General features: G+C 37.6%; 2 protein-coding genes and 1 long non-coding RNA gene across 3 annotated transcripts; 1 reads left to right on the top strand and 2 right to left on the bottom strand.

Annotated features, from left to right (window-relative positions):
- Positions 1–3,450: 3,450 nt before the first annotated feature.
- Positions 3,451–16,058, bottom strand: LOC139968987 (cytochrome P450 2J1-like). Its single transcript, XM_071973644.1, has 4 exons — positions 15,877–16,058; positions 11,944–12,316; positions 10,087–11,040; positions 3,451–8,990 (listed from the first exon to the last, which is right to left on the bottom strand). Exons 2-4 carry the CDS (start codon positions 12,293–12,295, stop codon positions 8,806–8,808), a joined length of 1,491 nt encoding a protein of 496 aa, XP_071829745.1. The 5' UTR covers positions 12,296–12,316; positions 15,877–16,058; the 3' UTR covers positions 3,451–8,805.
- Positions 16,059–20,956: 4,898 nt separating this feature from the next.
- LOC139968985 (uncharacterized) lies at positions 20,957–24,710 on the top strand. Its single transcript, XM_071973643.1, has 3 exons — positions 20,957–21,108; positions 22,457–22,528; positions 23,395–24,710. The coding sequence occupies exons 1-3, from the start codon at positions 21,024–21,026 to the stop codon at positions 23,493–23,495; spliced, it is 258 nt and encodes an 85-aa protein (XP_071829744.1). The 5' UTR covers positions 20,957–21,023; the 3' UTR covers positions 23,496–24,710.
- Positions 24,308–26,178, bottom strand: LOC139968986 (uncharacterized). The gene is made up of 2 exons (XR_011793611.1): positions 25,515–26,178; positions 24,308–25,094 (listed from the first exon to the last, which is right to left on the bottom strand). It is a non-coding gene; the product is annotated as an uncharacterized lncRNA (long non-coding RNA).
- Between the last annotated feature and the right edge of the window lie 32,244 nt (positions 26,179–58,422).

The following is a 58,422-nucleotide window of genomic DNA, read 5'->3' as shown; positions in this document are numbered from 1 at the left end:
CCAGGCGGGGGAGGGGGGGCAGGGCTTGCCCCCCCCCCGCCCGGGCGGTTGTTCACCCACTATCCGACTATAGTGCTCTTAAGAAAAAAATTATAGAAATTCCTCTTTCCCATGTATTCCTGTTCTTTAAATTCGCTATACCAACATGAACTATTTAAGATTGCTGCATCGCCCAGGGGTTCCCCCTCCCCCTTACCGCCTATATATGGTCTGTTAGGAAATGGGATTTTTTTCTGTCATTTGAAAGGAAAGTACTATGGTAGTTTGTCATGTAAAACAATAAAAAACGTTGTATACTAATCATGCTAACAAAACTTGAAGCTTGTCGTGTTAAGAAAAAGTGATAGATTATTCGAATATCTGTTTATCGCTTAATGACAATCAAAGGTATCGAACCGTTAAATGTCCCTAAACATGGACTAATGTAAGAAGATGAATGGTCTAGTCAAGCTTGGTTGAAAAAGTTTTAAAAAAAAAAGTAAGGAGAAGGGTAAAGAGTCGCGTGTTGATAAAACGACACCATGAGTCTGAGGAGAAAAGTACATCCAGTTAGCTAACAAAAAAAGTACAATTAATTATTTTCTTCGTTACAGATGACAAGGATTATTGAGTTTGGTTGCACAGTTGATATAACATGGATGGACCGTCGCCAGGAAAAAAGGCATACAGCTTGAAATAAGAGAAAAGAAGTACAACAGAAGACAGAAAAAATGAGAAAAGGAAACAAATTCTTGAACAGTAAAACATCGTGAAAAGTGCATTTACGTTTTTCGTCGAACTTTGGCTTTGGTTCAAGCTGCTAATTACAAAAGTTTTGGTTGACAACGTGTATAAAGATATAAAAAGTGCAGAAAAATACAGTAGAAAACGAAACATAAAATACAAAGTTGATAAACGTGACTTTATGTTAAAAGAAAACTTTTGTAACGGTAAGGTTCTACACAAACTAAAGACAGTGTGATATTAAACTGATGCTTAACATCTCCCTAATCTCCCTAATACAATAAATTCAAAACATTTGTTTGTTCTACCCTCTATAGACAAGTTAAACGTTATTAAATAAATGATAGATAATGTCTCTCAAAACGTGAAAGTAATTTTTTTCCAAAAAATGTTTTGATGGAGTCATCACATAGACAAAGAAAGAGAGAGAGAAAAAGAGAGAGGTGGAGAGTGAAGAAGAGAAGCTCCATTCATTCATTCATTCATTCATTCATTCATTCATTCATTCATTCATTCATTCATTCATTCATTCATTCATTCATTCATTCATTCATTCATTCATTCATTCATTCATTCATCCATCCATCCATTCATTCATTCTTTCATGTATTCATTCATGTACTCATGTACTCATTCATTCATTCATTCGTTCATTCATTCATTCATTCATTCATTCATTCATCCATCCATTCATTCATTCATTCATCCATCCATTCATTCATTCATTTATTCTTTCATGTATTCATTCATGTATTCATGTATTCATGTACTCATTCATTCATTCATTCGTTCATTCGTTCATTCGTTCATTCGTTCGTTCATTCGTTCGTTCGTTCGTTTCCCAATCATTAATTTCAAATGTCCCCACTATAGCTTGCGTTCGTTTTCAGTAGAAGACTCAAATCAACAAACACCACTGAAATATGTATTTTAGTTGGCCCTAAGGGGCCACCGTAGGAACTTGTAGCTGCTTATGCTGCAGGTTAACAAATTGTCAGTATTCCGGGAATCTGTTCATAATGAGGGGGGGGGGGTGCATGTGTATAAAGGCCTTCCCCAAACCCCCAACCCCACACCAGTGAAGAGTCCTTAAACTACCCTAATTTACAAATATAGATCAAATCGATACTGACGAGAGGGGCAGGGTTGGGTGAAGGGGGGGGGGGGAGTCAGGGTGTTACATTGACCAGGAATCAATGAGAAGGGCAGGGGGAATATGAGATAAAGAAAAGTGTATTCTTATTTTTATAACGTATTGAAGGAAAAGGAGGACCTGATAGGGGTTCGGTGACATCGTCCCCAAACCTGGCTCTAAATGTCCCTGGATGAGACTTTCATAGCAGAGGTGTCTAGCTAAGCCTAATCTATAAAAGACTCTGGCCTGAGGTCCGAGTGGGGAGGGGGGGGGGCAAAGATAAAGGTCACACATTTAGTATATACCTATACTTAAGATATGACTAGACAACGGTTGCAGGGCTAGTTTGTTTAGAGTATACGGTAGCCAATAACGCGAGACACCATTTGTTTGGTAGCCACATGCGATTTTCGGTCTCTTAGCAATAACTCCTGTTAGCACAGGGCAAACGTGTGTTATATATTCCCATTAGGATATTTGATTGTTTTAAGATCAATGGAACTAGTTCGTGAATAAAATGCAAAATTAGAGAAAACACGCATATAATCTTCATTTCCAGGGAACAATGTATATTTAATGCGAACACATTATATAATGATACTTAAAGCGAAAGAAAATAAATATATTTTTTTTGATCTGATAACTTTTAGATACACAGACGAATCCCTTCAATGAGATATAATATAGACAAGTAATCCATTCTTTATATCATGCATGCAGGCATGTTAAGGTAGCTTTACAGAATACCCAACAAAAGGCTTAAATGCACGAAATTATAAATCAACTTTTGTAATATTAATAATATGTAATAAAAATATTAATGTAATAATAATGAAATTTACAATAATATAGTTCTTCTTATAACAGCCTGTTGTATATGTCATTTAATTAATCGTATTTCAATATTAACCATGCAGTTACCTCAATAACCAATGTAATTTTGTGCGAATGTTACGGACGATTTCCTCCGGCGCGAAAAGCGTGTCCAGTATATGTAGTTGGTTATTATTGCTTTTGTAATTTATGACGACAACGATATTAGCCTGGAATTCTTGTAGACAGGTCAGTCAGTTGACAAAATGTTTCGATTCAATTATACCACTCTATACTGTCCTCCCATAGCATGCTTCAAAGCACTAGTACTGACAGTACGAACAGTTCCTAATCTTTCTCTCGTAGAAACATGTTATTCATACTGCACATACTGTCAGGTCGAGTGCTTGATAGCGGAACATGATTATACAGTAAAGAAAAAAAAACTGTCCCAACTGGATAATTTTGCTGTGAAATTGTTTTTAATCTATGGGCTATAAGCTTTCACAGTGGTTTGGAAAGTAAAGTACCTTGATGACGTACGAATCACGTGTTGTGACATCAATGCATCACACTAACACGTGATCAAAGTCCATGTGTAACAGAGGCTCACATTCTCTACCGAAACCAGCTGGTTTAAAGATGCAACCTGTTCCATTTTGGACATAAAATGAAGGGAATTTTTGTAAACAATCTATATCATGATCAATGAAAACTATACGCCTTGCTTAAAATCTATAAATCTTGAGCGACTGATTGTCTACGAGGGTTTCTTGTTGTTGTTTTGATATAGCAGCAAAATTGTTATTTGTTTTGCTTTCATACACATGGAAATCAACTGAAATCGATACTAGTTTTTACATTTAAGAAATCATTTAAATACATATCGATTAAAAACAACTATAAATAGGCTAACTATTAAGTGACATAATATATCTCCATCCACGTGACCATGAAACATTGATTTTTATTATCTTGTATGATATGTTGTATTGATTTATTATAATTCCATATCAGACATTGGAAATTTCATGCATGGTTAAAGATTGACTGTATGAACGAATAACTTATAATAAAACTATAATATTAAAAATGTTAATCATGAAATAAACTTTTTTCTTCATATTACTTCATACATTCAGATGTTTTTATTTTAAACTGAAGAATGGTATTGACTAGTACATAACATATAAGCGACTGACTCTTATTTAATTTTAATATTTATGAAGAAAGAGGATCTCGAAATATTCTTCCATTTTTGCTTAGTTGAAAGTTTCATTTTTTTGGTGTGTTTCTTACTGTTTTGGTCGAGATGAAAATATTAATCGGACGCATGCTTTTATCTAAAACAGTTACAAAGAACGGGACACTTCTGTTTTTGTTTTAATTTTTCATTCGGGCGATCTTTGCGAATGGGCCAATTTTCTTGTGGAAAAGTACATCCTCATAATTATGTGATCATTTAATATACAATAGTAACGAAAACGTTTGTAGAACGAGGGATCGGTTAGTTTATGTCTATAATGGAATGCATAATGACGGTTTTAACACAGCAATTAGTCTATAACTCATTTGTCCCTTCAAAGCCACCGTAGAATGGTTCAAAGTTACAACCGAACATGGAATGTCGCTATGTATGGACTGATACTATGCTTGTCCAAAGATGAATCTTTCGGTGATTTAGTTCTGGTTCAAGGATTAATCTGTTGGTGATTTATTAGAAGTTATAAGTTTAAACTAAAGCAGTCAATCAGCTACTGCGTTTAAACCAAAAACTAAACACCGTACTGATATTAGTACTGGACACTTATCCGATTTAATGATCTCAGAACTCATGAATATGCATCATCATCACCATCTTTAGCTCATCACCAAACCACCCACGGTTCTTAAGTGTAAAGAATATATCCTATAGAAAAAGAAAAGAACAATACACTTCCTACGCATTTATGTCCTTCCCTATCAAGAACATTTCCCATGGATATTACCCATGTAGCGAGGGTGTGGATAACTCGGTGATCCTATTCGGATTAGCCAGTTGAGACAACTTTGTAACGTCCAGTACAATGCTGTAAGTTCCTTCCATGACGTGCTTCAAAGCACTGAGAGTGACAGTATAAACAGGTTCGAACCTGTAACTAATAAACATATGATATAATGCATATAGCCTACACATAACGCTGAAACATGACATGAAATGAAAAAAGTACAGTATATTAAATCGTCTCAACTGTGTTCCGCTTCTTAAGACCAGTGGTTAATCCCTACCCCTCCACACCCTCTCTCTAACATGGTACCTTTCCGTTTGATACGACACCGCAGACCTATATTACCGTACAGATCATTTCTGCAATTCATCAAATTGCTAGCTTAAACTTATTCGTTCAGTTAGAAAAAAAAACAAAAAAACAAAAAAACATTTACGGTTTGATGCGACAATCTTGTAGAAAGATTGAGCGTGGGAGATTTCAGCACAACATAGTAACCCAAAAAAAGGCATGTCATGCTTAGGTAAACAGAATATTAACTTCTTCGCGTACAACATTACAAGAATTTCCATTCAGTGAAGATTAAATTCTTTGCCATTTTCTTCGTTGGCATGGTAACCAAACACAATAACTGAATTCGTCCAAACACGACAAATTTACAAATTAAAATACAAAAAGTGCAGAAACATCTTAAAAGGTGACTTAACACAATTGTCATTTTCGTAGAAAGCAACAAAAAAAAATGAAAAAAAGAATATATATATATATATATGTTTTTGTTTTGTTCGTACGCTGAATTTATATGACATGCCTATATCTGTATAGTCCCACGCAGATTGTGATCAGTTCGTTCTACATTATTGTTAAAGTACAATCGACCTTTAGAATTATTACAATATCTGCATATAGTACAATGACAGAGTGCTTATATAACACCGATTAGCTTCTTGCAGTAACTTATGTACCACGTAGAACGATTTGCGCTAATAAAGAAAAAAGTTTGGTGCAAAAAGCTGTCATATTTTGGACAAAATGTTGCAACTTTCTTGTTTCTTGTTCTGGTAGCTCTCAACTTGTCGGTCTTGTGGGGAAGCAGTATTCTGTATACTTTCAGACTGGGCGGCGTAAAAACAGTTAAATGTGAGTGTATGTATGTATGTAGGGGGGGGGGCAGGTAACTTTCATATGAATGGGGGAGGGGAGGAACCACAAAGTAACGTTTCAGACAAAGTGGAACCTCTAAGCATTCCGTACCACATTTTCTGTTCTCAATGTTTGGAGACTCATCTCAGATTTTCGAATATAATCAAATTTGTGAAACATTACATTAATTTTGTTTAGCCTAAAACATTTTGCTTGCCAACTATGTTTTACGTTAAATATTCCAGCTTAGTGGTAAATAGCCTTTTCTTTTCCATCTTCGTGTTAGTATTGGTTTTGTTTTGGTCTCAAAATATTGATTTCTTTCATTTGCTCCATGTCTTTATCATATGTTTGCATTGATTTCTGATTTCTGCGGTATATATGCATCAGTTATATCTCACCACACATGGAAATAACTTCACCATGACAACATCTACGAAAACAGTTGTATAGCTTTAAGGGTTATGCTGATGTAGTTCATTGCTAAATCGTTCGTGAATGTCAAACTTGTCCTCTGTCACTAGTATATAAGGAGAACGTAGTCGCACTATAATTTGATGTGCATACACAATTCGATTATATAGCCTTTTGATTATTTACATCCTAAATATCAAATCCTTTGAACAGTTAACAACAGTCAAGAAAAGGAGAGAAAGACAATTTCTTGTAATTAGCGAAAAGAATCAAATATGGTACATACATAAACGGCATCCCATAGTATAGGCCTCAATAAGACGTTAACGTCGAGTTTGACAAGCATACATAAAACAGTTTTGTGTCTATTAGATCAGGTAAGATAGAATAAGAAATCAAAACGTGCATAAGATGAGAAATACTGACTATAGTAGTACGGTAGGTCTACATGTGTAAAACAACGAATGTGATGTTTTAAAGGATAGTCCATTCAGAAGAAAATTTGATTGTTGGCTGATGAAGTAGGAACATATTCTAAGCACCTGTCTGCTTCAAGTTCACTTATGATACAAACTGTGACACTTTCCAATTACTAATATTACGCAAAAGCAATGTATAGGAATAAAATGTAACTTTCTCCAGCTTGTTTAGTATAAAAAGACGTATGTTCTTCATTCATACGTCAAACATATATCTTCATCTGGATGTACTATATCCTTGTTTTTCAGTTTAGCAAAAAGTTGCCACTTAAATGTCTTTGTCTATAAAGTTCGATATTCAAATATAAACGTTGGTTTGTGGTAGATAAATTGGGTACACGTATAAAAGATGATCTCGCTAAACCACCTCGCAAGACCTATTTATCCCTTTTTTTAAAGGGCCAGGAATATACTAATAGTTGAATAGATCAGTTGGGAGAAAAAGCATTTTCGAAATTCTTTACTTTACATTTAAATTTTCACTTCTTTTGGAAATTTGTCCTTCCTTTGTATAATACAGAACAGTTGATTGTTGAGCAGGGAGATGCTATTTGCTTGATAGGACTGCCATCCTTCTGCATGCTTCCCTCTTGATTCTGAAACATATAACATGTTTCCTGGCTATCTTTATATAAATTTTCATTCAATATTCATGAAATGGATTTGTACTTCAGACAGACAACGTTTGTGATTGCAATTTAATTAAAAAGTAGGAAAATTAAATAATAATAAATGAAATGTAATAATTCCACCAGGGTGGAGAAAATTTAGCTTAACCTGCTAAAACAAATTAACTACTCATACAATTGGTAACGGTGAAGGAGAAGGGTGTAAACTATTGTGCCAGTTGGTAAAATTATTGTAATTAAATTGAGATTCAACGCAAAGGTCCTCTCTGGGTCCGTAGCCAGGAATTCTGAGCTGAGGGCACCAATAGTTTAAGGAGAAGTACAATGCTCGTGTCCTGTAACTTGTGAAGTTTTGATTCACATCTTAGGAGCACATATGAGTGGAAAGTGGAAAGTAGTCTGGAGGGAGTTCCAATTTCTTTGTTTCAAATGAAAAGATCGACAAGAGATATATTATATAGTTTGCAATGTTTGCAATAAATATTGTGTTTTACGGAAATGTTTTGTAACATCTGCGTCTTGAACACTTTGATGCCGTGTGAGAGAGAGGAAAGGGTGTGGTTTGTGTGTGTTTGTGCGTGTGTAGAGGATGATAACTAATTGGGCAGTAGTTGGGGGGGGGGTGGTGGGGGTACTCTATGACAGTTAAAACTGCTGTAACACGTCATAAACTCGAGTCATCCATTCTTCATGAATGAATGAAAAGAATCAAATAAATTTGCAAACTCATGAAAGAGATAAAATATTGAATAGAATCATTTAGTTGTCCCGAAAATAATATACCTAAGGGAAGTCCCTAGGCACAAAATTATAATTTTAATATGTTGTTGACCATTAGAAAAACACTGCTAACAGTTCCGGTTGTGTTTCTATACCAATTTATACATCTGAGGCACATCAATAAAAGTAGCTGGAGTACTGAGTCTAACACACAGAGCATACGAGTTGTTTGGCCACAAATAACATGAGTGCAGTACATTACATATCGGTCAAAGGCAATGAGTATTTTACTGTCATCCAACGGTGCTCTGTAGTACACATGAAGTTTAAAAGAAAATTTATTGGTTGAATTATTAGCACTTATAATCTACTATGCATGATTAAAATTGTACTTAAAGTCATCCTTATGGACTCAAGTCGACTCAATAATAGAGTGACTTTTAACAACTATATATCTACATCACAGCTTAGAACGCCAATGGATCTGATCTGATTCACCTGACCTTACCAGGTGAACAAAACAAAAGATGAATAATCTGCTCAATAAACGATTAGTTAATGATCAGAACTTAGGCAACTGTTCGCAATCATTACGTGACCGAGATTCATGCAGTCCGTAAACTCGCCAATACACGATTTTTTGAACATCACCTGCTCAATCAGCTATATTTTATGATATACCCGTTTTATATATTTATTTATTTCATCTTGAAAATATATATTACCCGTAAGACATCTTTACCATTTTACGCCTGTTCAAGTTACGTCACTCTTTTCTTGACGCACACTTTAAAAGGTTTGGGTGTACGTGTGATACCAGTTATGCCATCCAATGTGGGCGTGGGGCTGTCACGTGGTACTGAAAATGTAAAAGTGGTCATGAGGTGCGTGATGAAGATGAATAGCTCCATTCTAGCCAGTTGCTCTCCAAGACAAACTCTGTGACCTGTGGTGGGATGAAAGAAAGGACATTTGGATTAGGCGTTCACGTCCCCTACAATCTGAAGACGCGTGTTTACTGTATAACAGAAGACGCGTTTTATCGAGACACGTGACAATATTCTCGTAACTTATCAATTCGATAACACGACATGTACAATTTCAATTACACCTCGTCAATTCTCATAAGCGTGGTCACAGTCCAACAACCAGGTGCGTCACGAGCCAATTAGGGACAATTATGTCAATGGGTCCCCTGTATGAAGCTTTCACATTTCCCTAAAGTGTAATATGAAATATTATATATAAATATGGGTATAAATTACCGGGCTACTTTATACCATATTTCACGGGTCACCTAATTGAACCCCGAGCTTCGAGCTGAATTCCCCTCCGCCCCACTCCCCCTTCGTCAGATCTGTCTACGTGTTGACGAAAGTAGTGGCCTATACATGGCAGATGAGTGGAAACATCATTAATTCTTCTTTTCGACAAGGCGTAATACAGGGGAAATGGAAGTATTACCAGGTACGTCATAGCCCGGATGGCTTGTCCGGATACAATTAATTGTAGAATCAGGATTGTCACCAGGGGTCAACATAGTCACCTACATATTTCTGCCAAAGCAAGTGAAGCTTCAACAAGAAGCAGTCACATATTGCATGGAAGTTGAATCTTAAATGTTCTATATATATATATATATATCTTTGAGTTGCAACTTTGCATGATTCTGAGAAAATTGTTTAACCTTCAATGCCTCGGCTGCTCATAACACAAACTGTGACTGGGACTGGGAAAGGTTCACGTAGTGGGAGACGGAGAGGTACGGGGGGGGGGGGGGATACATCTATTGTTAATGATGCAGGAAAAAAGAGGGAATCAAACCTCTAGCCATGAAAAATCTGATTGGGGTTGGGGGGGGGGGCGCACAATGTAGTTGTGTCCTATAACTTGTGAAGTTTTTGTACACTTTGTGATGCCAACAATTGGGGAAGGGCAAAGTGGTTTGCAGGGAGCGGGGTGGGGGGGGGGGTTGGACTTCCCCGTTGTCCCATCCTAGCTACAGGTCTACATGGAATATAACTTGTACGATCTACGCTTACCTGTGCAAAATGGTATGAACTCTCTCGGTTTAAAGAACATGCCATCTTCATTGATGAACCTGTCTGGATTAAATACATCTGGATCCTTCCATAGCTGAGGGTCACGAAAGACTGCCGTGAGGTTGGACTGTACCATTGTTCCTTTGGGTATTTTATAGCCTCCAATTTGAGTGTCTCTTGAGGTCTCATGGACAACCCCAAGAGGAGCCACATCTCCCATCCTTTGGGTTTCAGCAATGAAGGCATTCACATAATGCAAATTAGGCTGGTCCGACATTCGGGGTTTAACCCCCTTCCCTACCACTCGATTCATCTCCTCGTGAACTTTGACCTGAGTCTCAGGGTGCGTTATAGCAAATAGTATCGCCCAACATAAACTCGCAGCTGTAGTCTCCGTACCAGCCGTAAAGAGATCCCCAGAAACCCAAACTAAATTAAAAAGGTTGAATACTTTCGGGTCGACATCTCTGTTATTTTTTATTCGAAGTAGATAAGCATCAACTAAATCTCTCACGTTGCTTTCGTCCAAAGTTTTCTCGTGTTCTTCGAAAATCTTCCAAGCGAAGTCTCGATAACAATTTGTATTTTCAATAATTCGTTTAGGGATACCAAACGGAATATATGCAAACGCTGGAATGATTAACAACAGACCACCTTCTCCGACCAGTTTAAAATTGTCATAAATTACCGATAAAAACTTGTGAAAGTCGGCGTCGTCATATTCGTACCTCTTACCAAACGTGACAGAGCAGATGATATTAGCAATCGCGTTAGATAAAGGCATATTGGGATTAAAAGAGTCGGATTCGTAACTTTTCAGTAGTTTGATTAAATGGTTGACTTCGGACGAAATCCTATCCTCGTAGGTTGCTTTACCAATTCCAAAGCTACGAAAAAGTGACAACACAAATCGACGCTGATCTTTCCAAATGACACCAGAACCGTTTGTGACTCCTGGAGATTTAATAAGAATATCTCTTTTATTTTTTGGGGGTTATGAGTGAGTCTAAATGGCGAAATAGTTCAAATCACGCAAATCCAAGTTTAGTAGTGCAGGAAAACGAGAATCAATACTTGTTATTTATGCAAAGGGGAAAATAAAATATCCCACCGTAAGTCTTGGTAGTAGTTTTTCTAACAACCAGGTAAGAAAGAAGTCATTTTCGAGAGTCCAACAGTTTGCCCCTTTCCTATACCCCCTCCCTCCTCGCTACCCCTCACCAGCCACGCATAGATGATTGTTCCCTTTCGACTATATGGCCATCCATATATATTATTGTATATAATATATATAGTATATATATAGTATTATATATTGTATGCATAGTTTATATATTATATATGATAAATCATATGATATTATATATATCATATATGGTATTTATAGTATATACATTATATTTGGTAAATATAGTATATATGTATATAGTTTTGTGTATTATCGAGGAACTGCCTTGTGTTATTTAAGCATTATAACTATAGAGTTGAAGTACAACAGCGTGAGTAGTCCCACAAGTACAGATATAATTCCCCCTTACTATTGGTACAAGTATGAGTACAAGGCTCTAATTGCGAGTACGAATACATAAACTTGTACACTATTATCTAGGTTCTAACATACTCTCAATACGAGTACACATCCATGAGGGCCAGTTTGAGTACAAACGACTCGTATTTGTACTCACTTTTCCATGTTTTTCCATGCGTTTTACACACTTAAATTGCAAAATATAACTTAAAAACTGTGACCAGCACCCATTATCATGTTTTTTTTAGGGGGTGGGGGGGGGGTCTTTGGGGCTATAGTATCGCATAATTTATTTACATATCAAGTACATATTTTTTTAATTCCTTCACCTTTTCCTTTGTTTGACCTCATTAATATCGTCATTTCCGGTCTACTCTGAATATCTGCGCTGTAGAATCCTTCATGAATGGATTGGTAATCGTTGAGGACTACTACAGACTTCATACAGATATTAAAACTAAATATCTTCCCGTATTTCTTCGACCAATCCAAGAACAGGTATTGCATTTCCTTCTTTGACGTCACGAGCCAAGGTAAACAGCCAATCAGAGGCAAACCCCATGGTCCAGGTAGTGAATTAAGAGGATTCGTAACAAACCGCCATAGATATATAGCACCGAGACCAAGAAAGATAGTTTTTAGGTAGAATAAACTGCAAAGCGCCTCGACCAGCGCCATCATGTCTACAGTTAGACAAAAGATCTGTTGACAAAATCAATGTAAAGGGTTCAAGAGAGGTAAACAATTGTGATTAATTTGTTTCAGATCGATGAATTCAAAACAGATGATAATTCACTCATGGAATTTGTGTCACGGAATGCATAGTAGGAAATAATGTGACCTCAATTTGTGGTTCATTGCTACCATAATTTTGGTATTTATTTGATTTAAATTATAATGACGAATTAAATATCAGAACTTTTTCAATGTCTAATAATAAAATAGGTGTGGGGGGGGGGGGCAGCTGCTTAACAACTTATGAAAATGAAAACCAGTGTATAGGTATATGATGCATAAAATTGTTATGTTTTGTAGTTTCGATTCCAGTAAGATCGTTGTCAGAGGCAAAATAAGATCTTGTTATCCCAGTAACTTGGGGTCCTCTATGTTTTGTTTATTTATAAAGATAAAATAAAATAGGCCTAACGTAAGACCCAAACCAGCACAGCCTAGCCTAACCAAACCAAACCAGAACAACCAAAGGAAGCCAGAACAACCAAACCAACCGGACCCCAACACAACCCAAACAACCGAACCAACCGGACCACAACACAACCCAACCAAAACAACCCAACCAAAACAACCGGACCAAACAACCAAACCAACCGGACCCCAACATAACCCTACCAAACAACCAAACTAACCGGACCCCAACACACAACACAACCAAAACAACCAAACCAACCGGACCCCAACACAACCCAACCAAACCAACCGGACCCGACAAAACACAACCAAAACAATCAAACCAACCGGACCCAACACAACACAACCAAAACAACCAAACCAACCGGACCCCAACACAACCCAACCAAACCAACCTAACCCAATCGGACCTCAACATAACATAACCAAAACAACCAAACCAACCGGACCCCAACACAACACAACCCAACCAAAACAACCACGACCAACTGGACCCCAACACAACCAAAACACCTAAACCAACCGGACCCCAACACAAACCGACCAAACCAACCAAACAAACCGGACCCCAACATAACCCAACCAAACCAACCGGACCCCAACACAACTCAACCAAAACAACCAAACCAACCGGACCCCAACACAACTCAACCAAAACAACCAAACCAACCGGACCCCAACACAACACAACCGAACCAACCTAAACCAACCGGACCCCAACACAACCCAACCAAAACAACCGGACCCCAACCGGACCCCAACATAACCCAACCAAACCAACCGGATCCCAACACAACCCAACCAGTACAACCTAAACCAACCGGACCTAAACACAACCCAACCAAACAACCACAACCAACCGGACCCCGACACAACACAACCAAAACAACCAAACCAACCGGACCCCGACACAACACAACCAAACAACCCAACCAACCGGACCCCAACATAACCCAACCAAACCAACCGGACCCCAACACAACACAACCAAACCAACCGGATCCCAACACAATACAACCAAAACAACCGGACCCCAACACAACCCAACCAAAACAACCAAACAAACCGGACCCCAACACAACCCAACCAAATCAACCAAACCAATCGGACCCCGACACAACCCAACCAAAACAACCAAACCAACTGGACCCCAACATATGCCAACCAAACCAACCGGACCCCAACACAACTCAACCAAAACAACCAAACCAACCGGACCCCAACACAACACAACCGAACCAACCTCAACCAACCGGACCCCAACACAACCCAACCAAAACAACCGGACCCCAACATAACCCAACCAAACCAACCGGATCCCAACACAACCCAACCAGTACAACCTAAACCAACCGGACCTAAACACAACCCAACCAAAACAACCACAACCAACCGGACCCCGACACAACACAACCAAAACAACCAAACCAACCGGACCCCGACACAACACAACCAAACAACCCAACCAACCGGACCCCAACATAACCCAACCAAACCAACCGGACCCCAACACAACACAACCAAACCAACCGGATCCCAACACAATACAACCAAAACAACCGGACCCCAACACAACCCAACCAAAACAACCAAACAAACCGGACCCCAACACAACCCAACCAAATCAACCAAACCAATCGGACCCCGACACAACCCAACCAAAACAACCAAACCAACTGGACCCCAACATAACATAACCAAAACAACCGGACCCCAACACAACACAACCAAAACAACCAAAACCAACCTAAACTCAACCCAAGACAACGCAACCCAACCAACCCATCCCATCCCGACCCGACCCGATTCGACGCGACCCTACCCGGCCCTGGCGCAGTCCAGCCCAACGCGACATAAGCTTACCCAACAAAATCAACCAAAAGTTTTCATTTTTCTCACATAAAACCCTCTTATATATAGTGAAATACTGTTTACAACGTTAGATCTTAAACGAATATATGCCGTAGGAAAAGTGCAAAGTCATTTTGGAAGTCGGAAGTCAAACCCTGAATTATCTCGAAGTTTGTCCTATACCACATAAAATGATATAGCCGGACAAAATTGTAGCCTCACACTAAATTTCCAGAAGAAATTGCACTTGTTGCAAACACGAAATCAGAAAAGAAAAAAGGAAACATAAAAAATTAAACAATGAACAAAATGACAACTAAAGGACAAATTTATATTTATGGTTTACCACTTTCCGACGGGAAACCCGCGTATCAATTAACTTAGCTATGGGTCACATTAGAGCACACATACTTTACACATTGCAATTCATTACACGCACTACAAAACCACATCAATTCACCACAGTACACTACAATGCTCTACAAGGCACAAGCATGCGTTATGGTACTCTAGAATACACTGGAGTACATTAGAATGCACTGCAATACACTGTACTTTATACTGCAATTCATTGCAATGCACTAGAATACACTGTAATACCTTACACTTCACTAAGATGCACTACAATGAACTACGCAACATCGCAGTACACTACGATGCCATTCGATACACTATATACATCAATTAAAACTGCAACGCACCGAATGGCGTAACAAAATGCAATACAATGTTATATAAATGCATTGCAGCCCAGAACCCCCCCCCCCCCAAAAAAAAACGTAACCGTTAAGGTAAGTTAACGACGTTTGTTACTAAAATACGTTCCACTTTATGGTGCGTAAGAACTATATACTGCAATATCTGATGAGGGCTATTATGTTATTGAACCTGAACAAGACTGACGTACTAACATACGCCGAGGAAAAAGCACGAATACCGTTCAATGTAGATTATATTGTTGATCGTAAATCAAATTAAAATACGATATAGCAATATAATGCTATGTGATGCAATACAAAATAGTAAAACAAAGCAGACGTTTAACCCGTAGCAGCTTTATGCTTTATTTATATACTAAAACGTTAATTAAAATCACATTTAATTGTATGCTAAAACTTTATTTACAATCACATTTAGTCACAATTTTGAATTGATTTAGAAAGTTCAGTCTCATAATGATAACATATTATTAATTCCATTCAATGCATTTGTTTTCATTTATTCATATCAATAATAAAACTCATAATATAGACACATGTACTCACCGGCAAAACGTGCTTAATCCAGCCCTTTCGATAGTATTATATGTTTACAAATAATACATCCTTCCGTCTCCTGCCAGTATGCAAATCGTGGGAACACAATGCGTCACGTTCCTAGGTCACACACCGAATTCCACTGAACAGCTGTTGATGTCACCTGCCCCTTTTATCGTATCTTTCCCCTCATTAGCACGCTGCCAACATATTTTTGTCCGCCGGTCATTAACGTTTCGTTCCATATCGTAGTATATTTATAGTATATATATATATATATATATATATATATATAACGATTTCAGATTGTGGCGTAATTTGCTCGTCGATTTTCTCGAGTCATGTGACCATATCGCCGCCAAAACTAAATTCTAGCATCTTTTGACCGTGTGGAATTAAATATAATGATAAAGTTTACAAATAAATGAAGGTCGAACCTTAAATGAGACAAAAGTACATCCGCCGCATCTTGGCCTCTATAAATTACAAAACTGTTGGCGCTATACAAAATAAATTCATATTCATAAAAGTACCGGATGTCAAATTGAGACACAAATAAATAAATATGATATATACATATATATATATATATATATATATATATATATATATATATATATTTATATGTATATATGCATCTTTGTTGTCTTTTCTTTTTGGAGTTCTCAACCCGTTTATCATGCGTTTGTTCATTTTATACAACAATATTTACATATCTCATAATGTGACATAATGGACATAATATTTCTCTTTTTTGCTTCTGTCAATGTCGCATAATAATACAAACATTTCTTACAAACATAGTAGTCTTTTCTTCTTACTTCAACACAATACATATAATCTGAATCTTAATGTAATGAACATTAATTTAATGGAATAGGAGGAGCAAATTAATTAAACAGAAAGGGACTTAAAAGCTATCTCAATAGTCATTGAAAGAAAAATGCTTAGTGCTACCACCGCTAGCGATGTTCTTTTCGACTTGCAGGAAAAACTTGAACTTGTACTGAAATTCATGTAAACTAGTAGGCTCAGAGGTCAACTTATTACTGAAGATATAATACTTCAGATGCAAGATTAACAAATTATATGAAAAGAGATCCTGCTTTAAATACTTTGCTCTATATCCAGAATAAAGCTCGAGGTTATCTTACAACCACAGAACAGATGATCAAAAGTCTCTTCACATCTGTTACACAAATGTTCTCGGCCTTTTGGCAAAGATCATGTGTAGTATCTGTTCCCTTTCGAGGGGAATGGTGATACACATCCGACGATGATCACACAGTCAGTCTCGATGCAAGGGGACTGGGGTTGAGAGCGAACCAGTCGTGGTAGTTTGGTTTTCGTGCCCAGGTTCTTTCCTGGGTGACTTTTTCCTATATTAATTTACTACTTTCCATATTTGTTCAAATAAAGGTTAAAAAAAAAGAGTTTCCAATCAGCATGTACCGCTTCAGTGTCCCGTCTTACCCACACACATTTCAGGGCTACGGATACAAGAATGAATATGGATGGCCCTTAGGCCACCCAAACAAGTAGGGGCAAATGAGCGTATTACGTTTAATTTAATCGGGTTTACCACCCGAAACGAAGCGAAAAAATAAGTTCTCTAACTCTTTGATAAAGGGAGCGGGTGGGGTGGGGGGGGGGCAGGGCCGTCTTAAGAGATCACCGGGCCCTGGGCCCGGCAATGGAGCGGGGCCCCTCAATCAAGTGAGTTCGAAAAAAGTTGCGTGAAAAATTGACATCCTTGACAATCGCTCAAGCATAGATATGCCTGCATTTACCACCCCTCCCTATGTCGCGCATAAAGCATAAAATTTTAGCTGAATAACATACGTGATATACCTAAAAGCTGAAATACATTATAGAAGAGTAATCTTCCAGTTGCCCTCCATACCTTCCCTAACAATACTGGACTCACCATTTGTAACACCCTTGTGTTGAGTCTTTCAACTGGGGAAACTAACGGAACTTGCGGCATTTCTTGATCGTAAACTGTTGTATGATTGGCCTATTATAATGGCCTATTCAATAAGTTTTCCTCCCAGATTAAGACATGGGGTTACTACGATTGCGGGGCCCCTGACATCGCGGGGCCCTGGGCCAGGGCCCAGTGGGCCCATGCGTTAAGACGGCCCTGGTGGGGGTGGGGATCAGGGAGGATCTGAAACAAGAAGACAAACTGAGAAATACCTTAAGTTTTTAAGATTGTAATCTTGCCTATATGCATGGGTATAAGGTCACGAGCGGACCATAGGTTTTAGACGTGATAACTTTGGGGATAATTAAGGCGAAAAAGATGATCATGACAGTTATCAAAAGTGATGCCCAAGACCGTGACAGGACCTAATGTCCACTCAAAAGAGAAATTTCTTAAGGAACGGGGCTTCTTAGAAGCAAGGGGACCTAACGGGAAAATATTGTCATCATTTACTCTCAAACCAGAAGAAAGCTCCAAAATTTTAAGAATATCGATCGTGGCCTTTAAGCTGTTGTTAGTACCATTTAATACAATACAGGTGTCATCAGCATATTGAATAAGTCTACACTCAGTACCTAAAATAGAAATACCTCTTAATAAGCGAGAAGAATTAATTTTAATAGCAAGCGCCTCTTCACAAATGGTAAAAATTTATCGACTTAGAAGGCATCCTTGACGAACCCCCTAGAAATTTTAAAGGATGGAGTAGAACAGCCATTACTAGTAACACAAGCTGAGGAGTTACAATAAAACGTTCGGATCCATCTAATGAAACTATTGTTAAAATTAAAAAAGTGTAAGAATTCAAAAATAAAGTTGAACTCAAGACGGTCAAACGCCTTTTCAAAATCTAATAATAATTAAAAAACCATGCATCTAGAGATTGTATCGCACCGTCCCATTCATGTTAATAATACATCCTCTATAACATGGGCCCAGCGAAGTTTGTGCCAATGACGTCACAGATCACAACACGTTGGTCGCGTTTTGAAGACAAATAGCCCCATCATAAAATACTGAAATCAGCGACAAACAAAAAAGCAAACAACGCAACCCCACCCCATGCATAATGAAAACCCAAAATTTATTGGAAAGATTCTAAACTAAACCCTTCTTGCAGACTGAGGCTCTTTCTGTGTTTCAAAATCAAATTGTTGTAGCTGTAAACGTTTCTCGATAGAATTTCATCAAATGCAACTCTCTTGTAGAAATATTATAGTTCTCTTTGTGGACAGGTGGACAGATAATTGAACTATTATAGAAAAAAGATTGAATTGCACTGTCGACATCCTTCGCTCCGCTGTTGCAGGAGGCATTTACAAATTATTGCTGAATTAAAAACAAATCATACGATAAGGATGTAGAAATGGCCTGAAGATGCAGAACATGTGCAACAATTTTGGTAAACAATCAGCTTTTGCCACCAGAAAATGATTTAATTATGTAAATCACACCAATCAGCCAATTACTGCGTCTCCTTCGCTGATTGACACGAGCACTTTTTGACATAGATCATGTGTAGTATCTGTTCCCTTCGGGAATAGTGATGCACACCTGACGATGATCACATAGTCACAGTCCCGATGCAAGGGGACTGGGGTTAGAAGCGGATCAGTCGTTCAGTAGTTTGGTTTTCGTGCCCAGGTTCTTTCCTAGGCGACTTTTTCTTAAAAGTACTTTTTGACATAGCAAACTCTATCAGAGGAAGTTTAAAGACATGGGCCTGTGTACTATGCAAAGTTAAAATATAGCACATAGTAACCAGCCTTATTTATTTAATCGTGTCTGAATTTTACATCCGGTACATTTATGAATATGACTTCATTTTGTATAGCGCTCATGCAAATTTCCTTCCATCGTCCAGTAAAATATTCCCTGAGTAATGAAATAATTACATACACATGCATGGAAAATTCTCGTAGAATTAAAATGGGCAAGGGGTGGGGGTGGGGTGGGGGTGGGCGGAAGAGCTGGGGAGGATGTTGTAGAAAGACGATCTAAGGAGAGATTTTATTGAAGAGCTATATCATCTTCATAGATCCAATATCAGTTGGAAATTGAATAACTCTTTTCTATGGTAGATTTCATTGAAATAAATTTTCCGAAATATACGTATCTATTATAAGTCTCTACTACATTTGAAATAAATGATATTACAATAATTTCTATAACCTTTATCTTCCCAAGTTAAATTGAAAAGCAATGACAAAAAAATCTATAAGCTGTGATTGTCACTCCCAGACTACCTCATTGAGGTATATAACACGTTTTATCGATCAGCTATATTGTGTAGTTTCAACTTCGTGGTTGCTTCGTGCAATGAAGATTATAGTAACTATTATATGAGACAGGAATACAATAAACAATTCAAGCTTTTCAGAAGTCACAAGCATATGATTTAGAAATATGAAATGAACTTAGAAGTAGCACAGAGACACGATCACCTGGACCTTCATCGTTTTAATGCGACCAGAATTTAAAATCATAGTGAATATGTGATCTTGACTACCCAAGTGTTTATTTTACTGTTTCGAATGAGCAGGGAGATCTTTTCAGACCCTAGCAATTCCTTGGAATGGGCCACTGAGTCAGAAATGTTAATTATATCTATACATTTAATAACTGGTTATATGTTGAAGGTCATGATAATGTCACACACAGAATTAGGTTCTCACACCTGTTTGCTTCCAGGTTCACAAGCAACTTCAACTGTCAATATCTCAAAAACGGTACATAGGAATTGAATGCAAATTTCACCAGAATGCTTAGATTATGTTCCTCTTTGACATATCATAACGAATTTTGACCTGGACGATTTTTTAAAATAATTACGATAGGTTGATGTTCAACAAAACAGATGGACAGCATGAAGAACTTTCATATAATGTCATGTGTCCATGTGTGTCACACGGGAGTGGGTATATCCTTAAGTGCTGCGGTACATGGATCGGGTTCAGAATTCCTCTGCGTTGCGTTAGATCAACTTCGTGACCATCTCTGCTTTAAACTACCACTCTGACGTTACATTTTTTTAGCCTATACAGTCATAAGATAGGTATAACATTTCAGAATATAATTTTAACAATGAAGTTCAAAGACAACCCTAAAAGAGGGCGCTAGGCTCAAATTATTTTCCATGTTTCTGTTTGTGTAACATTTCGAATATAATATGGCAGGCTTCAGACACAATAATCAGCATCTTGCTAAAAATTTATTCGGTTCACCTTCCGCAATTGACGATGGTGAAAAGATTGGTAAGTGATATTTTTTCATCTTTTCCTGTACGAAGTGTTAACATAAAGACAGGAGCCATAGGCCTATGAGTAAGTAATCGCATTGTGGTCTAATGTAATCAGCCTAGCGTTAACTTAAGGTTTATATAAAGTATCGTATTAACTAGATGCGCGACATTAGCAGCGATATTCGTGATATACAAATAGATAACCAGAATTAAAACTGTCAGGTGCGGTTAGGCCTAATTATTTTTGTGTAATATTTGCATAACAAGTTTTACATCTCTTGGAATCTTATTGAGCATACAGTTCTTTTGTTAGGCGATGACTAGGCCTAATCTTGCTAGCCCTAATTCATGTTAGTGTTACTATTAGTATTATTAAAGTTAGGCTAGTTATGAAACACTGAAAACGGTATGGTTTTTGTGTACAAAAACTGTTTTATATTTTGGATTTGTGTAGCATTTCAGTCCTTATGCATAGCAAATTGTGATTTCAGATTCCAGAAATTAAACATATTTTATGATTCGCATCATGAATGTTTTATCTTTCTGTTAACCCAAAATTGTTAATGCCTAACAAGTAAGAGACTGAATATTCAATAGTATGCCCGCAGTAAAACTAAATGTCCATGCAGTTTGCTAAACAAATGCAAATTGATAGCTTCAAGGCTTGTAATAGGCCCATGAGACTTTAATTGTCTTTTCATATCAAGTAAGGCTTTTTCCCGACTAAAAGAGTTTCACTCACTGGGCCAGAATGTTTTTCTTCCGTTTTCAATGTTCCAAGGAAATTGCACAGCAGTATAAAATTTCTCTGCTCAGCAAAGTCAGTGCATTTGTGTTATTCCCAAAAACTGCTGGTGGAAGAAATTGGTCACACTAAATCATGGCCTTCAATCTGAGGCAAAAAGTGATCATCAGAGGTTGAATTAGTCTAAGTGTAATGCATCATTTTGACAACAAGAAGCTTACTGCAGGCCTACTTATTGCTGTGAGACCCTTTGGGATTCAGCATTGATCAGTCAAGAGAGCTGAATGCCTCAGGACTTAAATATTGCTGTCCTGACTCTTAAAATGAAAATTATTAACTTGCAGCAATTCCACATATTTAACTGTGTTATTCTGAAAAGCAACATTTCACCCAGCATGCATCAACTTAAATTATCAGCCAGTCGCCAAGTGCATTATTTAGGGTTTGAAGATGCACATGTATGTTATTCTCACTTGTGCATAACTTGAGCATGGTATGGAAAGCTGTTGTTTCCATTTAAGTGTTAAAGACATCACAGTATCTTCACATCCAAAAGCTCTGTGTCATCACAAATATTGAATTTGCCAGTTGATATTGCCTCTCATCTTTACTGCAGACTCTCTCAGTGAGTGTGACCAACTTCAAGTTGAAGAAAACACCCAGCTGTTAGCTCGAAATGCTAAGAAAGGTATTAACATTGTTGTAAATTATCTGATGTTTCTCAAGAATAGTAAAGGTAAACTCAGTGATGGAAGAGATAACTCGATAGTCTGTGACCCCATTGGTCATCAATCGTTGGTAAATTACTTTGTGAAAATCATTGGTGAACTGCTTGGCTAATATCATTGGTTAAAATTATTGGCTAATATCATTGGTGTCTTCAATATAAGAAGAACTGCACTAAATGTTTTCATCAAAATTAAACATGGGTAAGCTAGGATAATAATTTATGTATGATTTGAGAGAGAATGTACCCAGGTCAGTGGCGGAGCGTCCAAGCAGTCAGGGGGGGCGGATGCCCCCCCCTGCGCCAACCTGTAGTGGCGCTCCGCTTAGATAGTGTCGAAAGCGCCCCTACAGACCATTCTCGCCCCCCATGACCAATACCCCTAGCCCCGCCACTGACCCAGGTACCTACTGTCGCATAATTTTGCAGTTAAGTGATCTACTGAGGGATGCAAACTTGTGTTTTGAGCCAACTGGGACTGGATTTTGGCCGGATGTTACAGGAAATTCAGTTGGATTCTTGTAGCACAAAATTAAAACTATCAAATAAAAAATGTTGCTATTTTGTACTGTATTTTGTATAATATGAAGAACTTTTTTTTTTAATAACAGTAGCTGTTGATATTCAGTTCATTGACTTGATTTATTCTAACAGTAACAAAATCCTTCAGAATGAGGCATTAAAATGAAATTGTCATACTCTTCCCTTCACAATACCTGGCATAATGTGGGGTATTTCCAACTTTTAAATATGTCGCATTTGCCAAAGTTTGTTGGAAATACTGAGGACCTTTGTCTATATTTCTTCTTTCTTTTTTTTCCCCACAGAAATACATGAAAAGAGGCTAGAAGATTTGAAGAAGCAGTTGGACTACCTGACTGAGACCAACTGGAAATACAAAACAGCTGATGCATTGATTGGCTTATAGTACTACGGACACAGAGTCCTTGAAGGGAAACTATCTCTCTCTCTCAGATGAATCTGCGGAAATTGCCAGCGAGTTGAGCAGACATACTTTGTCACAAAGAAAGTGGATGGTTTGAGGCAGAAAGTTTCTATTTTGGTATGGTTAGAGAAACTAGAGGCTGACCTTGGTAGATGAATAATCAACTTGTGACAGATGTTGAAGAGACATGTCTGATTTACAACTGTATCAGGTGTGATGAGGAGGAAGATTTAAAACTGTATCAGGTGTGATGAGGAAGGTTTAAAACTGCTGTATCCGGTGTGATGAGGAAGATTTAAAAGTATATCTGTGTTTAAAGAGGATTCTTACTGGGTTCCATAATTTCGATAAGGGGCACAGACCAAGGGATGTTCCTTTTGTCAGCCCAAGTGATTTCTGTAGGGATATGAGCTTATAGTACTAATGTCATGTTAGGCTGTAGTAACACAAGTGGTACTCACCTTAGCTTTTGTTCTCTCTCAACGAATGTGCAACTTGAAAACAAACTCAACACAGTAAACCGACTACATGTTTATCAGAAGCTTTGAGAAATTTGGATTCTTAAGGAGTTTTCTGGATGTAACAGGTCAATTAGCATGTCACTGTAAAGCAGTGTCTTGTGATTTTGATCCACAAGGTTACGAACTCTAATCAAATCTGGTGGACCTATACATCAATTGTAATTGTATGTGGAGAAGCTTCTGTCACTTGAATGGTTACTTTTGACTCCCCCTCCCCCCTCCCCCTCCCCTTCCCCCTCCCCCTCACAATCACAGTTTGTTAACTTTGTTTAATTCAATACTCTGTGTATTTCTGCCTGATTATTAATTAACAGATGTCTTAAAGCAGGAAAAAAGATCCTTCAATACATGTTTGTAACTGATGTAATCCTCTCTATTTAACCTCTCTCCACAATTCCTCCATCTCATCTCCAAACCCAACCTTCCACCAACTTAATATCATTTAACAAACCTGCACCATTTTGAATTTCCCTAAATAGCTCCAACATGGAGACTGTCACACCCTCTCCCTCCTTACTTTACCATGACCCTACCCTACCATCCCCTTGTCCTCCCCTCCCCCCTCTCCTCAGGGGAAGTTGATGCCCATGTGGTGAGAGTAGTATTATGCATATTATTGTTGTAATAAATCATTATTGAGATATTTTTAAATTAAAGTTTTATTTCCAAAGATCGAGTTAAAGTTTGTCGCTCGTTTTGAGTGTCGTTCTCATGCAATACATCTCGATTTGTCTTAGGTAAGAAGTGTGATGCTGTCTCTCTCTGTCTCTTCGTCATTGTCTGATTATAGACGCTTGGATAAGTGTTTTCTCTCCATCTCTCTCCCTCTCACTATTCACCTCTCTCCACCATCCAATCAAAAAAATGAACAAAAGCAATCCGAATGTGTTACACTAGACCATTAGGAGACATGTGCAACAATGTCATATAAGATAAAATGCTAAAGAGTTTTGGCTGTACGTGTCTTAGCGACGTCACAGACAATCCGTACTATGTTCATTTTGTCCGGAGAATCCAAGGATGTTTCCTGTACCAATGGATTGTCTTCAAACAGCCATATCTGGTATATCAAAAGAAGATATTAAGATTTTCAACGAACATTGTGGATTATTATTGTCTTTTCAACGAATCTCACGTTGTCTGCCATCGGAATGGCTAATACAATAAGTGGCAGGCCTACGATAAGTACAACACTTCCGGTCACTTATGCTTTAAGAAGAGGTCTCTCGGATCCCAACCGCTGTCACGGCGATGACCTCTGACCCATGTGATGATCGCCTAGCTCAATCATCAAGGCCGACTAAATTGGTACTGATCAGTCAAAGGTGTTCAGAGTTGAGCGCATATAGTCTATTTAAACTATAGCTATTATAAGAGGGGGAAGTGGTGGGGGGGGGGTCGAGGGCTTCATTCTCATGACCTGGGTCGATTAGGAGCCTGGAAAGACAAAATGTACTCTGATTTTCAGGTTTATACTTACGGAAATATGAAGTCTTCAGATGAGGGGTGACATGTTAGTTCATGTGGTTCAATCTAAGTCTAAACGCTTGAAAACATAACCAAGAGACGTCAAATGTCCACTACAAGATTCAAAATCCACGATGCAAAGAAAATGGTGTATTGCCTATCTAAACCTGCCTGAACGTTCCTCGAAAGTAATCTCTCTTTACATCCTGCTGTATGGAGACCGCGAGATGATTTAAGATAGGTTGTAACAAACAACGGATGTATAACTTACGACGCGTTTAATCAAATTATATAGGAATTATACACTGCACGTTGTGTAATCTAGAACTTTATCTTCACCAATTCGAAGTTAGTGGCAATAAAAGTCGGCCGAAAATAAATCTACTTGAAATCAACCTATAAAATCTCTAGTTACGAGAGAATTCAAGCTAACCCTGAGTGTCTGTTGGCGTAAATATCCATTTCGTTTGGGTTAGGTATCTCGTAAAGTATGATAGCCGGATTGGTAATACTTCATAACATTATACTGACGGCATCTACGTAAGCTGCTGACGGGTATGGCCTTCGATAATCGATTCTTGCATGCAGTCTTTTGTGTTGATTTCCCATAGCAAATTAGCGACTCCCTGATTTTACGTAGCAATACACCGGCGTGGATTCAGAGGGTTGTGTGTTTGTGTGGAATGTGGATGGAGGGCGTTTAACCCTAACTCGAAAAATTAATAGTAGTTATTAGCACAAGCTTGCGTCTACATTAAATTTAAAGACCTCATTTAAAGTCTAAATAAGCCACACAAAATTCATCATTTCACGTTTAATTTTTACTTTTGCTGGTGCAGGAGGACGCCCAGTTTGCCATCCTGGGGGTCGGCTTGAACGGGAAGTTCAGGGCTATACTCCCTCCTTTTTGGATTCCTGGAACATATCCTATACACTTTATTTGTGTTCTATCGCCCAAACTCCAATCCAGTGATGATTTGTTAGGGCAATGGCGAATTGCAAACACAAAGGTTCATCAAGTAAACAGTTGATTTTTATGAACGAGTTAATTTTGAGTTCGTTGTAAGTTATAAAGAAATCTCTTCACCTACAGAAGCAAGGTGAACATGGGAATCTGCGATACAATGCAAAGTAACTGAAACACCTTCTACATTATAGCCAGGCCTATCACATGTTTATAGTCTCCCAATGAAATTGTGTTGTATCTAATTTGCATACATTTAAGTACAGGATAACTAATCCCACAATACTTGCATTCCGTTTCAGAAAATCATTCATCGGTTAACGTTACCGGTATCATTTGAATAATCGAGATCGTTACATGTATAGTTACTTCTAAGATGAAAAGGGGCCTTGACGTGGACACTGAGAATATTCTACCTCCATTCCCTTCCCTCCATCCTCCCTTCCGCCCATCCCGTTGATACGCCAGCAGTGACATAACGTGGTAGTGGTGGAGGGAGGGTGGGGGGGGGGACAAATTCTAAATTTCCCTCGACTGGTTTGAGGTAGGTGCATAAACCTTTGCAGGAGGGGAGGGGATAGTGGTAACGAAGTCCACCTCCAAAACAAAAATTGAACACGTGTAGACGTTATATGGTGTTTTCTGAGGCATATTTATACTATAAATTGGATTTATGATTAGCTCTAAATGCAAGATTGTGCTATTAAAGTCCCTTTGTTTTTGTGTCAGGTTGAAAGGGGAGGGGTGTGTACACACGTAGCAGTGGTGAATTCTACCCTGTCTGAATGAAAATTCCTCCCTCCTCCCCACCCCACCCACCTTCCATGCCACTATAGGTCAGTGATCGGGAAGCCTGCAGAGTCGCTTACCCAGACAAAGATATCATGCTCCTTATGAAAAGCCCACTTTGAAATCGCAGAAATGACGAAAAGAGTTTTCAACAAACGCCCTCTTCTTGCTTATGCCTGTTCCGGTACTGAACAAAATGTGCCATTTGTGTACAGTTGAGGGATCTTTCGGACCGAAGTGTTGGCTGCGAATTCAGTTGTTTAAAATAACATCCATTGAAATATATTCTGTTTTTCAATAACCTGTGTCGTCATACAAAGAGCTTGTTTAACTTGAAACTTGAAAGTTAAACAAATATTTAACTCTATGTAATAACGTCTAAGCCAGTTTTAAATAGTAATAGGTTTCCTTTAAATGTAAACAAACAGTTACGTCGTGGATTCAGGTATTACCCTTCAAAACAGACGTTACTGCTCCTGTTTTCCTATAGGTATGTTAGAGCATGGAGCTATAAACGAGAGTTGTGAAAATCAGCCTGTCGAGAAACAGGCCTAAATGGACCCCTGCAGTAACTTTGTATGTTTTCAGTGATAGTCATTACTTTATGCTTGGAAGAGGCTAAGTAAACTACTGGGGATCTAATTTTAGCTTGGTGAGGGACAATACAGTGCAAACACTTTTCGTGAGACAATGTAGTTAATATTATCATTAAGTATCAATGAAAGCGACATACAAAATATTTTCATTTCGGTTTCACGTTAATCCTCTTTATTTCAGTTTATCTTCTGTGTCGTGTAGTCAGGGGAATAAATAAGTATACCGAACACAGCAGTAACGTAAATCCAACTCCTTGTATATTTCCACGTGCAAACTTTATATACGTGTTAAACACCAAACAGTTACGTAATCAATTATAACAATAAAACTGAAGTAAAACACATTTGCATAAATGCCAACGGAAACAGGTGTAGGGAGTAGAAGTATAGTTAAGCCAATAATAATTAGATGTCACTTTCTGTTTATAAAGTAGATGACTGAGAAGCACCTGCTGAACCTATTTGTAATTTTGATTTGCCTAGATAGAGCAACTCAATTCGTTGCAACATTACCGAAAAACATTGGAAATAGAAATAATCACCTTACACCTAATCCGATAGATAATCTCAACCCCCTCCCTTCTCTTCCTCCAATTAAAAGAGAATCTACAACTTCTCCCCTCTCCAAGAGAGCCCATGGTCTACCCTTCACTCCCCTTCAAGGAGACCATGATCTATCCTTCTCCCCCCAGCCCCTCGCCGTCTATCCCAAACCTCACTTTTTCGGTTACTCAGTGTTGCGCTATCTATCATTGCATACACTGTAATGGTTCATATCTATGTACATCATAGATATAACTAACGTATAGTAGGCGGACATGTTGTTTCAGAACGTCGTCCTGTTGGCGTTCCATGTATAATACCGCGTTCCATATTATATTATCGTAGATGGCTATACTTGACATCCCGGCGATGCATGCCATCACAACGTTCTAATTCTATTATCAGTTGAGTAATCTATAGCCTGCGAGAGACATTGCATGATTAACAATAGCTTCTGACGTCATTGATGACGTACAGGCTGTCTTATCCAAAGATCATCGACCTTGTAAGCTAAATGTTCTAGCTGAATTGGTATGGGCTTTCGCAACGCTCGGCGTTGCTCAACCATATAGACTCAATGTGTCGATTAGCCCATAAATCAATCATTCATATGTTCTTACGTTCGTTTGTGCTAAAATGCTAGTTAGTGTTGTATTTATCACCATGATAACACAATAACAGGTTGTAATCAAAATAAGTCAGGAACGTGACGTAGCGCTTGTTTTCAATCCCTTTTCCGCAGACCAAAGGGGCAGGTTATACATCGTGTACGCATTTATCAATTTCATTGATTGCTAATCTCTTTATATTATACTTGATAGTATTATTTCTATTCAATTGATTCATTTTCAATCGAAAAGTTGGCACGTATTAACAGATTTAAACTAGATCAGAAGAATGAAGATTTTGCTTGATTTACGCCAACGCAATTTGGTGATGGTTTTTTTTTTGCTTAAACGGCAGTCCTTTTTGAGATTATAATCCTACCCGGGCAGAGAGACCTTCATTCCATATTATGCCAATATAATTTACACACAAATCATTCGATCGAATGAATTATTAGAATATCGAGCAATATAATTATGAGAATTTGTGTATGATCATTTCAAGTTTAAATTCATTTGATGATTACGATACAACACTTAAGTCGTAACATTGCCATGCATGGTCACGGTTTCACGGTAAGGGTATACTTCCCTGATGTCGGGGGGGACTTCACGTGGGGGAGGGAGGGGACTTCATGTCGGCAATAGTTTAAAGAACTATAATCCTACACAGAAGACGGGTAAGAACATGAATACCTGCAGTACATTTGTAAGCTTTATTGTTTATTTGATTAAATGGGAATGTACCGGCACTTTCGCTTTATTTAGAACAACTTAAATAGGGGAGGGGTGGAGGTAGTTGGGATTTGAGGAAAGGGTGTAGACAGAGGTGTGGAAAACTGGTGTCCATGCCCGACATTGTTGAAAGCCTTTCTATCGACAAACGTTAGGCTGCATTTAATTTGTGTTTTGTAGTGGGTAAAATGTTATCAATCATTGTTCTCTTTTGCCTCTCTTTGCCCTCAGCTCTTGTACATGACCTGAGTGACAAAATTTTGTCAAAATACTTCAAAACAACGCTCAATACGAAGAAACCGTAATAAATAAATATAACATAATATATATATTATATAAAATATATATATTATATAAAATATATATATATTTATATATATATATATATATATATATATATATCAATCGAGAAGATGATAGGTACCGTAATATCCGTTATATATATATATACATATATATATATATATATATGTATATATATATATATATATATATTTATATATATATATATATATATATATATATATATATATATATATATATATATATATATATATATATATATATATATATATATATATATATATATATATATATATAACGGATATTACCTATCATCTTCTCGATTGATATACATGAATGATTCATTTCATCGTCTACGATGAGGGAATAAACATGGACAAACTCATTATTTTCTAGTCTCTCTTTACGATTCAAACAGAACTAAACTATCTAAATAATGGCAGCTAAAAATCTTTTCCCAAATTGCAAAATATGCGGCAGCATATGATACCACACCACATGGGGTTACGCATAATGACCATAATTATATCTCAACATTTATTGGCTACCAAATTATCTCTGCTTAAATTGGCTTTTCCCCTTTTCACTCTCTCCCTCTCTCTCTAGCGCTCAATGTCCCTGTTTTTTCTTCTTCAGTCTATTTATGATAAATGTTTTAACTTTGAAAAGTGACGACGGAAAATGTGGACTAGTAGAAGGCTGTCAACAATTCCGTTAATCATTTGTGTCATTTTCCGCGTCCAATGAATAGCATGCCATAAACCGGAGCTTTAGATTTATGGCTCTGGCGACAGTCGGTACCGTCTTTATGGTCTGTTCTACCTCTCGAGTGAGTCGCAACTAACTCCCCTGGCTGTCTGCTTTGTCTTCATAAATTTGAGCGCCAAGCGACATTTATCATCAGCGACATCTGTTGGGTGGTTTTCGATACTTGTCAATTATACTTGCTGGTACATGAAATATCATTTTGTTCAGTGTTTGACATCGGTAAACTTTACTGTGCTCCCATTACCCTCTTATACACAACAAGAGATGAAAGAATTTCACACTCCAGAAGAAAGCCTACAAAGAAGGAAAACAAGTGTGGGGGGGGGGGAGGAAAATAAGATTACGATAAAATTTAATGATTTTCGGAATAGCGAGCATTTTCTTTCTTGTTGGCTACAATTTCAATTTGAGCCGACTTGACGCCTGGTATTGTAAGAACGTATGGGGTTTTGAGGTTCTTTTTTTTCGTTTTAAGTTTTCGAATTTGTTTTTGCTTGTTTGTTTTCTACTGTTGCTGTTGGTTTTGACGGAACGTTGTTTATTTTAGTTGTACGGGTCCTAGATAGATGTATAACATAGACATATGACATGCCGATTGTATGTACTATACATATATATGTTCTACACATAAGCACATGGCTGTCGAAATGGAAATATACCATGTTCAGAAAGTTAGAAGTATGTGAAGAGGAAACAATTTCAGATAAACAAGTTGTTCAAGTGTGATTGATTAAATGATTGGTTTGATTGATGTATTTATTTATCCCAACTACCAGTTTGTCTCGAAATATTATCGTTTGTTTATCCCATATATTAAAGCTGCAGTTATCTGTATTCTGCTGACATTCAAACTTGATTAACGACAGAACATTGTCTACATACCCACTAGTACAACGAACGGCTGATCTATATCAATGAAATGTGACTAAAAGGTTGGATTATCGATAGTTGACTAAGCTATGAACAGCTCTCTGCTAACACAGGTATAAGGTCAGTGTAACTACACAACGCTTTCAGTTATGTTAACAACACTGCTGATATTATAAAGATGATGGTTTCTAGTTATAATTGTCCATCGTTTGCCATCAGTTTGCCGAATTATGTACCGTATATGTGGCGTCAATTTGGCGTCGCTGCCTAGCAAGGGCACAACTACGTATACTTCTGGCAGGGTTTCAGCCCCAGAATAAAACGGGAGGGAGGGAGGGGGGATCACTGCGCGGTGCAGCAGTAACAGTTCTTCAACATTGTGTCAACATTTGTAACATGTTACATCATTTACCATTTTTACGAAATTTCTCAACGGGGAGGGGCCACCTCTCCCCCTTAGACCCCTCCCATGGACAACGTGATATTTTAGCACCCCTTCCCCATCCAGTACATGATGGCCGTGCCATGTACCTTGTGTTTGTGTGTATAGTTTTTGTATACTGGTAGCCGACAGCTGATCGGTACCATTCAAGTAAGTTTACTTAATGATTTTCATTAATGGTTTCCCGATCGCCGAATGATGTATGACGCCAGTTACAAAGGTCATCGTTCATATCGCACGATAAAATAATAATAATAATCACAATGCAGACCACAACGTATAAGTTGAGGTTGTGACGTCACTTTTACGTTTAAGTTAAAACGTGGGGTCCTTTACAGAATATTTTCAAGAGAACATTCCAATTTCACTTTGTCGACTTAAAACGAAAAAGAATCACACACACACAAAAGACGAAGAGGATTAGATGGCGTGTCAGGGATGAGAGGGAGAAAGATGGAAGGGGAAGCGAAGGGAAGGGAACAAGGGACTGCGCTGGGAAGGAAAGGGGACAAGGGAGGGAAGGAAAGGGGACAAGGAAGGGAAGGAAAAGGGACAAGGGAGGTAAGGGAGGAGAAAGGGTGAAAATGTTTACCAATTGGCCAGACCTGTTCCACGACTCCGTCTCTTTCTCATTTGATTTGTCAAGTTCGATTATGTTGCAGAAATGTATGATTAAAAAAAAATGAAACGATGACAAGATTGACAAGATCCAACCTCGGCGCTGACGTGACGTTTTTGCCGGCGCTATAATATATATCTTCCTCGTATACATATACAGACCACAAACTACACGAAACGACCATACAAATTGTAAATCATACCAGCTCCGTTTTGTCATAAAGTCACAAAGTTTCTCTTTATATACAGCACTGGCAAACATTGTTATGAATTATTTACCGTTGTCGTTTGAGATATAGATGGTTGCTTACACGAAATGTCACGTTACAAGAGTATCATAATACGGTGTGTTTATTATGTTTACCTGATGTCGTTCGCCGTGTCACCGTTAAGTCGCACAAAAATGTTATCAGGAAGTTAATAAATATGACAAGATAACGTCTTTATAAAAATGTATAAGACGACAGTTTCGACGCGAAGGGAATCGTGCGCGCAAGTCTATAGTGGTAACGTTTTAACGAGATTTTAGCGGTCAAATATAGAAATTGATTTAAAAAAAAGGTTGTAAACGATGATTGAAATAAATTAATGTAGACAACCGACCGCTGAACCTTTCTTTAATGACTGCCGACGTGTTCATTCAGATTTTAAAAGACAATTCTTTGTCAAGTTGCTTATTATTGGTGATCGGTGATCGTAGTGGACTGTCAGACGTATATATACTGCAGTGTGAGTGCCGTGTTTCAATAACAAATACCCTCTGGTTAAGTCATGTACGTATTGTATTCAGACCAAAGGATTACATTCTCGATATTAATTCGTCCACCAAATGGTCTCCTCGAGGAAAATATGCACACACACACACACACACACACACCCCATCCGCCTGCATGACTACAAAGGTTACGATTATCATCGAAACTAAAAAACCCGGAGAACGTCACATGTTCAGATCCTTGTGGCACCATGACGTCACAGATTTACAAGATGACAGCTCCCAGACAGGACTGTTTAACAACTGTAGGATCTTCGAAACGGAGCAAGATTTATTCTTAGCTGTTTGGTGGAGTTGTTCTTCCACAAAGTCCTCTCTGCTCTGTCACATAAAGTAAGGTGATGGTAAGGTTTGTATCGCCTTAAATTAACCTTCACAGAGCAAAGTATATGAAACGTCTTTGGGATGATAAAGAGGTTTGTTTACAAGTGACAGACAACTTTTTGGCCGCCGTTGCTGAAAACCTACATGGTTTTGGAACGAAGTGCAAATTACTACAGACCAAAATTGTTTGGTAATTTAGTGTGAATGGCCATAGGGTATTTATATGGTGTATGCTATTATTATTGTTATTATTATTCTTTTTATTATTCTTTTTATCATTCTTTTTATTATTATTATTATTATTATTATTATTATTATTATTGTTGTTGTTGTTATTATTATTATTATTATTATTATTATTCAACCTGCAGAGGCTTTACACTAGATTTGAACCTTCGGCGCGGACATAATATCTAGGGGGATTCCGTTACGCCGGTAAACAAAGAAACTGGGCACAAGAAACAACGGACTACAAGCAAACCAAACCGACATTATTGATCTACGTGCATCGAGCGGGGCAGTGAAAACCATGCATATTCCATCTTTGTCATATTTTCCTTCATACACAAGACTTGAGCGAATCTAAATATTACATCATTGTGCCAAATGAGCTTGGAGCTTCGTTTTCTTCATTCATTACATGTTTTCATTTTTTTATGATAAAGATTGAATTTGTAAATGCTGATTTCAAAATTCTGAAATTTGTTTTCATATACCCTGCGTGAAATTATTATTGTTGTATGAATAGAAAAAACGAGGCAGAACGAATATGGCTTGTTATACTATGACATTTTAAAAGTGGCAGCCAACTCCCTCCACCTCCTCCACCTCCTAAACACACGCGCGCCTTTAATCCGTGACATATCTAATCAAACCCGATCATATTTTTGTTACCTCTTCGGACCAGTTAATCATCATCCGCATTTCTATCATTTGGCCTATATAGCCTTTAATGAATTCAAAATGGTCGTTCATAATGTGCACCATCTTCACTTTATATATTCGCCTCCTATAACGCCTTAAATTTATTCGCTTTGAAAGCTTTGAGAAGGTACCGCCCCTCGTGCCAATATTGTTGAAGTACACATACAAGTATATAGGTCAATATGTAGTAATGTTCTCATGATGTTGATTGACTATAAAATAGAGCTTTCAACTCGGGGATCCTATTACTCATTATCAGCCTTTATAAATAAACTTTTGGTGAAATGTTTTTGCTTCAGTCGTAGACGATGGCACCAGAGACTAGACATGTTAGTCTACGTTCCAGCCGTTTTGATTGATGAGTCCATTACGTTTCTGGACATGCTTTCTCATTAAATTCTTCAAAACATATATCGTTCTTAAGATGCAAGGAATTGTCTACAAACAAAATCACACATAATGAAGCAGTTTTGTTTTACTTCGATTAATCTTCGATACAAAGGTTGAAAAACAAATTCAATTTATCATAGCAAACAGGCTTATTTCACTTAAAAAGAAAGTCCAGACGAAAAACTTTCATTTAACTGAAGGAGGAACTCTTTCTCAGCATCGCGGTGGAATTTGTATGCAATTCCTATATAACATTTACGAGATAGCAGCATTTGAAATTGATACGTTTTGTAGCAGGAGCGTCATTGAGGCAAACAGGTGTGATGTCATAGAAACACACTAACGAAATTGTTAATGTTTTTCTCCAAAATGGACATGCATCTCAGTATGAAATCGCTACTGTCATAGTACATCGTATATGTTGTGTAACTTCACAGCTTTTGTAAAGCTAGCCCCCTATCCAATCCAAGGTCCGCAAAACATTTTCCTGTCAGTCTGCAACTACGTATGACGTCACACCTGTTTGCTTCAAGTTGTCTTACGGCACAATCTGTGACAATTTCATCTATTAATACTTCGATGACGCTATGTGTAGGAATTGGCTGCAAATCTCTTCAGGGCGCTAAGAATGTGTTCCTCTTTAATGGCAGAGACAAATACATCTTCATCTGTACGTATCTTGTCCATGAACAAGTAATGGCTTGTTTTTCAATATTTGGAAATTCTATACTTTTTCTTGCGCGTGCGCGCGTGGTTCAATGCTGACATGAATAATGTTTTCACGACGCAATCAGTCTAGAATCAACGTTAAGCTAGAAAACCCATTTCGTAACGAATATATATAAAGAAAACATATAAGAGGGCGTGCTTTGTCCAATTGTAATGTACCTGATTTCTTTGAGTAAAATACATTTTGAAATGTAAGCCTACCTTGAAAAGATTAGTCTATATCGGCCTCACGGAATGTAATGAAAAGACTGTTGAATTATTTGATATACTGTGGATATTTGATATAATAATACCATAATAATGTCAATAAAGTATGATTCTGACCGGAAAACATTATTAATATTGACCGATATTATTTAAATGAAAAGGAAAGCATAAATTATTCTCTCATTTCTCTTCTTTTAGCTATGGTATCGGTGTTTGACAAATGGTCAGTCCAGAGAATCAAATGTTCCACATAAAAGAAATTTATATAAGCATATGAAAACTCATATACCGGTATGCTTCTAACTTGGTAACATTGTCCCCTGTATCACGTTGATGGATGTCGAAAAACACGTTGTTGTTGTATTTATGACGACGCGTTGACAAATGTATCACATGATTGGAAACGCTGCACCGATTGGTTGGTTCGAGACAGCGTATATCAGACAGCCGTATGCAGTTATGGTCCCATGACTCGTCATGACCACCTCAATGGATCATCTTATTAGAGCCTTCTTGATTCACAACTTACGGATTCTCACGTTTTAATGTTCATATGACATAGGTTACAGGAAAGCCCGAAATTAACGTAATGCGCATGACGGAACATGGAAACAAATATGCATAATAGAACATGGAAACACATATATGCATAATATTTAATGTAATATGTTCAAATTTAATGTATCATCAATTATCACGTTACAATATAATCGTTACACTCATGCATATAAGTTAATTAAGAATGATTATATTTAAAAGCCGACGACGAAAGTGAATGTTTCATACTGTATGGAACTGAAGTCATATATAAAGTCGATATGCCCTCTATACACAACAAGCACATAATACGAAGCGGGATCGTTGAAAGGTATACATGAGTGTGAGTGATATAACCATATACATTATGTAAACAACGGTATATGCTTCCATGCCAGACATTAATTGTTTGTAAAAGAACCGACCAGCCGAGTTGAGACAGAGAGAAAGTAAGAAAGAAAGAGGAGAACCTCTTTGAGTGTTTCAAGTATAGCCTAGTCGTGCCCTTTGTCCTAATCCAAGGAACATGTCGCTTCGCTTCTCTGCATTTTCTCCGAGAACATGATTTATCTGATCATTTATCAACGTTTCATGGGAGAAACAATTCGCCATCTTCGAAAGAACCAAGACACATATATCAAAGCAGTGATGAGGGTTGATGTCGAACTCGCGACAAGCGGGCCATAACATGATGATAAATCAAGGTAGAGAGTGTCCAACAAGGGGAACATGTCGGTTAATCAAAAGAGCTTCACTTCGGGCTCCGCGGTGCAAGAGAATGACATTTCCTGTGGCCACTTGGCATTGTCAGACTGTTATAGTTTCTTATACCAGTAAAACCACTCGCCGTGGAAGATATGTTGGTAAATTCCGACAAATGCCCACTCAAAATGTTTTTTTTTTATATCTGTTGTATTAAGGTGTGTAAGTGCGCGTGTTTGTGTATACATTGGTGACTTTTGTTGTCACCACAAATTACCACAAATTGTTGGTTTGCACTTTCATATCAGCGGATAATACATCTGAGAGCAGTTCCACGAAAAGGTGACCATAACGATTGGTGTAGTATTACTAAGAAAATGAAGACAAAGAAAAGAAGAAAAGGCCGACAAACAAATAAAAACTTGAAACTGAATTACACTGGATTCAAATGTTGCTGCACAGAGCGAGCTGCAATTTCTAGATTATACATTGGTTCAAATCGTTGTCATGGACTCGATATTATGAAGTTAACGATATGAGCTATACTATAGTTTAAAATATTCAATAATTTACTCAAGTAATCTACTATCCGAATCAAGAATCAAATATCGATAGTCAACCGCGATTATCGATACGAAAACTCAATTGATTTTTTTCAGACAAACAACAGAATATTTAACAATTGTCTATATATATTTAATCTACTCGGAGGATTTGCACATTCTTATAAAAAAACGATTCTATTGTCAAGAATTCCGGTTGGTAACAGACTAGCAGTAACCTAAATGCATTGATTATCACCATTTGAGACAACTCATATTTGACACGATCTTACATCATAATTGTTTAAATCACGATGCATCGACTGAACGTGGTAGTAGCTAAATATCGTTTTTCTAGATTTAAACGAATTTTCCATGCACGACCTTTAAACATGTTCCACTGGCATAGCCTATATATGTTCTTTATGTTAATTTGTCCAGTGTTTTTTCTCTTACATGCGTGGCTGCGTATGACTCGAAACGACGATTAATTGGAATATGGAAGTATAGGTCATCGGTTAATTGTTTACACTAACGTCTGATCCTCATAATATACAGATTGAACATGAATTAAAGTCTGTACGTGCCATTATGCCTAACTTGTAGGCTCATAAAAATCATTATTCCATAATATATATATATATATATATATATATATATATATATATATATATATATATATATATATATATGCGTTGTACGTGGTATATCACTTTGTTACCGCCTGCCGGCTGACTCGAGTGTACCGAAGATCATTACAACTTAACGAGCCTTCGCTTCTGTTTTATATCAAGCACATAGACTTGATGTTGAAAGGAAGCATATATTTATTTATCCCTGCATGTAAATATTTATATCTTAAATCAAATCAGTGGAAGATCGCATAAGAGTTAAGTCACCTCATCAGAAAGAAAAAAATGAAAAAGAAAGAAAAGAAAAGAAAAGAGAAGGTAACATACAGAAACATGACTAAGCCATGGTTGGCACAGAGAGTATTTATGGTCGCATAACCGACTTCGTTAGTGGAGAATCATAACTCTTAATCCGGCTGCGATAACAGTAGAGAGAGTTTCATTTTAGACTTGTATATATGTTTGATATATCGCTTCCTGTCATACGCCCGTAAAAACACATTAATATTTGCCCATTTGGCGTTCCATCCCTCTTTCGACGGTTGCATATGACGGCTAGGCCTATACATACGTAGTCGTGAGAAGATGGTATAGTATATTTTCATGACGAAACTTGGTGCCAAAGTAACGATTATATACACGTGCACATTGCTTGTATAGCGTTACATTATATACTTCATGTAGCCTTTGGGACATGTTTTAAAACAAAATAGGCAAAATACAGAAATTAGGGATTCTCTTGCCAACGACCAAATGTTCACCATGCAATTAAGGTGATAATATATATATATTTCTTGGTGACGGCCATTAAATATCAGCCCATTTTGAAAGAAAATATGTTTTTTTCTTACCAACTGAAGGGGAGGTTACGTGGAGGAGGCGGAAGGAAAACCACCCTCTGTGACAATTTGTTTGAACTGCTTTAACTCATACATCTATAATTCGTATAATTCGTAGAGTCGAAAATCATCACACACACGCACCCATACACGCACACCCACGTTTGAAAACCTTGCCTAAGATAATCGACTGTGTTATATTTGGGGCACCAAATGAAACCTTTCTGTATGGATGATTTTCTCCGCTCCCAATCCACCCCTTACCTTCCTCTAACTGTCACTGGTTGTACCACCTCCGTCCTACTCATTCATCGCTTCATGGCTTTCAAACGGACACCAAAGTAATCAGGAACGCATGGTATACTGACAGCGATATCGTCAATAATTTCGGCAATTTAACAACAACAACAATAACAACAATAAAAAAGATGTATGAGATCAACAAAAAAATAATAATAACTAAAACATTGTCAAAAACTGAAGAAGAATTACTGAGAGATGATGTTATACAGGCGAAGATACAATATTCTACTTTTACGATTGTCTGGTAAAAAGAAAAAAAAAGAGGGGGAGAAAAATATGAAGAAGAAATAATAAAAAAGGGGGAAAAATACTTTTGATTTGATATATTATTGGGTGTTATCGCAAATTGCAAAACTTTCCCTTCAGTTGTGATCTGCGATAAATCTAAAAATTTACGACCTGTAAAAGAAACTTGGTGGTTTGTCATTTACGACCATAAAACCCAACAAGATAGCACATGCGGAATGTTGATTGAGATGGGGGAAATCACGCCCATGGTACCTAACATTTCAATTACAGACTTCGATGTTCACTCGTGCGGTGAGTGACAATCTCCTCTCTCCCAACCCCCCCCCCCCCCGCGCTCCTTGTTTTAGCGATATTCCTTGTGTGAAGGTCAAAGATTTATGACAAAATATTTTGTCATTAAGACAGGGAAAGCATTAGCATGATGTTGCTTCAACAATAAGTAAGTGTGAGCTTTACTTGTTCAGTTATTGACTTAATTAAAAAAAAAATGAAATAACCGAGATTTAGGTATCGTGAATAGCTTTTGTTTTTAGACGGTGTATTTGTATGTGACAACTGCTTATAAACACGGTAACACAAAGAGGGCAGTCTGATTGAACATCAGTGGCGTAGGAAGGTACTTTTGAGTGGGGGGGGGGCTGAAGACTGATGGCCGGCCTGGGGGAGGGGTCTAAGGGGAGGGGGTGTCCCCAGCATTTGCATTTCCAGGTGGCCTCAGATGCAATTTGGTGCAATATAGCACACTTCAACACCCACTCCAATTTGTAAACTTAATTTTGTATTTTCACCTGGCCTTAGATGCAATTTGGTGCTCCAAATGAGATTTTTTTCTCATTTGAAAATGAAAAAGGGGTTTTCTGACTTGCGAACCGGGGGGCGGAATGATACTTCCGCCCCTCCACATTTTTCACTGGGGGGGGGGGCCTGGCGCCCCCAGCCCCCCGGTTCCTACGCCCTTGTTGAACATCATACTTGAGTATGTAAATCTCTCTTGGTGAGTACGAGTAGCCCGGTTGAAATCGGTAGAGGTCGAATGTCACTTAAAGTCAAAAAAAGGTCAAAGGCTGAAAATCTTGTAAACATGATGACTGCAAAAGTGAAGCTTGACTGAAGTTCATACTTGGTACTTGGTAGGTCGACCCCCTTAGTGTGCACATGAACCCTTCTCAAAACGATATAGGGGTCGAAGGCCAACACAGCTCAGGATAGGTCAAAGTTTGAAAAATTGTAAACACGGTTAATTAAACAAAAGTAAAGTTTTGGACGAACTTCATATACTTGATATGTAAATCCATCTTACACTATAGTGAGTAAAACAATCCAATTTTTGCAGAGGTCAACGGTCATTTGAGGTCAAAATCTGAATGACTTTGTGAACAAGATAATTCCAAAGGGTAAACCTTGGTTAAACAGTTTTACTTTTTTGCAGTAATCTTATTGTGCACTTGTTACGTTTGAATTTTCTCATATAAACTGTATCAAGCAACCAAGGCCAATGGGCTTCGGAAAGAGCACATAAACTGGTGACAGGTAAAATTTTATTAACGTTAGTTTTACTTTAAAATTTAATACAGGCCTATTTTATATTTCCCACCTGGGGAGTGGGAGGGGATGGTTACCACCTCTGGATTTTCCCATACGGAAGCGTTAGTATCTGACATGTAACAAGTAATGTTTGTAGTTTAGGGAATCGTTCATATATAGTTATAAGACGCAATGGCGTCCTCGAACGTTTTGGATATGTCGCCATTTCCACTATAACAAAACTTGGTTTACTCAAAGAATTACGTACTGGATTTTGTATAAGAGAGAGAGATAAAGCGGAAGGAAGTCACAAAAGCGGAGAGTTATAGGGTCGTAAGGAGAAAGTGTTGCTACTTTTGTCACTGCTTGGCATATTTACTATCACGTGATGTCGTCCTACAACTTTGATAGTAAGCAAATCGATAAATCCTATAAGCATGCTGCGTACATGTACAACCTTGCACGAGGTATAGCTTATAGCATGGAAAACTTGAACCGGGAAAGTTACACGTGAAAAAAGCAAGCAGAAATCCCCCCCCCCCCCCCAAAAAAAAGAAGAAGATAGATATATAGATAGATACTATCCCGGGGTTTCAAATGAATTGAGTGGGAAGTTTAGTAATTAGTTTGACTAGACAAAGAAGACAAGCTTCAATTTTCTACATGTAAATTGACCCGCTTAAAATTGCAAAAAGAAAATAATGTAATAAATAGCTGTCGACATCACGTTATATAGCTATACCATTTTCTTGTTCTTTTTCCTTTTTTTCTCTGAGAGAACAAAGCTAACACCCAAAAGAAAATATCTGTCATTGTCAATAATAGTAACATTTAACAAGAAATCAATTGCCGGGTTTGGAAGAGAGTATTAGCTCAAAGCGACATCCCTTCAAAGTCAGAGATTGGAAGAGAAAGAATAAACAATATATATGTATATATATATATATATATATATATATATATATATATATATATATATATATATATATATATGAAATCTCAAGGCGTGTTTCTCTAGAGACAGATTATCGCCAGTGTAACAGCGATATTCTGAAAAACACAGTTTCTAGTAATTTACGCTGCGTGTCAGAGAGAGCGCGGGGGAACGTGACATATTGTTAAAAGCGAATCCGATATTGACAGAATTTTGGCGCCCGTTGTAAATCGTAGCCGACAAATATTGCAAAGCATTTTCTAAAGGCAAGATTATAAATCTTTCTAGTGGGAGGTTAGCCCAGTCACATCACTGCGCAATCAATATTTCAGACTACAGGGCAATCTCTCCACGATGCTTCATTCTTATTCATTTTCTTTCATTCTTTTTATCATTCATTCATTCCTACCTCTATCTCTCTCTTCTTATATAGTTTTTAACAAGGATTAATTATGATGGAACGCCAAAATGGACATAAATCAAGAAACATCATTACACTGCGACAACCTTCAAAATAAATACGAGTGTCGAATTAATGCCTCTTGATTCACATGGAGATGTGAACAAAGAACGGCAAGAAGTTCAAAGCTTTATAATGATACAAACAGCTTTTAACAACTGTCATTTGGGTGTGTTTTGTGAAAGGTTCTCTGTTTTATTCATTGATGGATAGCGCCACTATATCAAACCTTCACCGTCAGCTGGTGTATAGGAAGGATTGTCACGGTCTCGAATGACCTACCGTCGCTTGAAATATGTTTGTTTTTATTCCAATTTGTTCTCTTTTATTAACGTCATGTCGTAGTTCAAGAGCAGACACCTAAAGTAAACATTAAATCCTATCTAAGAGTTACTAAGTTGATCAGAACATTGGGGCAAGGTGGGTCAAAGCATGAGGGACAAGTTGAAAGTCATTTTTCAAAGGAATAAGCTGTGAACCTGGGAATTGGATCAATGCCTGTCGTTTCACAAACTCTTTTAAGTTTCAGACTTCGCTATCGATCCTTTTATGTGAGTCAATCGCAAGGCATGGAAATGGTATTGTTTTCACCGAATATGGTGGACGTTTCTGTGTCTTTTTGGAATGATGGGTTGCTGCATTGCATCGGTACTAACAGATTCGGTTAAGAGATCCAAGCTGATTACTTTCACCAATCACTCTTTATCTATACATAACTTGAAACACCATAAAGTATAAGAAGGTACAAAATCAAACCGCCATCTTTGTTATATATAAGATAAACGGAGATGTTCGTGAATGATATCTCACACAACGAGATGAGACAAACCTTGTTCCGTTTTGCTGGATGTCATCAATGATTTCGCAAAACCCATCCCTAGCGTAGAAAACAAGAAAGCCAATGGACGACCTCACCCCTCATTTGATATTATTTTGTGTGACACAAGATGTAATGTCACAAACACACACAACTGTCACATCTGTATCGATTGGTTCGTCTTTGCTAATCAGTCTGTACATTATCTCAAGGCCAAATAAGAAAAGATTTGCCTATATATATATATATATATATATATATATATATACATATACACACATATATATATATATATTTATATATATATATATATATATATATATATTTATATATATATATTTATATATATATTTATATGTATATATATATTTACATATATATATATATATATATATATATATATATATATATATATATATAATATTTGTTTTGATCTGATAGAACTTGGTCAAAAGACAAAGCTTTAGTTACTAGGACAAGTGTCGTTGTCTGCTACCTGTAACTGTGCCTCTACATGTTGAATGTGACAAATGCTGCCCGTAAATCAACACGATAGAACGGCGACGTTATGAGTCATTGGGCTGTCTCATGGTTTATTCGACGACGGTATTACCTTTATTTCCATATCTCAAAAAACGTCTGTCATTTCACGATACTAAACAATTTGATATTTGTTTCATAAACATAAAAAATTCGATCCTTTTCGCCTGAAGCTGTCGGCGAACGTTCTAAGAGGGCAGATGATAATCTTGCCAGATTTGGTTATGATGTTCCCGTCAATTTGATTTGCTCTTGTCAACGAGCTTTGTAGGCGTTCAATAAGAAGAGCAGGGCAAAAGCAATTGAGGTGTTTGTTGGAACTAATTGGGAACGAATTGAGAAGTCTATGAGTTGATGCGCAATTTCAGCCAAACTTGCATATAAGTCGTTTGACCTGACAAAGTCGTTCAATGCCCGTATAATTAGCAGCCTTTAAAAAAATATCCCGTGATTCTTTACACAATTCTATGATTAGTGCATGCAGGTCTTATCCTGCCTGACTGGTGTTGTTTACTGATAGTCTGCATGTGTTTCGGATATTCTGTACGTTTATACTGCGCATGATCAGAATTTACGATGAATCGATACTACACTGGAATATATATGCTCTATAGGGGAATCTGGTCAGACAGTGATCAACTTAAATTAAAGGCGGTTGACTTATATGCAGAGTGCTATCGTTGGTGTATGGACTTATTGCGGTACTAAATTACTACCTACATTGATAAGTTTTGTTGTCAGTAATAACCAGATATATAGATCAACAACATCTACTCTCCCCGAAGTTCCCCAAAGTTCCCCGAAGTGTCCCAAACCACCAGTCCCGTAGTCATTAAAATGAATTACGTGTCCTCTAATAGGTGGCACTACCGTGTCCTCATTAAAGGGTTCAGCTTTGATTTTTATAGCTTATTAATGTAGCATTTGATGTAAATAGGCAAAGAAATGTTTTTTGTCTTAACCTGACGGAAACCGGAAAAGCTGTATAGAAAGATTACGAGCTCTCTCATCTCCCCTCCCCCTCTCCCTTCCCTGTTTTAAAATGTTCTTAAACAATAACAAACAAGACTCACTTCTGCAAAATCCCACAGTGAAACGCTAAAAGAAACCAGTACATGGAAACTTACACTTGCGTTATTACTGGACATATCTCAAGGAGTGGCTATATACATCAAACGAGGGAGCCGAGAAAGACTACAATTTGACAGAATTCCAGTTGAAAGCGCCTTGACATAAAGTGAAACACACAATTTATAATCGATGAAGCTAGTTGAAACTGCAAATGTGTTTACCAGAGTAAAAATATTTTGTTTGGTGTTTTTGTGGACAATACCCGCAACTATACTTTGCCTCAATAAAAGAAAAGAAAAGAGAGCTCAGTTAATTCAATAAATCTGCCAAGTTTTGACCTCCGACAGTAATCCTGGCATCACAGAACTGTCAGAGGTGATTTGTGTCTCATTTGGACACGTCCTTATCGTATCGAAGTCAAACTGCTACTATGACAGGTATACAGTGAGTTTGATCCATAACAGCTTCTTGATCTGAACCACGGAGCTCAATCTCTGTTACTACGGTAGCTGCACTGAAATATATATATATATATATATATATATATATATATATATATATATATATATATATATATATATATATATATATATACATATATACATATATATATATATATATATATATATATATATATATATATATATATATATATATATATATATATATATATATATATATATATATATATATACATTCTCCAGTTATTCAAGCCGGTTATCTTTACAGTTCAACAATGACAAGAAGGCTATTAGAGGGTTTAGAAGTTGTAAATAACCTCCAGTTATCCTCTTTCATCAGTGAAAGTCCGTCAATAGTAAACATGTGAAAGTGGTCAATCACTTTAGTGATATATGCGTCTAGGTAAACATGTGACGATATGGCATAAAGGCAATGTAAGTTGGACAAACTATGATATGAGTATTGACACGGGCGTCGATTCGTTTGTAGGATGAGATAACCGATATCAAAGCCCTCCATGAATGTAAATGCACTTGATCATAAGCTTGCATAAAATGGCTATACTGTAAGATATACCCGCCGCCATCCAACCCATTCCCGTACTTGTACTATTGTTTCCATGATAAAATTTATTGTTTTGTATTCTAATCGTTTCATGAATTCGATCAAGAAATTGTAGCATGATACCGGCACATTTTGTTTTCGGCAGCAATATATGTTGCGCCCTACGATTATTGCAAAAATTTCGATGGAAACATTATTTTGACTCAATACATGTGTTTTTATATTCATGTAACACGTGCTAACTTAAAACGCACTATTCAAATGATCGAATCTTCCTATTTGCTCGTTTTTGCAACCACTTGCATATGTTGGAAGGGGCAACGGATACAAGACGATGCACCCACTCCTTATACTTTGGAGTTCATAGTCAATTTATACCATAGGCGCTCCAGTTTGAGGACTATTTTCATTCAAGCATTTTGGTCGCTCTACATTATTTTTGGTAGCAAAAAATATCCCATTTTTCTTCTAAATTAGACACGTATTTGCTGCGTGGTCAATGTACGTCACATGTGACCCTTGACATTTAATTAACGTGTCATTTGAATCTCATTAGTGTCCCTGACAGAGACACCACTGTATCCCCGAATCAGAATGTTATCGGACCGCCCATCTCTCAATACACTAGCTTTCATCGAAGCCTGTCAAAACAAGTTCATGATATGCTACAGACGCCTGCACGCCGACAACAAAGGCTTGTCACTTCACAAGCTATTGAGATCAGCTCCATAAAAAAGAACGAATATTTCCGCATCGTAACGGGGCAAACTGCCCGGGGAAGTCTCTGCGGCAAGCCCAAGGTAGACCAGCGAGAAAGGTAAATGCTGTCACAGAAGTGTTACTTTTGAACTCGACGTGGGCAAGCGGTGACAGGCGGGGAGGCAAAAGTTGGTCCAAATTGGATAATGATTTGAAATTCGACGACCACACATGACTCTTCTGTTAGTGTAGGTTGAGGGAGAGCGAGAGAGCAAACATGTACCCGATAGAGTGTGACTTTTTGTGCTAAGTTTAGCTAAAGATAGGATTTTATACAGACGTGCTTGTAATCTGTATATAAACTGTATAGGTTTTATGTCCTGTGAAACAAGTCAATATTCATATATTAATTTGTTTTTAAATTGTCAGAACGACTACACTTTATTAATAGACAAATCATGATGATGTGGTGGATATGGTTAGGATCTCCCCCAGCCCTCCCCCTTCCATGGAAACAAACGTTTAAGGTACCGTAATTAATCTAATTCAGAGCTTAATAAAGAGTAAAGATCGATGGCATGGACAAATAACAGGGACAGACATAAGTATTATATGAGTGGGTGGAAGATCAAGACGAACCAGGGGAAAAGGGAGTCCCAGGATGATGACTCTTTCGAAGACCTCGATTTATCCTCCTCATTAATGAGAGACTTGACGCCAGTTTAATTTAATATTATACAGCCAATGTACTCCCTTATACTATAAGAGCTATAATGTTGTAAAGAATTCTCTGTCAGGAGAACTGAGAATTATACGTTCACTGTTTCAAAGGTCATCGCTGTGTTTAAACACTCTCCACGCGCAGATCTGGGACGGGGGTGGGGGGGGGGAGGAGGTCCCTTGTACACCCCTCTTTTTCCACATCAAACACACATAAAGTTAAGAGAAGTTATTGGCACAACCTTGTGTGAATAGACCTTTATGCCTCATAAAAGCGATGCAGCCAACCATTTCCAGTCCAGTTGCTTTTATTTTCTGATGGGGGTAGGGGGGCACCCCCAGACCGCGCCTTACATGGGAGTTCGCTTCAACGTTCCCAAGGCCCTTTGCCCCGACAGAGAGTTTGGATTAACTTGAATAAATTAATAAAAGCCTCAATACCGTATTATCAGACTGGCAGTGTTGTCTCTTTTAGCAAAAATTTTGCAAAACTTGCCAAATATGTGGAAAACCCAAATATTTGAAAAAACAGGAGTAGATTCAATGATCCTTTAAAGGAGCGGGTGTGGCCGTGTTTAGAATTAGGTTTACACAAAGTTCTGCTAGATGCTCTGATGGGTGGGGGGGGGGGAGGGAGAAGAAATGAAAAACCCAGAAAACATCTAAAAAGACCTTCTGTGTGATCTAATTTGGTTATTTAATTGAGTTGTTTCGACATAGTTGGAATGAATAATCTTTCACTTTTAGGGCCAAATGGATTGTACAGGAACCAGTTTCGCGAGTAATGTATCTCCGTGTACTAATCAGGTTATTCAACTATAACGCACGGCTTAGTGATATGATTCTACATAATAAACAAACGTTTGCCTGGAGTGAAAGACGAAGCGTAAGAAGCCTAATTCTTGGTGACGGATTGCTCTAGTTTCTGTTGATGGTCGTTCTAGGTCTCACATTATCTTTGCGTTCGTCGTCAATTGTTGAAACTGATCTACGTATCTTGGGAAATAGTTATATTTTGTTATTATTCCTTTTTGCACATAAACATTAATGACATCATGAGAGAGACGCAGAGCTTTTAAAGTTGATGGATAGCTTCATCTTTGTTAAAGGGGGAAATCAAAATCGATTGTTTCATGAACTTCCCGGGCAGTATAGAGACAATTAAAACAGATTTTGGAGTTGATTTGGTAAAATGGATTAAAAATATCCGTCATTCACTTTCGTTTCAAATTTATTATAATTTTTATATTATAGATATTCCTACTCGCAATGCTTTTGAATATATTTACTGTTACAATAGTGTCATACCGGACGAAATATTACGGATTGAACAAAGTAAGTAATTAATCAGTCATTTAGTAATGTAATATATCTTGACGTTTCTCGTTTTAGAAACTGTGGTGAGTTTTATTGTCGTTTGGAATCAATATCTTATTTCTATCCATAACTATTTTGGTGGATGCTTGACAACAATCTCTTGGATACCGTGCAGTATTGAAGATGGTACCGTATAAGTTGAAGGCACCATGCACACTGCAGAATATAAATAAGTGTTATTCATGTATACACTTTTACCAAGGGCGTAGGAACCGGGGGGGGGGCTGGGGGGGGGGGGCGCCAGTCCCCCCAGTGAAAAATGTGGAGGGGCGGAAGTATCATTCCACCCCCGCTTCGCAAGTCAGAAACCCCCTTTTTCATTTCCAAATGAGAAAAAAATGTCATTTGGAGCACCAAATTGCATCTAAGGCCAGGTGAAAATACAAAATTAAGTTTACAAAATGGAGTGGGTGTTGAAGTGTGCTATATTGCACCAAATTGCATTGGGGCCACCTGGAAATGCAAAAAATTCCAAAGGGGAGGGGGACACCCCCTCCCCTTAGACCCCTTCCCCAGGCCGGCCATCAGTCTTCAGCCCCCCCCACTCAAAAGTACCTTCCTACGCCACTGACTTTTACACATATAAACCATATAAGATACTTTGCTATATCTGCTCTTTAAAAACGCCTGCAGTGTTGACTGCTGATGTTATCATTTCTCTAACCATGTATATTTCCAGTACATTTTGATCGCGTTTGTTTATCATCGGCTTGTAGATGGCCGCGACGAATGAGCGGCATGAAAGTGGATTACCGTTACCATGGTGATCAAAGCTAACGGAAGCTGTACCAGATGACCATGTAAATGACATTGAACTTTCCGTATGAATAATTATCGCGTGGACAGCTTTGTTACATAATTACTTTCCGTATGAATAATTATCGTGCGGACAGCTAAGTTCTTACATGGTTGGTTTCACTGGCAGAGTTCGCCGTAGCCCTGGTTTGAATTGTGCGAATCTATGGTGTACAATGTCAGTTTCTGTATCGATGGGAAGGGGTTGGGGAGACTTAGGCTATATACGGTAGGCGATATAGCGCAACTTTCCTAAAAACTGAACACAAAAGTTCAAATCTTGCTAGTTGCTACAAAATTTCTCGGCTAAGTGTACGGTCATCATTTCTAAGAGGGCTTTTTTAAATCGAACTGTTGGTATGAGTCAACGTCTTTTAGATATTCTTTTTAGAAAATTCATTTAAGAATTATAAAGTAGGTACTAAGGTTTCTTTGCTGAATAGATTATTGATGGGGATATGTTGGTTGTCTTCACATATAATATTTCGACTAAACGGAACCAATCCTACACTAGGGAACCAAATCCTACACTGGCTACGATATTGATATGTAAAATGTGGGTAATTAATATATGCAATATATATATATATATTTGTACATTTTTTGTGTCAAAATGATGAATATGAAGGAAGTGATTTAGTATTTAGCATTTAAAAATAGTCCACAAAATAGTATACATTATTCCACAGCACAAATCCAAAACTTTGTACACATTTTACACGCACAGTTGAGAAAATTATTTTAGGGAGAACTGTTTATAACGGTGTGTTCCAATTCAAAATAACCTAAATGAGACCTACACATATCCAAACAGCAACATAATATTCAACATATATAACTAATGAACAGATGTCTGAAACGGCGTTCCACGGTTATCGCAGTTCCGTTTCCTTTCTTCATTTACGACAACAATGCTTCTAAGAATAATGAATGGACGATATAATGCTATAATTAAATCAAGAACGACGTTGTTTTGGAAAAAAAACTATAAACGCCACCCACGGGACTCAGCAACACACTAAAAAAGCGGTCCGCTTGTTTTCTTCAGAACTTTCTGGTGTTGCAAATTGCCAAATTACCCATTAAGTATTGGGCGCTAAGATCTTTTATTTTCCATGTAGTCTCTGAACACCATTTGGAAAACCATTTCGATTCATGAAAGAAAAAAGGTTTCCTAATTTAATGGCATTATCAGACCAGCATATACTTCGCCGGCAAGCAACAACATAATAATCGACTGTCTTCAGTCCTATGGAGAGAAAAAATAAATAACCCAATGGACGAATAATGTCCGAAACGGCTGTCCATAGTAAAGTCAGCTGCACTATCAATAAAAGATTAAAAAAAAACCTACGGTTTTCTTATATGTCCACTGAATGGGTTTCGATAATTACTTGTTCAAATGTTCCATTACGGACGTCTTAGATCTAGCCGCTTACGATTGAATCCACGTAATAACATAGTCATGCCTATTCATAGGGCCATGACTGACAGCTTCTAGCTTCGATGGTTTGTATTGTGCCTTCTTTTGATTGACAGAATTCCAATTAGGTATACCAACTGGAGTTAATGAGCTGCAATGGTGCTGTTGGCGGTGACGCTCAAAGGCTCGCCGATTTTTTTACACGGTTAATGGTCTTAGATTGACTTTTTTGTCAGAAGCGAGTAAAGTCCCTTAAATTCCTAACAAGCGTCGAGACAGCGACCCATTGCAAGTTACAATATTGTTATTTGTCAAGAAAATGGAGGGGGATGTCTCTGGAACCTGTTTGTATGGAAATGTATTGAAATCGTCATTGATTTGTGGGCTTAGGACTGCAAAGAGTTTTAATGAGTTCTTCACACAAGCTTATAGTGTATATAAACTCACGTAGCAGGGTTTTTGGTGTACACGAATAACATACAATATGGTCAGGTAATTTGGTAATTATCTAACGTTGAGTTTACCCAAAGAATGAAGGACATCGTAGTCGGATTAAGTCACAGTGAGCACGTTTAGATGAAAGCGTCCTCAAAAACAATAACAACAACAACAATTAAAACATGAGAGGTTGGTGGAGGGAAGGGGGGGGGGAGACAAATCAGTAAAGGAGTGTTTAACTTGCTTTTTTTTATTTGTTTGTTAATTAATTAATTTATTTGTTATTTTCGGTATGGGAAACCCGCGCCGAGACCTTAGTGGACACAATATGGTCCAAAATGAAACGATTAGTAAATGTGCAAGTTATTCTATTCTACAATGCAGAAATTAAGCTTTCAATATTTGTGGCTATCTCTGATAAAAAGTCCTCGTTCTCTTACTCCTTGAAAAAGTTCCCAGCGAAATTGCCTGGTTAGTAAAATGCCCGAGTTTCAGCTTTATATCACATGAAGTATTGGTTTTAATTACATGGAAAAAATATATATTATGGCGTCAAAGAAGTCGGTTAAGTCTTCAAACGAATTTAAACTTCTCTTGTTTAGGGCCCTTGTTAATAACTGTAGCCAAACATGAGCAATTAAAAGCGGCCCACGTACTTGTCTGAATACTGTCTTCCAATGTGCATGAAAATGGCGTTGGCAGTCTTCTGGTGTCATCGGGGCCGCATGTATGCCGATGGCACTAAGTTAGAACCCCTTGCGATTGTGATTCACCCGTACACCCCCCCCCCCTCCCTTCACTCACACACAAACACTTCGAGGAGCAAATTGATGTCCATGCTTCGAGCCATTTACTCATTAAACTATAAAATCAAATGAATAGAATAGACCTAAATATTCATGTGAAAATTGCATTCTGGAGCCATGGATTTATTTATGCCAATGATTTTATGAAGAGACATGCATGCAATCTGGTCACGGATTACTAAAAATTGATATGTTGTATTGATGTATTTATAACGCGGCTTTTGCGACCAGTCAGTGCTCAAAGTTTGATAAATATAAAAAATGTTCCGCTCATTAGACCGTGGCTTCGTTCAATCGTTTGAAATTTGCAATATATAATAGGCTATTCATTTAGAAAAAACATAAAATAAAATAAACACTTCAAATGGTTAGTGATAAAGTTTTGTTCTCATCACCGTTATAGCTCTTGGTTATTCACCAAACCTTTTTTTTTATATTCTTATAGACTATATAATTATGTTGAACCATTTACAATTTTAACTATAAACATATCTAGCAATGTAGGCTAGGCTAATTCACCATTGATGAAAAAATAATATAAACAAACTCTCTATAGAAAAGATTTTAATACACAGTGGTATCTTATATCTCTATTGAGAAATATCCTTCTCTTTATTCATTTTTTGTTTGTATATATTTAATTACTAATATCATATTACCGACTACACTTTATTAATTTGAAATGTTAGATCTGTTTTTAGCATTATTTCCGGTCTTTTATATCGTTATCCGTAGATTGCAGTGGTGTTTGTGGTATATCGTATTCATGCTATAGGCCTATGCTATATATACCATCAACTGTCTTCCATGTTTAAGAACTACAGCGCACTGACAAAACTTTTAGGTGTCGTACCGCAGTTAATAGTTCCATTGACTTACACACTAAACTCGTCACTTTCAAGACCCGCCAAAGCATAGATAGAAGTTTTCAACTGGCATATCTTACCCACCACAAGATAGCTGAGGTCTTGGCCTATCATGGCACTTGCAAATTTCCATATCATGACCGTTTAGATTTTGGGCTAGAAGAGGAACAAGTTTAACATACTGAACCTCAACCCTTCCGTCTGCTCGCTAGGACAACATTTTAACCAAAGAATTTCTAAAATGGTTTATATCACCTTCGATCCTCCATATTTTTCACACCATCTGTACTTTAAACAATGCTCTCTCACATAAAGGGAGAACAAATAAAGATGGTAACTGATAATATGTTTAAAAAAGGAAGCAGTACAATAGGTCATTTTAGCTCTTTGTCGGTTGTACACTATACCCTAATTGTGGTACGGTACTGCCAGATATAAGTATGGAAACGTTAAAGTGCCATTTGAAATGTTAAAGATGTGCAATTAATGATGCCAGCTATATTATGCAAATTGTTGATATGCTCACTTATGACCCAACAAAATGCAAATCATGGCCATATCGATAATTTGTTGAAATGCGACAATTTAACTCGTCAAATCGAAATGGAGGATTGTCTGTACTCACTTGCAACGTATATTTTACAATTCAATCGTTTCGCTGCCAATGTACTTTGACGCGCTCATTATTGAAGTTTCTAATTTGACATTTCATATAAACTTCACACACCATAAGTGAGTATTTTAACATTTTGCTGCAAATTTTCGAACTAATAAGATTCACCTGGATATACTTCTAGCAAGTTTTGTGTTTCAACAAATTCTTAGAATGCTTACTTTATGTCAAAAATTTATCATTGTGCTGCAAAATGTTGAATTGTTGAAATTTGGTAAGTAAATTCTTCGCCACCCAAGACTTGCAACTAAATGACAATTTTGAACGATCGTGAGGAATTACTGATGCAATGACAGTGTACTTATAGAAAGGAATAACAATTAGGCATACTATAAGGTTTGTGTAGCCTACACGTTGGCATAGTGGAACTGGCGCAACGTTTGCCTCGGTGTGTTGTCTGTTCGGGGGGGGGGGGGGGTGGGGGGTCGCCAGCCAGGTCGGATCCGAGAGGGGGGGTCACTAACCAGGTCGGATCCGAGGGACAATTATGTCCTCGGGTCCTGTTTTTGAAGTCTTTATATTTTCTTAATTGTATTATGACAATGATAATACTTGATTAGTATATGCCACATTTCCCGAGACCAGTTGTCAAGTTGTTGATCTATCACGTGCCGATGACCAGCATTGGTGATTGGTTGCTTCTATTAAAGGAAACAATCATAACACTGTCATAACATTTCGAGGTATCGTAATGCGATTGCAAAGTATGTAAATTGTGATATGAAACCGAATTTTCGCCATTTCGTTTTCTATGTTTGGCAGTAAACAATCGTGTCCTGATTGAATATATAGTTTCATGAGCTTAAAAAACTTTCAGTTTTTCAAAAGTTAAAAATTTGGAACTCGGAGATGTCACTAATGGGCAGCAGTGTAGTTACAGTGAGTGATATGCATTTACGTGGTAGGCAACCTCCTCAGAGAAAATCTGGTCTCCATGGATACATACGTAGGCTGCTGCATGGTTGGGTAGTCCAACTATAGCAGTAAATCGTGAATACCGTTAACCCAGGGAACACCTCCCCGGATTGACCTAGTAATACGCCTATACATTAAGAGTCGTTATTTCTTGGCGTACTTGTCTGAGCCTATATATGCTATTTTGGGGCCTACACCAAACAGTATACAATTATGATGGCGTAAGCACGAACTTATCTCCCTTCTACATACTAAAAAAAAAGTCAGAGAGGGAGAGAAAAAAAGAAGAATAAAATTGTCTTATCACTATTTCAATTGAGCCCCCAAGTTACCCCTGGTGCTGTTTTAGATTGTACTGCGGAAAACTTCAAAGAATTTCGAATTTGCCAGATACTGGCGGGATGCCTCCGGGTCGACGGCTTATTTTCGACGTTCTTTTGGCTGTCAATTCTTTAGCGACCACCCGAAAATCGCGACTAATGGAACTCCGGAGGGGACATGTGATAAGTCGGTACCATTTGAAAAACAGGGGTCATAACAAAAAATACAGCAAAATATTAAAGGGAAATTCCTATCTGTAAATCTTAGTTTGCCATAATATGTACATGATTCGATTTCTAGTCTAGTGTTGGGAGGAAAGCGTGTGATTGTGGTTAAGAGCTCGGACTGATTGGTTTACTTTCAATCGCTTACTCAATGGAATAAAAAAGAGTTGGCATTTTTTTTTATTGTAACTCAGCATTTGAATATTATTTAATAGCAATAACACTAATAATACCCCTTAAGTGTTAACTGAGACTTACGAAACAAAATCAGAAACAAAGAAGAAGCAACAGAAGTAGAATAAATAATTATGTGCACAAATGCTGCAGCTGAAATGAAACATGCATAATTACAGAATGAAACATGCATATTTATTCCGGGAAAACCACCCAAATGTATCGAAAACAACAAAGAAATAAAATCACAGAGTCTTAATTTCGGTCTTGAAACGGAGTAATGAAAACGAAAGTCATGGAGAGTTTAGGCCTACCGTTGACTTCCGAAACAACCTACCCCTCTATAGGATTTAGTTATACACTCCGTGTACGTGGAAAGGCGTTTGATTCGGTATACGTGCATGTCCTACACCGCACATTTATACAACAACAAAGTCTTCCCGTGTAGCTGTGGCGTTTCGTGCTGAGCGTGTAACTCTGCACACAATTTATTGGGGGCAAAATATTCCATGCCTCCTCCTATCGACACCCCTACGTCATACAACTCCCTCTCTATGCCCCCCCCCCTCCCTCCCTCAGTCCTCTGGTGCAGATTGGATGTTTTCTGGGTCATCTTCTGGGTGTTCTCATGATTGGCAGTATATAACTGCAGAACCATTGGAAGCCTTCCGTTGTAAGATTTTCCCGTTATTTTATTCAATATCTAACACTTTTACAGTTTTCTCTGAAAATACCACATTTATCCCCCTTCCCCCAGATATCAACAGGGGGGGGGGTGATAGCGGGCCGCTGGGAACGGGGTTATAAACGAATAGGAATTATGTCTGTAAATCCTAAAGAAAACACGCTTAACAGGTCGCAATATGCCAATAAAGATGAACTGAATGGAACATTCCTTTAACTGGTGATAACGTTCCTCGCATTGTGTTGAAGTGAGCGCGATCAGCTTTCTCTACTATTGTTAACATAAATGGATAAACAAGATGAAAGAAGAAAGCCGCTATATTTTCAATTAAGTGGATTACCATTTTCATAAAACATTTTCGCCGGTTTCGTTCGGATTAGGGCTGTCAATTTTCTAAGAATATGTAAAGAAGAGAAAAAAAAATGAGAGAGAGAGAAAGAGAGGTGGAGAAAGAGAAGTTGAAAAAAGAGCTTTTCAAGTGCACCTCTCCTTTTTTAACGAGAACCAGTTTTCATTAACATTTATGCTGGTATTAATGACTTTCATGTTTGGGTTACGATGTGGATGTATTGTTGTCTATACGGCCGTATAGATTCATAACAATTAATAAATTTATTCACGTTCGTCAAGCTTATTACGTCGGCAATACTTCTAAGGAAAATGCGCGCATAAAATAAATAAATCACTTCATTTCCGAAATGCTATTAAACTTGAACAAATGTATTATATGATCATGTTGATACACGCTGTTCAGTCACAGCGAGAATCATGCGATTATCCCAGTCGATTTACGAACTTGGTGTTGAAAAATAACAGATTATGTGAAAGAAATCTTTGAAGATCAGACCGGTGTGAGAGGGGGGGGGGGGTGGTATCTTTTAAAGCAGTATGGTGTATAAGCGATATCGTGTTTTATGGATGGACAAAGACGTAAATACTGTCGATGCAGATTGCACAGTGAATAAAATAGACGGTAAGAAGAGCCAGGCATAAGAGGAATTAACAATTAAACATCCCCATTGCCAGTGGGGATCGATGTACCGTATCGTACTGACATCAGACACGATTCACCAATACACCGGAGATGCCAGGATCAATTGTTTGTTAATTCTGGAAGCGATTCACTGTATTGTTCTCATCCATTCACGTTTGTTAGACATTCTTACTACTTTAGTTTATTGTCAAACAATATTTCAACAGCTTTCCTATTCATTCTATAGCATGAGAGCTGCAAGGTGCAGCTCTCCCACATGAGGGTGTAAGGGACATAAGGGTGGTTGAGGACGGGGGGGGGGCAGATCTGGTCATAACAGGCTGAGTCGCAAATACAGCTGGTAAACAAAGATCATTTATGGCTGCCAACAAAAATTTAGAAATGCCAATGGACTTTAGTGACTGATGCCATCTTTATCATTAAATGCGTAAAGAGCAAGCCATAACATTACAAGGAACATTCGGTGAGTTGTTAACAATTTGGAGGTTTTCTATATGTACTTGCTTTCCAGTTTCCACTCGCACTTATGGAAAGTCATTTTAACTTAATCGGGAATATTAGATATCTTAAATTGTTTCTTATTTTAGATATCTAAAATTCTATTTCAGATATCTAAAATTAAATTCGAGATATCTTAAATTTAATTCGAGATATCTGAAATTTTATTTCAGATATCTGAAATTGAATTCGAGATATCTAAAATAGATTTCGAGATATCTGAAATTCTAATTCAGATATCTGAAATTGAATTCGAGATATCTGAAATTGAATTCGACATATCCGAAATTGAATTCGAGATATCTGAAATTGAATTCGAGATATCTGAAATTTAATTCGAGATATCTGAAATTTAATTCAAGATATCTGCAACTCTAATTCGAGATATCTGAAATTGAATTCCAGATATCTGAAATGCATATGCAGAAGTTCGTAGAAAGGCGCGAAATTTAAGCTACAGAAAGGTGACAGTACAAAAGGTACAGGTGGCTGCCATCGTCGCGTCGACGTATGGGTGGGATTGAATCTAGCTTGCTTGCTGGCTAGCATTAGGCC

This window comes from Apostichopus japonicus, chromosome 6, assembly GCF_037975245.1.
Source record: "Apostichopus japonicus isolate 1M-3 chromosome 6, ASM3797524v1, whole genome shotgun sequence".
Taxonomy (NCBI): domain Eukaryota; kingdom Metazoa; phylum Echinodermata; class Holothuroidea; order Aspidochirotida; family Stichopodidae; genus Apostichopus; species Apostichopus japonicus.
This window is presented reverse-complemented; position numbering and strand designations above follow the sequence as displayed.

Bases quoted from the DNA above. Each gene is read 5' to 3' on its own strand.
- LOC139968987 (XM_071973644.1), bottom strand. From the start codon at position 12,295: ATGATGGCGCTGGTCGAGGCGCTTTGCAGTTTATTCTACCTAAAAACT. The intron at 11,041-11,943 runs GTGAAGGAATTA...TTAAATCTCCAG, and splicing joins GAGGTCAAACAAAGGAAAAG to GAGTCACAAACGGTTCTGGT. The intron at 8,991-10,086 runs GTAAGCGTAGAT...ATCCCACCACAG, and splicing joins GTTCATACCATTTTGCACAG to GTCACAGAGTTTGTCTTGGA.
- LOC139968985 (XM_071973643.1), top strand. From the start codon at position 21,024: ATGGCAGGCTTCAGACACAATAATCAGCATCTTGCTAAAAATTTATTC. The intron at 21,109-22,456 runs GTAAGTGATATT...TCTTTACTGCAG, and splicing joins TGACGATGGTGAAAAGATTG to ACTCTCTCAGTGAGTGTGAC. The intron at 22,529-23,394 runs GTATTAACATTG...TTTTCCCCACAG, and splicing joins AGCTCGAAATGCTAAGAAAG to AAATACATGAAAAGAGGCTA.